Source organism: Mesoplodon mirus, assembly GCF_964341445.2.
Source record: "Mesoplodon mirus genome assembly, chromosome: X".
In the NCBI taxonomy this organism is placed as follows: Eukaryota; Metazoa; Chordata; class Mammalia; order Artiodactyla; family Ziphiidae; genus Mesoplodon; species Mesoplodon mirus.
The window spans coordinates 141,045,094-141,117,182 of record NC_138981.1 but is presented as its reverse complement, the minus strand read 5'-3'; positions in this window follow the sequence as shown (position 1 = coordinate 141,117,182).

The following is a 72,089-nucleotide window of genomic DNA, read 5'->3' as shown; positions in this document are numbered from 1 at the left end:
GGATCTGCACATGAATAGATATATATGATGTACGAATGAACCAGATTGTGTACACCTAGGACCAACTGCATTCTAATCATTACCCTGATTAAACCAATTAAAACAATGAACAAGAAGTAATGAGACATAAACTTCCGGGGCTTTTTCCTGGCACATTCCATTCTAATTTACAACCTAGTAACAGGACTTCCAGAAAGGCTCTGCTGCCCTAGTAACCAGATTTGGGAATGGAGAAATGCTGCCACCTTGTGGCCGTTTCCCACAACACCAGCTTTAAACCCAGTGCTAATGGTCACTAAATATTCACAATCATTGCAGGCATGTAAATGACACCTGCTCTCAAAAAAAAAAAAAATCCTGGGGTCGAAAAACGACCACAAAATTCAAAAGAGGGCAACCTTCCAAGAAGACAATTTCAAGAGGGATACTGTACTCACACCTTTTTTTTCTAAATAAAAGAGAAAGGTGTGGGAAAATGCTGAATACTAGGAATTATTAAAGACATGCAAATCCAAATTACAAAAACCTATCAGCTCACACCAGTCAGAATGGCCATGAGCAAACATTCTGCAAACAATAAATGCTGAAGGGGTTGTGGAAAATGCATACACTCGGTGTTCACTGGGACGTGGTAAGAGCCACTAATGAAAACACAGTGCAGTTGCTCTGAAACGGTAAACATTGAGCTACCAGTCAATGAATCATACCCACCGTTGGGCCTATCACCTGAGAAAATGGGAATCAAAAGTCACAGGCAGGAATACTGCACTCCAGCCATATTTACCATAGGCAACACTTAGAAGCAATGAAAATGTCTATCAACAGAGGAATGCACAAAGAAGATGTGGTCCATGTACAGAATGGAATATTACTCCACTAAAAAATAGAAATTGAATTTAAAAAGCAAACATACGTTAGGAGACGTAAGCTTTTGGGGGTATATCAGGGCACATTGCACTCTAATTTATAACTGGGGAACACCACTGGCAGGAAGATATGTTTCCCTAGGTGCCAGAGTGTGAAACGTAGAAATGCTGCCATCCTCTGGGCGATACCTGCAACAGCAGCTTTGAAATCTGTGCAAATGGGCATTTCATATGCACAAGTACTGCAGGGCTGCAAACGAAACCTGCCCTTAAAAATGTCTTGATGTAGGTAAAGGCCAAATCATTTCAAAATGTGGCACGTACTTCAAGAAAACAATTTGAAGAAGTCAGCTGTAATAAGAGTTTGAAAAATAAAAGGACATGCCTGAAAGCTCAATTTCAAGGGAGTATGAGACACATGCAAATCCAACCACAAAGAAGTATCAGCTCACACCACTCAGAATAACCATCAGCAAAAAAACTACAAGTGATCAATGCTGAAGAGGTTTTGGAGAAATGCATACCCTCAATTTGAAGTGGGACCTGACCTGCTAAGAGCCACTAATGGGAACAGAATGGAGGTGCCTTTAAAAGCTAAACCTTGAGCTACTTCTCAGGCCCACTTCTCAGGCTATATCCTATGAAGACAGAATTGGAAAGACACAGGCAGGCAAATCTGCACTGTAGAAGCATTACAATAGCCAACACATGGAAGCAAGCAAAACGTCCATCAAGAGATGAGTGGACAAAGAAGAACTGGTACATGTACAGATGGAATATTAGCCCAGGAAAAAAATGAAGCAATGCCATTTGCAGGACCATAGAGGAGTCTAGAGGTAATCATGCAACTGGTAGTAAGTGAGAAAGCAAAAGACACATATCCTATCCTACCACTTATGGGTGTTACCTAAAAATTGATACCAATGAAGACATTTCCAGAGAGGAAGGCAATCACAGATTCATTCAACCAAATTACGGTTCACCCAATGGAAAGGTGTGAGGATTGGATACATTACGATATTGGGGTTAACAGAGATATACAAACACATGTGAAATATATAATCACCAAAAACCCACGGCATACCAAGGGAAGACTCCTCAACATTGTGTCATAACCTACATGGGAAAAGGATCTGAAGAAGAATAGGTATATGTATATGTGCAAAAGAACCACATCTTGCACACCTACAACAAACAAAACATTGTAATCTAATTTCCTGTGATAAAGAATAAAGATTTAATTTAAAAAAATGAACAAGAAGTAATCAGACATAATTTTAAGGGGCTTTCCCTGGCACATTCCGTTCTAATTTACAACCTACAACACGACTTCCATTATGGCTCTGTAGCCCTAGTAAGCAGATTTGGTAAGGAGAAGTGCTGCCGCCTCTGGTCGTTTCACACAAGAGCGGTAATCGTCACTTAATATTCAAAATCATGGCAGGCCTCTAAATGACACCTGCCATCACAAAACATCCTGGGGTTGTAAATCGACCAGAAAATTCAAAAGACGTCAACATTTCAAGAAGACAATTTCAAGAGGCATATCTTACATACATTTTGTCTTTTCTTTTTTTTTTCTTTAAAATAAAAGGGAATAGAAAAATGTGCAACATCAGCAATTAATAAAGCCATGCAAATCCAATTATAGAAATGTTCACCTCACAGCCGTCAGAATGTTCTTCAGCAAAAAGTCTACAGAGAATAAATGCTGAAGGGGTTTTGGAGAACTGTGTACCCTCTAGCTGCTGGGTGGATGTAAACTGGTAACAGCCAGTAGGGAGAACATAATGGAGGTGGGTTTAAGGGTAAAAAGTGAGCTACCATGTGAACTGGTAAGTCCTTTGATGCGCCTATCACCTGAGCAGAGCAGAATGGAAAAGACACAGGCTGGCAATCCTGCACTGCAGGAACCTTATTTTGGGGTGGGGGTGGGGTGGTAAGTGGGCCTCTCACTGTTGTGGCCTCTCCCGTTGTGGAGCACTGGCTCCGGACGCGCAGGCTCAACGGCCATGGCTCACGGGCCTAGCCGCTCCGCGGCATGTGGGATCTTCCCGGACTGGGGCACGAACTCGTATCCCCTGCATCGGCAGGCGGACTCTCAACCACTGCGCCTCCAGGGATGCCCTGCAGGAACATTTAACGTAGCCAAGACTTGGAATAAACCAAAATGTCCATCCACAGAAAAATGCACAAAGAGGAAGTGGTCCATGTAGACAATGGAATATTAGCCATGGAAAACAATGAAACGGTGCCGTTTGCACCACCAGATAAGGACCTAGAGATAATCACCCAACTTGAAGTAAGAAAGAAAGTGAAAGACAGATATCCTATGACATCACTTATCGGTGTTACCTAAAAATTGATACTCATGAACTTATTTCCAAGAGAAGGAAAAGCATGGATTAAGAAAACAAATTATGTTTCACCAAATGGAAATGTGTACGTAATGGATGAATTAGGATATGGGGGTTAACAGACATGTTCTAATACATATGAAATATATAATCACAAAGTACCTATGGAATACCAAGAGAGGTCTACTCAACACTGTGTAATAATATACACGGTAAGGGATGCAAGGATAAATGGACAGATACATTGATATAATGTACCAGACTCTCTACAACTAGGAGAAACAAAATATTTTTATCAAATTTGCTCTGGTAATAAAAATTAAATTTAAAAAACAAACAAGACGTAAGGAGGTATAAGCTCTTGGGGATGTGGCCTGGCACTTTCCACTCTAATTTGCAGCCTACTAACACGATTTCCAGGAAGGCTCTGCTGCCCAAAAACGCAGTGTTGGGAATGTAGAAATGCTGCCGCCTTGTGGCCGTTTCCCGCAAGAGCGGCTTTAAGCCCACAGCTAATGGTCTCTTAACGTTCACAAGGACTCAGGGCTGTAAAGGACACCTGCCCTAAACAATTGTGCTGAGGTAGGGAATGGACAATAAAATTCAAAACTGGCAAAATTTCAAGAAGATACTATGAAGAGGTCAGTTTGACTCACTCTCTTTTTTGAAAAAGAAGGAAAACGGGTAAAGGCTCAACCTCAGGAATTATTAGACTCATGCAAATCTAATCTGCAAAAAGGTTTCAACTCACACAGGTCGACTGACCATCAACAAAAGGCTACAAATAATAAATGCTGAAGTGGTTTTTGAGAACTGTGTACCCTCTAGCTGCTGGTGAGATGTAAAGTGGTAACAGCCAATAATGAGAACAGAAAGGAGCTGCGTTTAAAAGTAAAAATTGAGCTACCATTCGATGCAGCAGGCCCACTGCTGTGCCTCTCACCTGAGAAGACCAGAATCCAGAAGACTGAGGCTGCAAAAGCTGCACTGCAGCCATATTCACAACAGCCAAGACATGGAAGCAACCTAAATGCCCATCAACACATGAATGGCTAATGAAGAAGTGGTCCACGTACACAATGGAATATTAGCTGTGGAAAACAACGAAACACTGCTCTTTGAGGTACCACAGATGAGCCTAGAGATAATCACAGAACATGAGGTAGGTTGGAAAGCAAAAGACATATATCCTCTGATAACACCTATACGTGTTACCTAACAACTGACAAAATGGACATATTTCCACAGAGAAAGACACACACGGACTTAAAAAACAAACTATGCGTATCTAAAAGGAAAGGTGGTGGCAATGGATAAATTAAGATTAGGTTGACCACACCTATACAAATACAGATTAAGTACACATATCAAAAAGCCCAAGCACATAGCAAGGGAGGTGTACAGAACATTCTGTAATCCTTTACATGGGAAAAGGATCTGCACATGAATAGATATATATGATGTACGAATGAACCAGATTGTGTACACCTAGGACCAACTGCATTCTAATCATTACCCTGATTAAACCAATTAAAACAATGAACAAGAAGTAATGAGACATAAACTTCCGGGGCTTTTTCCTGGCACATTCCATTCTAATTTACAACCTAGTAACAGGACTTCCAGAAAGGCTCTGCTGCCCTAGTAACCAGATTTGGGAATGGAGAAATGCTGCCACCTTGTGGCCGTTTCCCACAACACCAGCTTTAAACCCAGTGCTAATGGTCACTAAATATTCACAATCATTGCAGGCATGTAAATGACACCTGCTCTCAAAAAAAAAAAAAATCCTGGGGTCGAAAAACGACCACAAAATTCAAAAGAGGGCAACCTTCCAAGAAGACAATTTCAAGAGGGATACTGTACTCACACCTTTTTTTTCTAAATAAAAGAGAAAGGTGTGGGAAAATGCTGAATACTAGGAATTATTAAAGACATGCAAATCCAAATTACAAAAACCTATCAGCTCACACCAGTCAGAATGGCCATGAGCAAACATTCTGCAAACAATAAATGCTGAAGGGGTTGTGGAAAATGCATACACTCGGTGTTCACTGGGACGTGGTAAGAGCCACTAATGAAAACACAGTGCAGTTGCTCTGAAACGGTAAACATTGAGCTACCAGTCAATGAATCATACCCACCGTTGGGCCTATCACCTGAGAAAATGGGAATCAAAAGTCACAGGCAGGAATACTGCACTCCAGCCATATTTACCATAGGCAACACTTAGAAGCAATGAAAATGTCTATCAACAGAGGAATGCACAAAGAAGATGTGGTCCATGTACAGAATGGAATATTACTCCACTAAAAAATAGAAATTGAATTTAAAAAGCAAACATACGTTAGGAGACGTAAGCTTTTGGGGGTATATCAGGGCACATTGCACTCTAATTTATAACTGGGGAACACCACTGGCAGGAAGATATGTTTCCCTAGGTGCCAGAGTGTGAAACGTAGAAATGCTGCCATCCTCTGGGCGATACCTGCAACAGCAGCTTTGAAATCTGTGCAAATGGGCATTTCATATGCACAAGTACTGCAGGGCTGCAAACGAAACCTGCCCTTAAAAATGTCTTGATGTAGGTAAAGGCCAAATCATTTCAAAATGTGGCACGTACTTCAAGAAAACAATTTGAAGAAGTCAGCTGTAATAAGAGTTTGAAAAATAAAAGGACATGCCTGAAAGCTCAATTTCAAGGGAGTATGAGACACATGCAAATCCAACCACAAAGAAGTATCAGCTCACACCACTCAGAATAACCATCAGCAAAAAAACTACAAGTGATCAATGCTGAAGAGGTTTTGGAGAAATGCATACCCTCAATTTGAAGTGGGACCTGACCTGCTAAGAGCCACTAATGGGAACAGAATGGAGGTGCCTTTAAAAGCTAAACCTTGAGCTACTTCTCAGGCCCACTTCTCAGGCTATAACCTATGAAGACAGAATTGGAAAGACACAGGCAGGCAAATCTGCACTGTAGAAGCATTACAATAGCCAACACATGGAAGCAAGCAAAACGTCCATCAAGAGATGAGTGGACAAAGAAGAACTGGTACATGTACAGATGGAATATTAGCCCAGGAAAAAAATGAAGCAATGCCATTTGCAGGACCATAGAGGAGTCTAGAGGTAATCATGCAACTGGTAGTAAGTGAGAAAGCAAAAGACACATATCCTATCCTACCACTTATGGGTGTTACCTAAAAATTGATACCAATGAAGACATTTCCAGAGAGGAAGGCAATCACAGATTCATTCAACCAAATTACGGTTCACCCAATGGAAAGGTGTGAGGATTGGATACATTACGATATTGGGGTTAACAGAGATATACAAACACATGTGAAATATATAATCACCAAAAACCCACGGCATACCAAGGGAAGACTCCTCAACATTGTGTCATAACCTACATGGGAAAAGGATCTGAAGAAGAATAGGTATATGTATATGTGCAAAAGAACCACATCTTGCACACCTACAACAAACAAAACATTGTAATCTAATTTCCTGTGATAAAGAATAAAGATTTAATTTAAAAAAATGAACAAGAAGTAATCAGACATAATTTTAAGGGGCTTTCCCTGGCACATTCCGTTCTAATTTACAACCTACAACACGACTTCCATTATGGCTCTGTAGCCCTAGTAAGCAGATTTGGTAAGGAGAAGTGCTGCCGCCTCTGGTCGTTTCACACAAGAGCGGTAATCGTCACTTAATATTCAAAATCATGGCAGGCCTCTAAATGACACCTGCCATCACAAAACATCCTGGGGTTGTAAATCGACCAGAAAATTCAAAAGACGTCAACATTTCAAGAAGACAATTTCAAGAGGCATATCTTACATACATTTTGTCTTTTCTTTTTTTTTTCTTTAAAATAAAAGGGAATAGAAAAATGTGCAACATCAGCAATTAATAAAGCCATGCAAATCCAATTATAGAAATGTTCACCTCACAGCCGTCAGAATGTTCTTCAGCAAAAAGTCTACAGAGAATAAATGCTGAAGGGGTTTTGGAGAACTGTGTACCCTCTAGCTGCTGGGTGGATGTAAACTGGTAACAGCCAGTAGGGAGAACATAATGGAGGTGGGTTTAAGGGTAAAAAGTGAGCTACCATGTGAACTGGTAAGTCCTTTGATGCGCCTATCACCTGAGCAGAGCAGAATGGAAAAGACACAGGCTGGCAATCCTGCACTGCAGGAACCTTATTTTGGGGTGGGGGTGGGGTGGTAAGTGGGCCTCTCACTGTTGTGGCCTCTCCCGTTGTGGAGCACTGGCTCCGGACGCGCAGGCTCAACGGCCATGGCTCACGGGCCTAGCCGCTCCGCGGCATGTGGGATCTTCCCGGACTGGGGCACGAACTCGTATCCCCTGCATCGGCAGGCGGACTCTCAACCACTGCGCCTCCAGGGATGCCCTGCAGGAACATTTAACGTAGCCAAGACTTGGAATAAACCAAAATGTCCATCCACAGAAAAATGCACAAAGAGGAAGTGGTCCATGTAGACAATGGAATATTAGCCATGGAAAACAATGAAACGGTGCCGTTTGCACCACCAGATAAGGACCTAGAGATAATCACCCAACTTGAAGTAAGAAAGAAAGTGAAAGACAGATATCCTATGACATCACTTATCGGTGTTACCTAAAAATTGATACTCATGAACTTATTTCCAAGAGAAGGAAAAGCATGGATTAAGAAAACAAATTATGTTTCACCAAATGGAAATGTGTACGTAATGGATGAATTAGGATATGGGGGTTAACAGACATGTTCTAATACATATGAAATATATAATCACAAAGTACCTATGGAATACCAAGAGAGGTCTACTCAACACTGTGTAATAATATACACGGTAAGGGATGCAAGGATAAATGGACAGATACATTGCTATAATGTACCAGACTCTCTACAACTAGGAGAAACAAAATATTTTTATCAAATTTGCTCTGGTAATAAAAATTAAATTTAAAAAACAAACAAGACGTAAGGAGGTATAAGCTCTTGGGGATGTGGCCTGGCACTTTCCACTCTAATTTGCAGCCTACTAACACGATTTCCAGGAAGGCTCTGCTGCCCAAAAACGCAGTGTTGGGAATGTAGAAATGCTGCCGCCTTGTGGCCGTTACCCGCAAGAGCGGCTTTAAGCCCACAGCTAATGGTCTCTTAACGTTCACAAGGACTCAGGGCTGTAAAGGACACCTGCCCTAAACAATTGTGCTGAGGTAGGGAATGGACAATAAAATTCAAACCTGGCAAAATTTCAAGAAGATACTATGAAGAGGTCAGTTTGACTCACTCTCTTTTTTGAAAAAGAAGGAAAACGGGTAAAGGCTCAACCTCAGGAATTATTAGACTCATGCAAATCTAATCTGCAAAAAGGTTTCAACTCACACAGGTCGACTGACCATCAACAAAAGGCTACAAATAATAAATGCTGAAGTGGTTTTTGAGAACTGTGTACCCTCTAGCTGCTGGTGAGATGTAAAGTGGTAACAGCCAATAATGAGAACAGAAAGGAGCTGCGTTTAAAAGTAAAAATTGAGCTACCATTCGATGCAGCAGGCCCACTGCTGTGCCTCTCACCTGAGAAGACCAGAATCCAGAAGACTGAGGCTGCAAAAGCTGCACTGCAGCCATATTCACAACAGCCAAGACATGGAAGCAACCTAAATGCCCATCAACACATGAATGGCTAATGAAGAAGTGGTCCACGTACACAATGGAATATTAGCTGTGGAAAACAACGAAACACTGCTCTTTGAGGTACCACAGATGAGCCTAGAGATAATCACAGAACATGAGGTAGGTTGGAAAGCAAAAGACATATATCCTCTGATAACACCTATACGTGTTACCTAACAACTGACAAAATGGACATATTTCCACAGAGAAAGACACACACGGACTTAAAAACCAAACTATGCGTATCTAAAAGGAAAGGTGGTGGCAATGGATAAATTAAGATTAGGTTGACCACACCTATACAAATACAGATTAAGTACACATATCAAAAAGCCCAAGCACATAGCAAGGGAGGTGTACAGAACATTCTGTAATCCTTTACATGGGAAAAGGATCTGCACATGAATAGATATATATGATGTACGAATGAACCAGATTGTGTACACCTAGGACCAACTGCATTCTAATCATTACCCTGATTAAACCAATTAAAACAATGAACAAGAAGTAATGAGACATAAACTTCCGGGGCTTTTTCCTGGCACATTCCATTCTAATTTACAACCTAGTAACAGGACTTCCAGAAAGGCTCTGCTGCCCTAGTAACCAGATTTGGGAATGGAGAAATGCTGCCACCTTGTGGCCGTTTCCCACAACACCAGCTTTAAACCCAGTGCTAATGGTCACTAAATATTCACAATCATTGCAGGCATGTAAATGACACCTGCTCTCAAAAAAAAAAAAAATCCTGGGGTCGAAAAACGACCACAAAATTCAAAAGAGGGCAACCTTCCAAGAAGACAATTTCAAGAGGGATACTGTACTCACACCTTTTTTTTCTAAATAAAAGAGAAAGGTGTGGGAAAATGCTGAATACTAGGAATTATTAAAGACATGCAAATCCAAATTACAAAAACCTATCAGCTCACACCAGTCAGAATGGCCATGAGCAAACATTCTGCAAACAATAAATGCTGAAGGGGTTGTGGAAAATGCATACACTCGGTGTTCACTGGGACGTGGTAAGAGCCACTAATGAAAACACAGTGCAGTTGCTCTGAAACGGTAAACATTGAGCTACCAGTCAATGAATCATACCCACCGTTGGGCCTATCACCTGAGAAAATGGGAATCAAAAGTCACAGGCAGGAATACTGCACTCCAGCCATATTTACCATAGGCAACACTTAGAAGCAATGAAAATGTCTATCAACAGAGGAATGCACAAAGAAGATGTGGTCCATGTACAGAATGGAATATTACTCCACTAAAAAATAGAAATTGAATTTAAAAAGCAAACATACGTTAGGAGACGTAAGCTTTTGGGGGTATATCAGGGCACATTGCACTCTAATTTATAACTGGGGAACACCACTGGCAGGAAGATATGTTTCCCTAGGTGCCAGAGTGTGAAACGTAGAAATGCTGCCATCCTCTGGGCGATACCTGCAACAGCAGCTTTGAAATCTGTGCAAATGGGCATTTCATATGCACAAGTACTGCAGGGCTGCAAACGAAACCTGCCCTTAAAAATGTCTTGATGTAGGTAAAGGCCAAATCATTTCAAAATGTGGCACGTACTTCAAGAAAACAATTTGAAGAAGTCAGCTGTAATAAGAGTTTGAAAAATAAAAGGACATGCCTGAAAGCTCAATTTCAAGGGAGTATGAGACACATGCAAATCCAACCACAAAGAAGTATCAGCTCACACCACTCAGAATAACCATCAGCAAAAAAACTACAAGTGATCAATGCTGAAGAGGTTTTGGAGAAATGCATACCCTCAATTTGAAGTGGGACCTGACCTGCTAAGAGCCACTAATGGGAACAGAATGGAGGTGCCTTTAAAAGCTAAACCTTGAGCTACTTCTCAGGCCCACTTCTCAGGCTATATCCTATGAAGACAGAATTGGAAAGACACAGGCAGGCAAATCTGCACTGTAGAAGCATTACAATAGCCAACACATGGAAGCAAGCAAAACGTCCATCAAGAGATGAGTGGACAAAGAAGAACTGGTACATGTACAGATGGAATATTAGCCCAGGAAAAAAATGAAGCAATGCCATTTGCAGGACCATAGAGGAGTCTAGAGGTAATCATGCAACTGGTAGTAAGTGAGAAAGCAAAAGACACATATCCTATCCTACCACTTATGGGTGTTACCTAAAAATTGATACCAATGAAGACATTTCCAGAGAGGAAGGCAATCACAGATTCATTCAACCAAATTACGGTTCACCCAATGGAAAGGTGTGAGGATTGGATACATTACGATATTGGGGTTAACAGAGATATACAAACACATGTGAAATATATAATCACCAAAAACCCACGGCATACCAAGGGAAGACTCCTCAACATTGTGTCATAACCTACATGGGAAAAGGATCTGAAGAAGAATAGGTATATTTATATGTGCAAAAGAACCACATCTTGCACACCTACAACAAACAAAACATTGTAATCTAATTTCCTGTGATAAAGAATAAAGATTTAATTTAAAAAAATGAACAAGAAGTAATCAGACATAATTTTAAGGGGCTTTCCCTGGCACATTCCGTTCTAATTTACAACCTACAACACGACTTCCATTATGGCTCTGTAGCCCTAGTAAGCAGATTTGGTAAGGAGAAGTGCTGCCGCCTCTGGTCGTTTCACACAAGAGCGGTAATCGTCACTTAATATTCAAAATCATGGCAGGCCTCTAAATGACACCTGCCATCACAAAACATCCTGGGGTTGTAAATCGACCAGAAAATTCAAAAGACGTCAACATTTCAAGAAGACAATTTCAAGAGGCATATCTTACATACATTTTGTCTTTTCTTTTTTTTTTCTTTAAAATAAAAGGGAATAGAAAAATGTGCAACATCAGCAATTAATAAAGCCATGCAAATCCAATTATAGAAATGTTCACCTCACAGCCGTCAGAATGTTCTTCAGCAAAAAGTCTACAGAGAATAAATGCTGAAGGGGTTTTGGAGAACTGTGTACCCTCTAGCTGCTGGGTGGATGTAAACTGGTAACAGCCAGTAGGGAGAACATAATGGAGGTGGGTTTAAGGGTAAAAAGTGAGCTACCATGTGAACTGGTAAGTCCTTTGATGCGCCTATCACCTGAGCAGAGCAGAATGGAAAAGACACAGGCTGGCAATCCTGCACTGCAGGAACCTTATTTTGGGGTGGGGGTGGGGTGGTAAGTGGGTCTCTCACTGTTGTGGCCTCTCCCGTTGTGGAGCACTGGCTCCGGACGCGCAGGCTCAACGGCCATGGCTCACGGGCCTAGCCGCTCCGCGGCATGTGGGATCTTCCCGGACTGGGGCACGAACTCGTATCCCCTGCATCGGCAGGCGGACTCTCAACCACTGCGCCTCCAGGGATGCCCTGCAGGAACATTTAACGTAGCCAAGACTTGGAATAAACCAAAATGTCCATCCACAGAAAAATGCACAAAGAGGAAGTGGTCCATGTAGACAATGGAATATTAGCCATGGAAAACAATGAAACGGTGCCGTTTGCACCACCAGATAAGGACCTAGAGATAATCACCCAACTTGAAGTAAGAAAGAAAGTGAAAGACAGATATCCTATGACATCACTTATCGGTGTTACCTAAAAATTGATACTCATGAACTTATTTCCAAGAGAAGGAAAAGCATGGATTAAGAAAACAAATTATGTTTCACCAAATGGAAATGTGTACGTAATGGATGAATTAGGATATGGGGGTTAACAGACATGTTCTAATACATATGAAATATATAATCACAAAGTACCTATGGAATACCAAGAGAGGTCTACTCAACACTGTGTAATAATATACACGGTAAGGGATGCAAGGATAAATGGACAGATACATTGCTATAATGAACCAGACTCTCTACAACTAGGAGAAACAAAATATTTTTATCAAATTTGCTCTGGTAATAAAAATTAAATTTAAAAAACAAACAAGACGTAAGGAGGTATAAGCTCTTGGGGATGTGGCCTGGCACTTTCCACTCTAATTTGCAGCCTACTAACACGATTTCCAGGAAGGCTCTGCTGCCCAAAAACGCAGTGTTGGGAATGTAGAAATGCTGCCGCCTTGTGGCCGTTTCCCGCAAGAGCGGCTTTAAGCCCACAGCTAATGGTCTCTTAACGTTCACAAGGACTCAGGGCTGTAAAGGACACCTGCCCTAAACAATTGTGCTGAGGTAGGGAATGGACAATAAAATTCAAAACTGGCAAAATTTCAAGAAGATACTATGAAGAGGTCAGTTTGACTCACTCTCTTTTTTGAAAAAGAAGGAAAACGGGTAAAGGCTCAACCTCAGGAATTATTAGACTCATGCAAATCTAATCTGCAAAAAGGTTTCAACTCACACAGGTCGACTGACCATCAACAAAAGGCTACAAATAATAAATGCTGAAGTGGTTTTTGAGAACTGTGTACCCTCTAGCTGCTGGTGAGATGTAAAGTGGTAACAGCCAATAATGAGAACAGAAAGGAGCTGCGTTTAAAAGTAAAAATTGAGCTACCATTCGATGCAGCAGGCCCACTGCTGTGCCTCTCACCTGAGAAGACCAGAATCCAGAAGACTGAGGCTGCAAAAGCTGCACTGCAGCCATATTCACAACAGCCAAGACATGGAAGCAACCTAAATGCCCATCAACACATGAATGGCTAATGAAGAAGTGGTCCACGTACACAATGGAATATTAGCTGTGGAAAACAACGAAACACTGCTCTTTGAGGTACCACAGATGAGCCTAGAGATAATCACAGAACATGAGGTAGGTTGGAAAGCAAAAGACATATATCCTCTGATAACACCTATACGTGTTACCTAACAACTGACAAAATGGACATATTTCCACAGAGAAAGACACACACGGACTTAAAAACCAAACTATGCGTATCTAAAAGGAAAGGTGGTGGCAATGGATAAATTAAGATTAGGTTGACCACACCTATACAAATACAGATTAAGTACACATATCAAAAAGCCCAAGCACATAGCAAGGGAGGTGTACAGAACATTCTGTAATCCTTTACATGGGAAAAGGATCTGCACATGAATAGATATATATGATGTACGAATGAACCAGATTGTGTACACCTAGGACCAACTGCATTCTAATCATTACCCTGATTAAACCAATTAAAACAATGAACAAGAAGTAATGAGACATAAACTTCCGGGGCTTTTTCCTGGCACATTCCATTCTAATTTACAACCTAGTAACAGGACTTCCAGAAAGGCTCTGCTGCCCTAGTAACCAGATTTGGGAATGGAGAAATGCTGCCACCTTGTGGCCGTTTCCCACAACACCAGCTTTAAACCCAGTGCTAATGGTCACTAAATATTCACAATCATTGCAGGCATGTAAATGACACCTGCTCTCAAAAAAAAAAAAAAAATCCTGGGGTCGAAAAACGACCACAAAATTCAAAAGAGGGCAACCTTCCAAGAAGACAATTTCAAGAGGGATACTGTACTCACACCTTTTTTTTCTAAATAAAAGAGAAAGGTGTGGGAAAATGCTGAATACTAGGAATTATTAAAGACATGCAAATCCAAATTACAAAAACCTATCAGCTCACACCAGTCAGAATGGCCATGAGCAAACATTCTGCAAACAATAAATGCTGAAGGGGTTGTGGAAAATGCATACACTCGGTGTTCACTGGGACATGGTAAGAGCCACTAATGAAAACACAGTGCAGTTGCTCTGAAACGGTAAACATTGAGCTACCAGTCAATGAATCATACCCACCGTTGGGCCTATCACCTGAGAAAATGGGAATCAAAAGTCACAGGCAGGAATACTGCACTCCAGCCATATTTACCATAGGCAACACTTAGAAGCAATGAAAATGTCTATCAACAGAGGAATGCACAAAGAAGATGTGGTCCATGTACAGAATGGAATATTACTCCACTAAAAAATAGAAATTGAATTTAAAAAGCAAACATACGTTAGGAGACGTAAGCTTTTGGGGGTATATCAGGGCACATTGCACTCTAATTTATAACTGGGGAACACCACTGGCAGGAAGATATGTTTCCCTAGGTGCCAGAGTGTGAAACGTAGAAATGCTGCCATCCTCTGGGCGATACCTGCAACAGCAGCTTTGAAATCTGTGCAAATGGGCATTTCATATGCACAAGTACTGCAGGGCTGCAAACGAAACCTGCCCTTAAAAATGTCTTGATGTAGGTAAAGGCCAAATCATTTCAAAATGTGGCACGTACTTCAAGAAAACAATTTGAAGAAGTCAGCTGTAATAAGAGTTTGAAAAATAAAAGGACATGCCTGAAAGCTCAATTTCAAGGGAGTATGAGACACATGCAAATCCAACCACAAAGAAGTATCAGCTCACACCACTCAGAATAACCATCAGCAAAAAAACTACAAGTGATCAATGCTGAAGAGGTTTTGGAGAAATGCATACCCTCAATTTGAAGTGGGACCTGACCTGCTAAGAGCCACTAATGGGAACAGAATGGAGGTGCCTTTAAAAGCTAAACCTTGAGCTACTTCTCAGGCCCACTTCTCAGGCTATAACCTATGAAGACAGAATTGGAAAGACACAGGCAGGCAAATCTGCACTGTAGAAGCATTACAATAGCCAACACATGGAAGCAAGCAAAACGTCCATCAAGAGATGAGTGGACAAAGAAGAACTGGTACATGTACAGATGGAATATTAGCCCAGGAAAAAAATGAAGCAATGCCATTTGCAGGACCATAGAGGAGTCTAGAGGTAATCATGCAACTGGTAGTAAGTGAGAAAGCAAAAGACACATATCCTATCCTACCACTTATGGGTGTTACCTAAAAATTGATACCAATGAAGACATTTCCAGAGAGGAAGGCAATCACAGATTCATTCAACCAAATTACGGTTCACCCAATGGAAAGGTGTGAGGATTGGATACATTACGATATTGGGGTTAACAGAGATATACAAACACATGTGAAATATATAATCACCAAAAACCCACGGCATACCAAGGGAAGACTCCTCAACATTGTGTCATAACCTACATGGGAAAAGGATCTGAAGAAGAATAGGTATATTTATATGTGCAAAAGAACCACATCTTGCACACCTACAACAAACAAAACATTGTAATCTAATTTCCTGTGATAAAGAATAAAGATTTAATTTAAAAAAATGAACAAGAAGTAATCAGACATAATTTTAAGGGGCTTTCCCTGGCACATTCCGTTCTAATTTACAACCTACAACACGACTTCCATTATGGCTCTGTAGCCCTAGTAAGCAGATTTGGTAAGGAGAAGTGCTGCCGCCTCTGGTCGTTTCACACAAGAGCGGTAATCGTCACTTAATATTCAAAATCATGGCAGGCCTCTAAATGACACCTGCCATCACAAAACATCCTGGGGTTGTAAATCGACCAGAAAATTCAAAAGACGTCAACATTTCAAGAAGACAATTTCAAGAGGCATATCTTACATACATTTTGTCTTTTCTTTTTTTTTTCTTTAAAATAAAAGGGAATAGAAAAATGTGCAACATCAGCAATTAATAAAGCCATGCAAATCCAATTATAGAAATGTTCACCTCACAGCCGTCAGAATGTTCTTCAGCAAAAAGTCTACAGAGAATAAATGCTGAAGGGGTTTTGGAGAACTGTGTACCCTCTAGCTGCTGGGTGGATGTAAACTGGTAACAGCCAGTAGGGAGAACATAATGGAGGTGGGTTTAAGGGTAAAAAGTGAGCTACCATGTGAACTGGTAAGTCCTTTGATGCGCCTATCACCTGAGCAGAGCAGAATGGAAAAGACACAGGCTGGCAATCCTGCACTGCAGGAACCTTATTTTGGGGTGGGGGTGGGGTGGTAAGTGGGCCTCTCACTGTTGTGGCCTCTCCCGTTGTGGAGCACTGGCTCCGGACGCGCAGGCTCAACGGCCATGGCTCACGGGCCTAGCCGCTCCGCGGCATGTGGGATCTTCCCGGACTGGGGCACGAACTCGTATCCCCTGCATCGGCAGGTGGACTCTCAACCACTGCGCCTCCAGGGATGCCCTGCAGGAACATTTAACGTAGCCAAGACTTGGAATAAACCAAAATGTCCATCCACAGAAAAATGCACAAAGAGGAAGTGGTCCATGTAGACAATGGAATATTAGCCATGGAAAACAATGAAACGGTGCCGTTTGCACCACCAGATAAGGACCTAGAGATAATCACCCAACTTGAAGTAAGAAAGAAAGTGAAAGACAGATATCCTATGACATCACTTATCGGTGTTACCTAAAAATTGATACTCATGAACTTATTTCCAAGAGAAGGAAAAGCATGGATTAAGAAAACAAATTATGTTTCACCAAATGGAAATGTGTACGTAATGGATGAATTAGGATATGGGGGTTAACAGACATGTTCTAATACATATGAAATATATAATCACAAAGTACCTATGGAATACCAAGAGAGGTCTACTCAACACTGTGTAATAATATACACGGTAAGGGATGCAAGGATAAATGGACAGATACATTGCTATAATGTACCAGACTCTCTACAACTAGGAGAAACAAAATATTATTATCAAATTTGCTCTGGTAATAAAAATTAAATTTAAAAAACAAACAAGACGTAAGGAGGTATAAGCTCTTGGGGATGTGGCCTGGCACTTTCCACTCTAATTTGCAGCCTACTAACACGATTTCCAGGAAGGCTCTGCTGCCCAAAAACGCAGTGTTGGGAATGTAGAAATGCTGCCGCCTTGTGGCCGTTTCCCGCAAGAGCGGCTTTAAGCCCACAGCTAATGGTCTCTTAACGTTCACAAGGACTCAGGGCTGTAAAGGACACCTGCCCTAAACAATTGTGCTGAGGTAGGGAATGGACAATAAAATTCAAAACTGGCAAAATTTCAAGAAGATACTATGAAGAGGTCAGTTTGACTCACTCTCTTTTTTGAAAAAGAAGGAAAACGGGTAAAGGCTCAACCTCAGGAATTATTAGACTCATGCAAATCTAATCTGCAAAAAGGTTTCAACTCACACAGGTCGACTGACCATCAACAAAAGGCTACAAATAATAAATGCTGAAGTGGTTTTTGAGAACTGTGTACCCTCTAGCTGCTGGTGAGATGTAAAGTGGTAACAGCCAATAATGAGAACAGAAAGGAGCTGCGTTTAAAAGTAAAAATTGAGCTACCATTCGATGCAGCAGGCCCACTGCTGTGCCTCTCACCTGAGAAGACCAGAATCCAGAAGACTGAGGCTGCAAAAGCTGCACTGCAGCCATATTCACAACAGCCAAGACATGGAAGCAACCTAAATGCCCATCAACACATGAATGGCTAATGAAGAAGTGGTCCACGTACACAATGGAATATTAGCTGTGGAAAACAACGAAACACTGCTCTTTGAGGTACCACAGATGAGCCTAGAGATAATCACAGAACATGAGGTAGGTTGGAAAGCAAAAGACATATATCCTCTGATAACACCTATACGTGTTACCTAACAACTGACAAAATGGACATATTTCCACAGAGAAAGACACACACGGACTTAAAAAACAAACTATGCGTATCTAAAAGGAAAGGTGGTGGCAATGGATAAATTAAGATTAGGTTGACCACACCTATACAAATACAGATTAAGTACACATATCAAAAAGCCCAAGCACATAGCAAGGGAGGTGTACAGAACATTCTGTAATCCTTTACATGGGAAAAGGATCTGCACATGAATAGATATATATGATGTACGAATGAACCAGATTGTGTACACCTAGGACCAACTGCATTCTAATCATTACCCTGATTAAACCAATTAAAACAATGAACAAGAAGTAATGAGACATAAACTTCCGGGGCTTTTTCCTGGCACATTCCATTCTAATTTACAACCTAGTAACAGGACTTCCAGAAAGGCTCTGCTGCCCTAGTAACCAGATTTGGGAATGGAGAAATGCTGCCACCTTGTGGCCGTTTCCCACAACACCAGCTTTAAACCCAGTGCTAATGGTCACTAAATATTCACAATCATTGCAGGCATGTAAATGACACCTGCTCTCAAAAAAAAAAAAATCCTGGGGTCGAAAAACGACCACAAAATTCAAAAGAGGGCAACCTTCCAAGAAGACAATTTCAAGAGGGATACTGTACGCACACCTTTTTTTTCTAAATAAAAGAGAAAGGTGTGGGAAAATGCTGAATACTAGGAATTATTAAAGACATGCAAATCCAAATTACAAAAACCTATCAGCTCACACCAGTCAGAATGGCCATGAGCAAACATTCTGCAAACAATAAATGCTGAAGGGGTTGTGGAAAATGCATACACTCGGTGTTCACTGGGACGTGGTAAGAGCCACTAATGAAAACACAGTGCAGTTGCTCTGAAACGGTAAACATTGAGCTACCAGTCAATGAATCATACCCACCGTTGGGCCTATCACCTGAGAAAATGGGAATCAAAAGTCACAGGCAGGAATACTGCACTCCAGCCATATTTACCATAGGCAACACTTAGAAGCAATGAAAATGTCTATCAACAGAGGAATGCACAAAGAAGATGTGGTCCATGTACAGAATGGAATATTACTCCACTAAAAAATAGAAATTGAATTTAAAAAGCAAACATACGTTAGGAGACGTAAGCTTTTGGGGGTATATCAGGGCACATTGCACGCTAATTTATAACTGGGGAACACCACTGGCAGGAAGATATGTTTCCCTAGGTGCCAGAGTGTGAAACGTAGAAATGCTGCCATCCTCTGGGCGATACCTGCAACAGCAGCTTTGAAATCTGTGCAAATGGGCATTTCATATGCACAAGTACTGCAGGGCTGCAAACGAAACCTGCCCTTAAAAATGTCTTGATGTAGGTAAAGGCCAAATCATTTCAAAATGTGGCACGTACTTCAAGAAAACAATTTGAAGAAGTCAGCTGTAATAAGAGTTTGAAAAATAAAAGGACATGCCTGAAAGCTCAATTTCAAGGGAGTATGAGACGCATGCAAATCCAACCACAAAGAAGTATCAGCTCACACCACTCAGAATAACCATCAGCAAAAAAACTACAAGTGATCAATGCTGAAGAGGTTTTGGAGAAATGCATACCCTCAATTTGAAGTGGGACCTGACCTGCTAAGAGCCACTAATGGGAACAGAATGGAGGTGCCTTTAAAAGCTAAACCTTGAGCTACTTCTCAGGCCCACTTCTCAGGCTATATCCTATGAAGACAGAATTGGAAAGACACAGGCAGGCAAATCTGCACTGTAGAAGCATTACAATAGCCAACACATGGAAGCAAGCAAAACGTCCATCAAGAGATGAGTGGACAAAGAAGAACTGGTACATGTACAGATGGAATATTAGCCCAGGAAAAAAATGAAGCAATGCCATTTGCAGGACCATAGAGGAGTCTAGAGGTAATCATGCAACTGGTAGTAAGTGAGAAAGCAAAAGACACATATCCTATCCTACCACTTATGGGTGTTACCTAAAAATTGATACCAATGAAGACATTTCCAGAGAGGAAGGCAATCACAGATTCATTCAACCAAATTACGGTTCACCCAATGGAAAGGTGTGAGGATTGGATACATTACGATATTGGGGTTAACAGAGATATACAAACACATGTGAAATATATAATCACCAAAAACCCACGGCATACCAAGGGAAGACTCCTCAACATTGTGTCATAACCTACATGGGAAAAGGATCTGAAGAAGAATAGGTATATGTATATGTGCAAAAGAACCACATCTTGCACACCTACAACAAACAAAACATTGTAATCTAATTTCCTGTGATAAAGAATAAAGATTTAATTTAAAAAAATGAACAAGAAGTAATCAGACATAATTTTAAGGGGCTTTCCCTGGCACATTCCGTTCTAATTTACAACCTACAACACGACTTCCATTATGGCTCTGTAGCCCTAGTAAGCAGATTTGGTAAGGAGAAGTGCTGCCGCCTCTGGTCGTTTCACACAAGAGCGGTAATCGTCACTTAATATTCAAAATCATGGCAGGCCTCTAAATGACACCTGCCATCACAAAACATCCTGGGGTTGTAAATCGACCAGAAAATTCAAAAGACGTCAACATTTCAAGAAGACAATTTCAAGAGGCATATCTTACATACATTTTGTCTTTTCTTTTTTTTTTCTTTAAAATAAAAGGGAATAGAAAAATGTGCAACATCAGCAATTAATAAAGCCATGCAAATCCAATTATAGAAATGTTCACCTCACAGCCGTCAGAATGTTCTTCAGCAAAAAGTCTACAGAGAATAAATGCTGAAGGGGTTTTGGAGAACTGTGTACCCTCTAGCTGCTGGGTGGATGTAAACTGGTAACAGCCAGTAGGGAGAACATAATGGAGGTGGGTTTAAGGGTAAAAAGTGAGCTACCATGTGAACTGGTAAGTCCTTTGATGCGCCTATCACCTGAGCAGAGCAGAATGGAAAAGACACAGGCTGGCAATCCTGCACTGCAGGAACCTTATTTTGGGGTGGGGGTGGGGTGGTAAGTGGGCCTCTCACTGTTGTGGCCTCTCCCGTTGTGGAGCACTGGCTCCGGACGCGCAGGCTCAACGGCCATGGCTCACGGGCCTAGCCGCTCCGCGGCATGTGGGATCTTCCCGGACTGGGGCACGAACTCGTATCCCCTGCATCGGCAGGCGGACTCTCAACCACTGCGCCTCCAGGGATGCCCTGCAGGAACATTTAACGTAGCCAAGACTTGGAATAAACCAAAATGTCCATCCACAGAAAAATGCACAAAGAGGAAGTGGTCCATGTAGACAATGGAATATTAGCCATGGAAAACAATGAAACGGTGCCGTTTGCACCACCAGATAAGGACCTAGAGATAATCACCCAACTTGAAGTAAGAAAGAAAGTGAAAGACAGATATCCTATGACATCACTTATCGGTGTTACCTAAAAATTGATACTCATGAACTTATTTCCAAGAGAAGGAAAAGCATGGATTAAGAAAACAAATTATGTTTCACCAAATGGAAATGTGTACGTAATGGATGAATTAGGATATGGGGGTTAACAGACATGTTCTAATACATATGAAATATATAATCACAAAGTACCTATGGAATACCAAGAGAGGTCTACTCAACACTGTGTAATAATATACACGGTAAGGGATGCAAGGATAAATGGACAGATACATTGCTATAATGAACCAGACTCTCTACAACTAGGAGAAACAAAATATTTTTATCAAATTTTCTCTGGTAATAAAAATTAAATTTAAAAAACAAACAAGACGTAAGGAGGTATAAGCTCTTGGGGATGTGGCCTGGCACTTTCCACTCTAATTTGCAGCCTACTAACACGATTTCCAGGAAGGCTCTGCTGCCCCAAAACGCAGTGTTGGGAATGTAGAAATGCTGCCGCCTTGTGGCCGTTTCCCGCAAGAGCGGCTTTAAGCCCACAGCTAATGGTCTCTTAACGTTCACAAGGACTCAGGGCTGTAAAGGACACCTGCCCTAAACAATTGTGCTGAGGTAGGGAATGGACAATAAAATTCAAAACTGGCAAAATTTCAAGAAGATACTATGAAGAGGTCAGTTTGACTCACTCTCTTTTTTGAAAAAGAAGGAAAACGGGTAAAGGCTCAACCTCAGGAATTATTAGACTCATGCAAATCTAATCTGCAAAAAGGTTTCAACTCACACAGGTCGACTGACCATCAACAAAAGGCTACAAATAATAAATGCTGAAGTGGTTTTTGAGAACTGTGTACCCTCTAGCTGCTGGTGAGATGTAAAGTGGTAACAGCCAATAATGAGAACAGAAAGGAGCTGCGTTTAAAAGTAAAAATTGAGCTACCATTCGATGCAGCAGGCCCACTGCTGTGCCTCTCACCTGAGAAGACCAGAATCCAGAAGACTGAGGCTGCAAAAGCTGCACTGCAGCCATATTCACAACAGCCAAGACATGGAAGCAACCTAAATGCCCATCAACACATGAATGGCTAATGAAGAAGTGGTCCACGTACACAATGGAATATTAGCTGTGGAAAACAACGAAACACTGCTCTTTGAGGTACCACAGATGAGCCTAGAGATAATCACAGAACATGAGGTAGGTTGGAAAGCAAAAGACATATATCCTCTGATAACACCTATACGTGTTACCTAACAACTGACAAAATGGACATATTTCCACAGAGAAAGACACACACGGACTTAAAAACCAAACTATGCGTATCTAAAAGGAAAGGTGGTGGCAATGGATAAATTAAGATTAGGTTGACCACACCTATACAAATACAGATTAAGTACACATATCAAAAAGCCCAAGCACATAGCAAGGGAGGTGTACAGAACATTCTGTAATCCTTTACATGGGAAAAGGATCTGCACATGAATAGATATATATGATGTACGAATGAACCAGATTGTGTACACCTAGGACCAACTGCATTCTAATCATTACCCTGATTAAACCAATTAAAACAATGAACAAGAAGTAATGAGACATAAACTTCCGGGGCTTTTTCCTGGCACATTCCATTCTAATTTACAACCTAGTAACGGGACTTCCAGAAAGGCTCTGCTGCCCTAGTAACCAGATTTGGGAATGGAGAAATGCTGCCACCTTGTGGCCGTTTCCCACAACACCAGCTTTAAACCCAGTGCTAATGGTCACTAAATATTCACAATCATTGCAGGCATGTAAATGACACCTGCTCTCAAAAAAAAAAAAAAATCCTGGGGTCGAAAAACGACCACAAAATTCAAAAGAGGGCAACCTTCCAAGAAGACAATTTCAAGAGGGATACTGTACTCACACCTTTTTTTTCTAAATAAAAGAGAAAGGTGTGGGAAAGTGCTGAATACTAGGAATTATTAAAGACATGCAAATCCAAATTACAAAAACCTATCAGCTCACACCAGTCAGAATGGCCATGAGCAAACATTCTGCAAACAATAAATGCTGAAGGGGTTGTGGAAAATGCATACACTCGGTGTTCACTGGGACGTGGTAAGAGCCACTAATGAAAACACAGTGCAGTTGCTCTGAAACGGTAAACATTGAGCTACCAGTCAATGAATCATACCCACCGTTGGGCCTATCACCTGAGAAAATGGGAATCAAAAGTCACAGGCAGGAATACTGCACTCCAGCCATATTTACCATAGGCAACACTTAGAAGCAATGAAAATGTCTATCAACAGAGGAATGCACAAAGAAGATGTGGTCCATGTACAGAATGGAATATTACTCCACTAAAAAATAGAAATTGAATTTAAAAAGCAAACATACGTTAGGAGACGTAAGCTTTTGGGGGTATATCAGGGCACATTGCACGCTAATTTATAACTGGGGAACACCACTGGCAGGAAGATATGTTTCCCTAGGTGCCAGAGTGTGAAACGTAGAAATGCTGCCATCCTCTGGGCGATACCTGCAACAGCAGCTTTGAAATCTGTGCAAATGGGCATTTCATATGCACAAGTACTGCAGGGCTGCAAACGAAACCTGCCCTTAAAAATGTCTTGATGTAGGTAAAGGCCAAATCATTTCAAAATGTGGCACGTACTTCAAGAAAACAATTTGAAGAAGTCAGCTGTAATAAGAGTTTGAAAAATAAAAGGACATGCCTGAAAGCTCAATTTCAAGGGAGTATGAGACGCATGCAAATCCAACCACAAAGAAGTATCAGCTCACACCACTCAGAATAACCATCAGCAAAAAAACTACAAGTGATCAATGCTGAAGAGGTTTTGGAGAAATGCATACCCTCAATTTGAAGTGGGACCTGACCTGCTAAGAGCCACTAATGGGAACAGAATGGAGGTGCCTTTAAAAGCTAAACCTTGAGCTACTTCTCAGGCCCACTTCTCAGGCTATATCCTATGAAGACAGAATTGGAAAGACACAGGCAGGCAAATCTGCACTGTAGAAGCATTACAATAGCCAACACATGGAAGCAAGCAAAACGTCCATCAAGAGATGAGTGGACAAAGAAGAACTGGTACATGTACAGATGGAATATTAGCCCAGGAAAAAAATGAAGCAATGCCATTTGCAGGACCATAGAGGAGTCTAGAGGTAATCATGCAACTGGTAGTAAGTGAGAAAGCAAAAGACACATATCCTATCCTACCACTTATGGGTGTTACCTAAAAATTGATACCAATGAAGACATTTCCAGAGAGGAAGGCAATCACAGATTCATTCAACCAAATTACGGTTCACCCAATGGAAAGGTGTGAGGATTGGATACATTACGATATTGGGGTTAACAGAGATATACAAACACATGTGAAATATATAATCACCAAAAACCCACGGCATACCAAGGGAAGACTCCTCAACATTGTGTCATAACCTACATGGGAAAAGGATCTGAAGAAGAATAGGTATATGTATATGTGCAAAAGAACCACATCTTGCACACCTACAACAAACAAAACATTGTAATCTAATTTCCTGTGATAAAGAATAAAGATTTAATTTAAAAAAATGAACAAGAAGTAATCAGACATAATTTTAAGGGGCTTTCCCTGGCACATTCCGTTCTAATTTACAACCTACAACACGACTTCCATTATGGCTCTGTAGCCCTAGTAAGCAGATTTGGTAAGGAGAAGTGCTGCCGCCTCTGGTCGTTTCACACAAGAGCGGTAATCGTCACTTAATATTCAAAATCATGGCAGGCCTCTAAATGACACCTGCCATCACAAAACATCCTGGGGTTGTAAATCGACCAGAAAATTCAAAAGACGTCAACATTTCAAGAAGACAATTTCAAGAGGCATATCTTACATACATTTTGTCTTTTCTTTTTTTTTTCTTTAAAATAAAAGGGAATAGAAAAATGTGCAACATCAGCAATTAATAAAGCCATGCAAATCCAATTATAGAAATGTTCACCTCACAGCCGTCAGAATGTTCTTCAGCAAAAAGTCTACAGAGAATAAATGCTGAAGGGGTTTTGGAGAACTGTGTACCCTCTAGCTGCTGGGTGGATGTAAACTGGTAACAGCCAGTAGGGAGAACATAATGGAGGTGGGTTTAAGGGTAAAAAGTGAGCTACCATGTGAACTGGTAAGTCCTTTGATGCGCCTATCACCTGAGCAGAGCAGAATGGAAAAGACACAGGCTGGCAATCCTGCACTGCAGGAACCTTATTTTGGGGTGGGGGTGGGGTGGTAAGTGGGCCTCTCACTGTTGTGGCCTCTCCCGTTGTGGAGCACTGGCTCCGGACGCGCAGGCTCAACGGCCATGGCTCACGGGCCTAGCCGCTCCGCGGCATGTGGGATCTTCCCGGACTGGGGCACGAACTCGTATCCCCTGCATCGGCAGGCGGACTCTCAACCACTGCGCCTCCAGGGATGCCCTGCAGGAACATTTAACGTAGCCAAGACTTGGAATAAACCAAAATGTCCATCCACAGAAAAATGCACAAAGAGGAAGTGGTCCATGTAGACAATGGAATATTAGCCATGGAAAACAATGAAACGGTGCCGTTTGCACCACCAGATAAGGACCTAGAGATAATCACCCAACTTGAAGTAAGAAAGAAAGTGAAAGACAGATATCCTATGACATCACTTATCGGTGTTACCTAAAAATTGATACTCATGAACTTATTTCCAAGAGAAGGAAAAGCATGGATTAAGAAAACAAATTATGTTTCACCAAATGGAAATGTGTACGTAATGGATGAATTAGGATATGGGGGTTAACAGACATGTTCTAATACATATGAAATATATAATCACAAAGTACCTATGGAATACCAAGAGAGGTCTACTCAACACTGTGTAATAATATACACGGTAAGGGATGCAAGGATAAATGGACAGATACATTGCTATAATGAACCAGACTCTCTACAACTAGGAGAAACAAAATATTTTTATCAAATTTGCTCTGGTAATAAAAATTAAATTTAAAAAACAAACAAGACGTAAGGAGGTATAAGCTCTTGGGGATGTGGCCTGGCACTTTCCACTCTAATTTGCAGCCTACTAACACGATTTCCAGGAAGGCTCTGCTGCCCCAAAACGCAGTGTTGGGAATGTAGAAATGCTGCCGCCTTGTGGCCGTTTCCCGCAAGAGCGGCTTTAAGCCCACAGCTAATGGTCTCTTAACGTTCACAAGGACTCAGGGCTGTAAAGGACACCTGCCCTAAACAATTGTGCTGAGGTAGGGAATGGACAATAAAATTCAAAACTGGCAAAATTTCAAGAAGATACTATGAAGAGGTCAGTTTGACTCACTCTCTTTTTTGAAAAAGAAGGAAAACGGGTAAAGGCTCAACCTCAGGAATTATTAGACTCATGCAAATCTAATCTGCAAAAAGGTTTCAACTCACACAGGTCGACTGACCATCAACAAAAGGCTACAAATAATAAATGCTGAAGTGGTTTTTGAGAACTGTGTACCCTCTAGCTGCTGGTGAGATGTAAAGTGGTAACAGCCAATAATGAGAACAGAAAGGAGCTGCGTTTAAAAGTAAAAATTGAGCTACCATTCGATGCAGCAGGCCCACTGCTGTGCCTCTCACCTGAGAAGACCAGAATCCAGAAGACTGAGGCTGCAAAAGCTGCACTGCAGCCATATTCACAACAGCCAAGACATGGAAGCAACCTAAATGCCCATCAACACATGAATGGCTAATGAAGAAGTGGTCCACGTACACAATGGAATATTAGCTGTGGAAAACAACGAAACACTGCTCTTTGAGGTACCACAGATGAGCCTAGAGATAATCACAGAACATGAGGTAGGTTGGAAAGCAAAAGACATATATCCTCTGATAACACCTATACGTGTTACCTAACAACTGACAAAATGGACATATTTCCACAGAGAAAGACACACACGGACTTAAAAACCAAACTATGCGTATCTAAAAGGAAAGGTGGTGGCAATGGATAAATTAAGATTAGGTTGACCACACCTATACAAATACAGATTAAGTACACATATCAAAAAGCCCAAGCACATAGCAAGGGAGGTGTACAGAACATTCTGTAATCCTTTACATGGGAAAAGGATCTGCACATGAATAGATATATATGATGTACGAATGAACCAGATTGTGTACACCTAGGACCAACTGCATTCTAATCATTACCCTGATTAAACCAATTAAAACAATGAACAAGAAGTAATGAGACATAAACTTCCGGGGCTTTTTCCTGGCACATTCCATTCTAATTTACAACCTAGTAACGGGACTTCCAGAAAGGCTCTGCTGCCCTAGTAACCAGATTTGGGAATGGAGAAATGCTGCCACCTTGTGGCCGTTTCCCACAACACCAGCTTTAAACCCAGTGCTAATGGTCACTAAATATTCACAATCATTGCAGGCATGTAAATGACACCTGCTCTCAAAAAAAAAAAAAAATCCTGGGGTCGAAAAACGACCACAAAATTCAAAAGAGGGCAACCTTCCAAGAAGACAATTTCAAGAGGGATACTGTACTCACACCTTTTTTTTCTAAATAAAAGAGAAAGGTGTGGGAAAGTGCTGAATACTAGGAATTATTAAAGACATGCAAATCCAAATTACAAAAACCTATCAGCTCACACCAGTCAGAATGGCCATGAGCAAACATTCTGCAAACAATAAATGCTGAAGGGGTTGTGGAAAATGCATACACTCGGTGTTCACTGGGACGTGGTAAGAGCCACTAATGAAAACACAGTGCAGTTGCTCTGAAACGGTAAACATTGAGCTACCAGTCAATGAATCATACCCACCGTTGGGCCTATCACCTGAGAAAATGGGAATCAAAAGTCACAGGCAGGAATACTGCACTCCAGCCATATTTACCATAGGCAACACTTAGAAGCAATGAAAATGTCTATCAACAGAGGAATGCACAAAGAAGATGTGGTCCATGTACAGAATGGAATATTACTCCACTAAAAAATAGAAATTGAATTTAAAAAGCAAACATACGTTAGGAGACGTAAGCTTTTGGGGGTATATCAGGGCACATTGCACTCTAATTTATAACTGGGGAACACCACTGGCAGGAAGATATGTTTCCCTAGGTGCCAGAGTGTGAAACGTAGAAATGCTGCCATCCTCTGGGCGATACCTGCAACAGCAGCTTTGAAATCTGTGCAAATGGGCATTTCATATGCACAAGTACTGCAGGGCTGCAAACGAAACCTGCCCTTAAAAATGTCTTGATGTAGGTAAAGGCCAAATCATTTCAAAATGTGGCACGTACTTCAAGAAAACAATTTGAAGAAGTCAGCTGTAATAAGAGTTTGAAAAATAAAAGGACATGCCTGAAAGCTCAATTTCAAGGGAGTATGAGACACATGCAAATCCAACCACAAAGAAGTATCAGCTCACACCACTCAGAATAACCATCAGCAAAAAAACTACAAGTGATCAATGCTGAAGAGGTTTTGGAGAAATGCATACCCTCAATTTGAAGTGGGACCTGACCTGCTAAGAGCCACTAATGGGAACAGAATGGAGGTGCCTTTAAAAGCTAAACCTTGAGCTACTTCTCAGGCCCACTTCTCAGGCTATATCCTATGAAGACAGAATTGGAAAGACACAGGCAGGCAAATCTGCACTGTAGAAGCATTACAATAGCCAACACATGGAAGCAAGCAAAACGTCCATCATGAGATGAGTGGACAAAGAAGAACTGGTACATGTACAGATGGAATATTAGCCCAGGAAAAAAATGAAGCAATGCCATTTGCAGGACCATAGAGGAGTCTAGAGGTAATCATGCAACTGGTAGTAAGTGAGAAAGCAAAAGACACATATCCTATCCTACCACTTATGGGTGTTACCTAAAAATTGATACCAATGAAGACATTTCCAGAGAGGAAGGCAATCACAGATTCATTCAACCAAATTACGGTTCACCCAATGGAAAGGTGTGAGGATTGGATACATTACGATATTGGGGTTAACAGAGATATACAAACACATGTGAAATATATAATCACCAAAAACCCACGGCATACCAAGGGAAGACTCCTCAACATTGTGTCATAACCTACATGGGAAAAGGATCTGAAGAAGAATAGGTATATGTATATGTGCAAAAGAACCACATCTTGCACACCTACAACAAACAAAACATTGTAATCTAATTTCCTGTGATAAAGAATAAAGATTTAATTTAAAAAAATGAACAAGAAGTAATCAGACATAATTTTAAGGGGCTTTCCCTGGCACATTCCGTTCTAATTTACAACCTACAACACGACTTCCATTATGGCTCTGTAGCCCTAGTAAGCAGATTTGGTAAGGAGAAGTGCTGCCGCCTCTGGTCGTTTCACACAAGAGCGGTAATCGTCACTTAATATTCAAAATCATGGCAGGCCTCTAAATGACACCTGCCATCACAAAACATCCTGGGGTTGTAAATCGACCAGAAAATTCAAAAGACGTCAACATTTCAAGAAGACAATTTCAAGAGGCATATCTTACATACATTTTGTCTTTTCTTTTTTTTTTCTTTAAAATAAAAGGGAATAGAAAAATGTGCAACATCAGCAATTAATAAAGCCATGCAAATCCAATTATAGAAATGTTCACCTCACAGCCGTCAGAATGTTCTTCAGCAAAAAGTCTACAGAGAATAAATGCTGAAGGGGTTTTGGAGAACTGTGTACCCTCTAGCTGCTGGGTGGATGTAAACTGGTAACAGCCAGTAGGGAGAACATAATGGAGGTGGGTTTAAGGGTAAAAAGTGAGCTACCATGTGAACTGGTAAGTCCTTTGATGCGCCTATCACCTGAGCAGAGCAGAATGGAAAAGACACAGGCTGGCAATCCTGCACTGCAGGAACCTTATTTTGGGGTGGGGGTGGGGTGGTAAGTGGGCCTCTCACTGTTGTGGCCTCTCCCGTTGTGGAGCACTGGCTCCGGACGCGCAGGCTCAACGGCCATGGCTCACGGGCCTAGCCGCTCCGCGGCATGTGGGATCTTCCCGGACTGGGGCACGAACTCGTATCCCCTGCATCGGCAGGCGGACTCTCAACCACTGCGCCTCCAGGGATGCCCTGCAGGAACATTTAACGTAGCCAAGACTTGGAATAAACCAAAATGTCCATCCACAGAAAAATGCACAAAGAGGAAGTGGTCCATGTAGACAATGGAATATTAGCCATGGAAAACAATGAAACGGTGCCGTTTGCACCACCAGATAAGGACCTAGAGATAATCACCCAACTTGAAGTAAGAAAGAAAGTGAAAGACAGATATCCTATGACATCACTTATCGGTGTTACCTAAAAATTGATACTCATGAACTTATTTCCAAGAGAAGGAAAAGCATGGATTAAGAAAACAAATTATGTTTCACCAAATGGAAATGTGTACGTAATGGATGAATTAGGATATGGGGGTTAACAGACATGTTCTAATACATATGAAATATATAATCACAAAGTACCTATGGAATACCAAGAGAGGTCTACTCAACACTGTGTAATAATATACACGGTAAGGGATGCAAGGATAAATGGACAGATACATTGCTATAATGAACCAGACTCTCTACAACTAGGAGAAACAAAATATTTTTATCAAATTTTCTCTGGTAATAAAAATTAAATTTAAAAAACAAACAAGACGTAAGGAGGTATAAGCTCTTGGGGATGTGGCCTGGCACTTTCCACTCTAATTTGCAGCCTACTAACACGATTTCCAGGAAGGCTCTGCTGCCCCAAAACGCAGTGTTGGGAATGTAGAAATGCTGCCGCCTTGTGGCCGTTTCCCGCAAGAGCGGCTTTAAGCCCACAGCTAATGGTCTCTTAACGTTCACAAGGACTCAGGGCTGTAAAGGACACCTGCCCTAAACAATTGTGCTGAGGTAGGGAATGGACAATAAAATTCAAAACTGGCAAAATTTCAAGAAGATACTATGAAGAGGTCAGTTTGACTCACTCTCTTTTTTGAAAAAGAAGGAAAACGGGTAAAGGCTCAACCTCAGGAATTATTAGACTCATGCAAATCTAATCTGCAAAAAGGTTTCAACTCACACAGGTCGACTGACCATCAACAAAAGGCTACAAATAATAAATGCTGAAGTGGTTTTTGAGAACTGTGTACCCTCTAGCTGCTGGTGAGATGTAAAGTGGTAACAGCCAATAATGAGAACAGAAAGGAGCTGCGTTTAAAAGTAAAAATTGAGCTACCATTCGATGCAGCAGGCCCACTGCTGTGCCTCTCACCTGAGAAGACCAGAATCCAGAAGACTGAGGCTGCAAAAGCTGCACTGCAGCCATATTCACAACAGCCAAGACATGGAAGCAACCTAAATGCCCATCAACACATGAATGGCTAATGAAGAAGTGGTCCACGTACACAATGGAATATTAGCTGTGGAAAACAACGAAACACTGCTCTTTGAGGTACCACAGATGAGCCTAGAGATAATCACAGAACATGAGGTAGGTTGGAAAGCAAAAGACATATATCCTCTGATAACACCTATACGTGTTACCTAACAACTGACAAAATGGACATATTTCCACAGAGAAAGACACACACGGACTTAAAAAACAAACTATGCGTATCTAAAAGGAAAGGTGGTGGCAATGGATAAATTAAGATTAGGTTGACCACACCTATACAAATACAGATTAAGTACACATATCAAAAAGCCCAAGCACATAGCAAGGGAGGTGTACAGAACATTCTGTAATCCTTTACATGGGAAAAGGATCTGCACATGAATAGATATATATGATGTACGAATGAACCAGATTGTGTACACCTAGGACCAACTGCATTCTAATCATTACCCTGATTAAACCAATTAAAACAATGAACAAGAAGTAATGAGACATAAACTTCCGGGGCTTTTTCCTGGCACATTCCATTCTAATTTACAACCTAGTAACAGGACTTCCAGAAAGGCTCTGCTGCCCTAGTAACCAGATTTGGGAATGGAGAAATGCTGCCACCTTGTGGCCGTTTCCCACAACACCAGCTTTAAACCCAGTGCTAATGGTCACTAAATATTCACAATCATTGCACGCATGTAAATGACACCTGCTCTCAAAAAAAAAAAAAAATCCTGGGGTCGAAAAACGACCACAAAATTCAAAAGAGGGCAACCTTCCAAGAAGACAATTTCAAGAGGGATACTGTACTCACACCTTTTTTTTCTAAATAAAAGAGAAAGGTGTGGGAAAGTGCTGAATACTAGGAATTATTAAAGACATGCAAATCCAAATTACAAAAACCTATCAGCTCACACCAGTCAGAATGGCCATGAGCAAACATTCTGCAAACAATAAATGCTGAAGGGGTTGTGGAAAATGCATACACTCGGTGTTCACTGGGACGTGGTAAGAGCCACTAATGAAAACACAGTGCAGTTGCTCTGAAACGGTAAACATTGAGCTACCAGTCAATGAATCATACCCACCGTTGGGCCTATCACCTGAGAAAATGGGAATCAAAAGTCACAGGCAGGAATACTGCACTCCAGCCATATTTACCATAGGCAACACTTAGAAGCAATGAAAATGTCTATCAACAGAGGAATGCACAAAGAAGATGTGGTCCATGTACAGAATGGAATATTACTCCACTAAAAAATAGAAATTGAATTTAAAAAGCAAACATACGTTAGGAGACATAAGCTTTTGGGGGTATATCAGGGCACATTGCACTCTAATTTATAACTGGGGAACACCACTGGCAGGAAGATATGTTTCCCTAGGTGCCAGAGTGTGAAACGTAGAAATGCTGCCATCCTCTGGGCGATACCTGCAACAGCAGCTTTGAAATCTGTGCAAATGGGCATTTCATATGCACAAGTACTGCAGGGCTGCAAACGAAACCTGCCCTTAAAAATGTCTTGATGTAGGTAAAGGCCAAATCATTTCAAAATGTGGCACGTACTTCAAGAAAACAATTTGAAGAAGTCAGCTGTAATAAGAGTTTGAAAAATAAAAGGACATGCCTGAAAGCTCAATTTCAAGGGAGTATGAGACGCATGCAAATCCAACCACAAAGAAGTATCAGCTCACACCACTCAGAATAACCATCAGCAAAAAAACTACAAGTGATCAATGCTGAAGAGGTTTTGGAGAAATGCATACCCTCAATTTGAAGTGGGACCTGACCTGCTAAGAGCCACTAATGGGAACAGAATGGAGGTGCCTTTAAAAGCTAAACCTTGAGCTACTTCTCAGGCCCACTTCTCAGGCTATATCCTATGAAGACAGAATTGGAAAGACACAGGCAGGCAAATCTGCACTGTAGAAGCATTACAATAGCCAACACATGGAAGCAAGCAAAACGTCCATCAAGAGATGAGTGGACAAAGAAGAACTGGTACATGTACAGATGGAATATTAGCCCAGGAAAAAAATGAAGCAATGCCATTTGCAGGACCATAGAGGAGTCTAGAGGTAATCATGCAACTGGTAGTAAGTGAGAAAGCAAAAGACACATATCCTATCCTACCACTTATGGGTGTTACCTAAAAATTGATACCAATGAAGACATTTCCAGAGAGGAAGGCAATCACAGATTCATTCAACCAAATTACGGTTCACCCAATGGAAAGGTGTGAGGATTGGATACATTACGATATTGGGGTTAACAGAGATATACAAACACATGTGAAATATATAATCACCAAAAACCCACGGCATACCAAGGGAAGACTCCTCAACATTGTGTCATAACCTACATGGGAAAAGGATCTGAAGAAGAATAGGTATATGTATATGTGCAAAAGAACCACATCTTGCACACCTACAACAAACAAAACATTGTAATCTAATTTCCTGTGATAAAGAATAAAGATTTAATTTAAAAAAATGAACAAGAAGTAATCAGACATAATTTTAAGGGGCTTTCCCTGGCACATTCCGTTCTAATTTACAACCTACAACACGACTTCCATTATGGCTCTGTAGCCCTAGTAAGCAGATTTGGTAAGGAGAAGTGCTGCCGCCTCTGGTCGTTTCACACAAGAGCGGTAATCGTCACTTAATATTCAAAATCATGGCAGGCCTCTAAATGACACCTGCCATCACAAAACATCCTGGGGTTGTAAATCGACCAGAAAATTCAAAAGACGTCAACATTTCAAGAAGACAATTTCAAGAGGCATATCTTACATACATTTTGTCTTTTCTTTTTTTTTTCTTTAAAATAAAAGGGAATAGAAAAATGTGCAACATCAGCAATTAATAAAGCCATGCAAATCCAATTATAGAAATGTTCACCTCACAGCCGTCAGAATGTTCTTCAGCAAAAAGTCTACAGAGAATAAATGCTGAAGGGGTTTTGGAGAACTGTGTACCCTCTAGCTGCTGGGTGGATGTAAACTGGTAACAGCCAGTAGGGAGAACATAATGGAGGTGGGTTTAAGGGTAAAAAGTGAGCTACCATGTGAACTGGTAAGTCCTTTGATGCGCCTATCACCTGAGCAGAGCAGAATGGAAAAGACACAGGCTGGCAATCCTGCACTGCAGGAACCTTATTTTGGGGTGGGGGTGGGGTGGTAAGTGGGCCTCTCACTGTTGTGGCCTCTCCCGTTGTGGAGCACTGGCTCCGGACGCGCAGGCTCAACGGCCATGGCTCACGGGCCTAGCCGCTCCGCGGCATGTGGGATCTTCCCGGACTGGGGCACGAACTCGTATCCCCTGCATCGGCAGGCGGACTCTCAACCACTGCGCCTCCAGGGATGCCCTGCAGGAACATTTAACGTAGCCAAGACTTGGAATAAACCAAAATGTCCATCCACAGAAAAATGCACAAAGAGGAAGTGGTCCATGTAGACAATGGAATATTAGCCATGGAAAACAATGAAACGGTGCCGTTTGCACCACCAGATAAGGACCTAGAGATAATCACCCAACTTGAAGTAAGAAAGAAAGTGAAAGACAGATATCCTATGACATCACTTATCGGTGTTACCTAAAAATTGATACTCATGAACTTATTTCCAAGAGAAGGAAAAGCATGGATTAAGAAAACAAATTATGTTTCACCAAATGGAAATGTGTACGTAATGGATGAATTAGGATATGGGGGTTAACAGACATGTTCTAATACATATGAAATATATAATCACAAAGTACCTATGGAATACCAAGAGAGGTCTACTCAACACTGTGTAATAATATACACGGTAAGGGATGCAAGGATAAATGGACAGATACATTGCTATAATGAACCAGACTCTCTACAACTAGGAGAAACAAAATATTTTTATCAAATTTTCTCTGGTAATAAAAATTAAATTTAAAAAACAAACAAGACGTAAGGAGGTATAAGCTCTTGGGGATGTGGCCTGGCACTTTCCACTCTAATTTGCAGCCTACTAACACGATTTCCAGGAAGGCTCTGCTGCCCCAAAACGCAGTGTTGGGAATGTAGAAATGCTGCCGCCTTGTGGCCGTTTCCCGCAAGAGCGGCTTTAAGCCCACAGCTAATGGTCTCTTAACGTTCACAAGGACTCAGGGCTGTAAAGGACACCTGCCCTAAACAATTGTGCTGAGGTAGGGAATGGACAATAAAATTCAAAACTGGCAAAATTTCAAGAAGATACTATGAAGAGGTCAGTTTGACTCACTCTCTTTTTTGAAAAAGAAGGAAAACGGGTAAAGGCTCAACCTCAGGAATTATTAGACTCATGCAAATCTAATCTGCAAAAAGGTTTCAACTCACACAGGTCGACTGACCATCAACAAAAGGCTACAAATAATAAATGCTGAAGTGGTTTTTGAGAACTGTGTACCCTCTAGCTGCTGGTGAGATGTAAAGTGGTAACAGCCAATAATGAGAACAGAAAGGAGCTGCGTTTAAAAGTAAAAATTGAGCTACCATTCGATGCAGCAGGCCCACTGCTGTGCCTCTCACCTGAGAAGACCAGAATCCAGAAGACTGAGGCTGCAAAAGCTGCACTGCAGCCATATTCACAACAGCCAAGACATGGAAGCAACCTAAATGCCCATCAACACATGAATGGCTAATGAAGAAGTGGTCCACGTACACAATGGAATATTAGCTGTGGAAAACAACGAAACACTGCTCTTTGAGGTACCACAGATGAGCCTAGAGATAATCACAGAACATGAGGTAGGTTGGAAAGCAAAAGACATATATCCTCTGATAACACCTATACGTGTTACCTAACAACTGACAAAATGGACATATTTCCACAGAGAAAGACACACACGGACTTAAAAAACAAACTATGTGTATCTAAAAGGAAAGGTGGTGGCAATGGATAAATTAAGATTAGGTTGACCACACCTATACAAATACAGATTAAGTACACATATCAAAAAGCCCAAGCACATAGCAAGGGAGGTGTACAGAACATTCTGTAATCCTTTACATGGGAAAAGGATCTGCACATGAATAGATATATATGATGTACGAATGAACCAGATTGTGTACACCTAGGACCAACTGCATTCTAATCATTACCCTGATTAAACCAATTAAAACAATGAACAAGAAGTAATGAGACATAAACTTCCGGGGCTTTTTCCTGGCACATTCCATTCTAATTTACAACCTAGTAACAGGACTTCCAGAAAGGCTCTGCTGCCCTAGTAACCAGATTTGGGAATGGAGAAATGCTGCCACCTTGTGGCCGTTTCCCACAACACCAGCTTTAAACCCAGTGCTAATGGTCACTAAATATTCACAATCATTGCAGGCATGTAAATGACACCTGCTCTCAAAAAAAAAAAAAAATCCTGGGGTCGAAAAACGACCACAAAATTCAAAAGAGGGCAACCTTCCAAGAAGACAATTTCAAGAGGGATACTGTACTCACACCTTTTTTTTCTAAATAAAAGAGAAAGGTGTGGGAAAATGCTGAATACTAGGAATTATTAAAGACATGCAAATCCAAATTACAAAAACCTATCAGCTCACACCAGTCAGAATGGCCATGAGCAAACATTCTGCAAACAATAAATGCTGAAGGGGTTGTGGAAAATGCATACACTCGGTGTTCACTGGGACGTGGTAAGAGCCACTAATGAAAACACAGTGCAGTTGCTCTGAAACGGTAAACATTGAGCTACCAGTCAATGAATCATACCCACCGTTGGGCCTATCACCTGAGAAAATGGGAATCAAAAGTCACAGGCAGGAATACTGCACTCCAGCCATATTTACCATAGGCAACACTTAGAAGCAATGAAAATGTCTATCAACAGAGGAATGCACAAAGAAGATGTGGTCCATGTACAGAATGGAATATTACTCCGCTAAAAAATAGAAATTGAATTTAAAAAGCAAACATACGTTAGGAGATGTAAGCTTTTGGGGGTATATCAGGGCACATTGCACTCTAATTTATAACTGGGGAACACCACTGGCAGGAAGATATGTTTCCCTAGGTGCCAGAGTGTGAAACGTAGAAATGCTGCCATCCTCTGGGCGATACCTGCAACAGCAGCTTTGAAATCTGTGCAAATGGGCATTTCATATGCACAAGTACTGCAGGGCTGCAAACGAAACCTGCCCTTAAAAATGTCTTGATGTAGGTAAAGGCCAAATCATTTCAAAATGTGGCACGTACCTCAAGAAAACAATTTGAAGAAGTCAGCTGTAATAAGAGTTTGAAAAATAAAAGGACATGCCTGAAAGCTCAATTTCAAGGGAGTATGAGACACATGCAAATCCAACCACAAAGAAGTATCAGCTCACACCACTCAGAATAACCATCAGCAAAAAAACTACAAGTGATCAATGCTGAAGAGGTTTTGGAGAAATGCATACCCTCAATTTGAAGTGGGACCTGACCTGCTAAGAGCCACTAATGGGAACAGAATGGAGGTGCCTTTAAAAGCTAAACCTTGAGCTACTTCTCAGGCCCACTTCTCAGGCTATATCCTATGAAGACAGAATTGGAAAGACACAGGCAGGCAAATCTGCACTGTAGAAGCATTACAATAGCCAACACATGGAAGCAAGCAAAACGTCCATCAAGAGATGAGTGGACAAAGAAGAACTGGTACATGTACAGATGGAATATTAGCCCAGGAAAAAAATGAAGCAATGCCATTTGCAGGACCATAGAGGAGTCTAGAGGTAATCATGCAACTGGTAGTAAGTGAGAAAGCAAAAGACACATATCCTATCCTTCCACTTATGGGTGTTACCTAAAAATTGATACCAATGAAGACATTTCCAGAGAGGAAGGCAATCACAGATTCATTCAACCAAATTACGGTTCACCCAATGGAAAGGTGTGAGGATTGGATACATTATGATATTGGGGTTAACAGAGATATACAAACACATGTGAAATATATAATCACCAAAAACCCACGGCATACCAAGGGAAGACTCCTCAACATTGTGTCATAACCTACATGGGAAAAGGATCTGAAGAAGAATAGGTATATGTATATGTGCAAAAGAACCACATCTTGCACACCTACAACAAACAAAACATTGTAATCTAATTTCCTGTGATAAAGAATAAAGATTTAATTTAAAAAAATGAACAAGAAGTAATCAGACATAATTTTAAGGGGCTTTCCCTGGCACATTCCGTTCTAATTTACAACCTACAACACGACTTCCATTATGGCTCTGTAGCCCTAGTAAGCAGATTTGGTAAGGAGAAGTGCTGCCGCCTCTGGTCGTTTCACACAAGAGCGGTAATCGTCACTTAATATTCAAAATCATGGCAGGCCTCTAAATGACACCTGCCATCACAAAACATCCTGGGGTTGTAAATCGACCAGAAAATTCAAAAGACGTCAACATTTCAAGAAGACAATTTCAAGAGGCATATCTTACATACATTTTGTCTTTTCTTTTTTTTTTCTTTAAAATAAAAGGGAATAGAAAAATGTGCAACATCAGCAATTAATAAAGCCATGCAAATCCAATTATAGAAATGTTCACCTCACAGCCGTCAGAATGTTCTTCAGCAAAAAGTCTACAGAGAATAAATGCTGAAGGGGTTTTGGAGAACTGTGTACCCTCTAGCTGCTGGGTGGATGTAAACTGGTAACAGCCAGTAGGGAGAACATAATGGAGGTGGGTTTAAGGGTAAAAAGTGAGCTACCATGTGAACTGGTAAGTCCTTTGATGCGCCTATCACCTGAGCAGAGCAGAATGGAAAAGACACAGGCTGGCAATCCTGCACTGCAGGAACCTTATTTTGGGGTGGGGGTGGGGTGGTAAGTGGGCCTCTCACTGTTGTGGCCTCTCCCGTTGTGGAGCACTGGCTCCGGATGCGCAGGCTCAACGGCCATGGCTCACGGGCCTAGCCGCTCTGCGGCATGTGGGATCTTCCCGGACTGGGGCACGAACTCGTATCCCCTGCATCGGCAGGCGGACTCTCAACCACTGCGCCTCCAGGGATGCCCTGCGGGAACATTTAACGTAGCCAAGACTTGGAATAAACCAAAATGTCCATCCACAGAAAAATGCACAAAGAGGAAGTGGTCCATGTAGACAATGGAATATTAGCCATGGAAAACAATGAAACGGTGCCGTTTGCACCACCAGATAAGGACCTAGAGATAATCACCCAACTTGAAGTAAGAAAGAAAGTGAAAGACAGATATCCTATGACATCACTTATCGGTGTTACCTAAAAATTGATACTCATGAACTTATTTCCAAGAGAAGGAAAAGCATGGATTAAGAAAACAAATTATGTTTCACCAAATGGAAATGTGTACGTAATGGATGAATTAGGATATGGGGGTTAACAGACATGTTCTAATACATATGAAATATATAATCACAAAGTACCTATGGAATACCAAGAGAGGTCTACTCAACACTGTGTAATAATATACACGGTAAGGGATGCAAGGATAAATGGACAGATACATTGCTATAATGAACCAGACTCTCTACAACTAGGAGAAACAAAATATTTTTATCAAATTTTCTCTGGTAATAAAAATTAAATTTAAAAAACAAACAAGACGTAAGGAGGTATAAGCTCTTGGGGATGTGGCCTGGCACTTTCCACTCTAATTTGCAGCCTACTAACACGATTTCCAGGAAGGCTCTGCTGCCCCAAAACGCAGTGTTGGGAATGTAGAAATGCTGCCGCCTTGTGGCCGTTTCCCGCAAGAGCGGCTTTAAGCCCACAGCTAATGGTCTCTTAACGTTCACAAGGACTCAGGGCTGTAAAGGACACCTGCCCTAAACAATTGTGCTGAGGTAGGGAATGGACAATAAAATTCAAAACTGGCAAAATTTCAAGAAGATACTATGAAGAGGTCAGTTTGACTCACTCTCTTTTTTGAAAAAGAAGGAAAACGGGTAAAGGCTCAACCTCAGGAATTATTAGACTCATGCAAATCTAATCTGCAAAAAGGTTTCAACTCACACAGGTCGACTGACCATCAACAAAAGGCTACAAATAATAAATGCTGAAGTGGTTTTTGAGAACTGTGTACCCTCTAGCTGCTGGTGAGATGTAAAGTGGTAACAGCCAATAATGAGAACAGAAAGGAGCTGCGTTTAAAAGTAAAAATTGAGCTACCATTCGATGCAGCAGGCCCACTGCTGTGCCTCTCACCTGAGAAGACCAGAATCCAGAAGACTGAGGCTGCAAAAGCTGCACTGCAGCCATATTCACAACAGCCAAGACATGGAAGCAACCTAAATGCCCATCAACACATGAATGGCTAATGAAGAAGTGGTCCACGTACACAATGGAATATTAGCTGTGGAAAACAACGAAACACTGCTCTTTGAGGTACCACAGATGAGCCTAGAGATAATCACAGAACATGAGGTAGGTTGGAAAGCAAAAGACATATATCCTCTGATAACACCTATACGTGTTACCTAACAACTGACAAAATGGACATATTTCCACAGAGAAAGACACACACGGACTTAAAAAACAAACTATGTGTATCTAAAAGGAAAGGTGGTGGCAATGGATAAATTAAGATTAGGTTGACCACACCTATACAAATACAGATTAAGTACACATATCAAAAAGCCCAAGCACATAGCAAGGGAGGTGTACAGAACATTCTGTAATCCTTTACATGGGAAAAGGATCTGCACATGAATAGATATATATGATGTACGAATGAACCAGATTGTGTACACCTAGGACCAACTGCATTCTAATCATTACCCTGATTAAACCAATTAAAACAATGAACAAGAAGTAATGAGACATAAACTTCCGGGGCTTTTTCCTGGCACATTCCATTCTAATTTACAACCTAGTAACAGGACTTCCAGAAAGGCTCTGCTGCCCTAGTAACCAGATTTGGGAATGGAGAAATGCTGCCACCTTGTGGCCGTTTCCCACAACACCAGCTTTAAACCCAGTGCTAATGGTCACTAAATATTCACAATCATTGCAGGCATGTAAATGACACCTGCTCTCAAAAAAAAAAAAAATCCTGGGGTCGAAAAACGACCACAAAATTCAAAAGAGGGCAACCTTCCAAGAAGACAATTTCAAGAGGGATACTGTACTCACACCTTTTTTTTCTAAATAAAAGAGAAAGGTGTGGGAAAATGCTGAATACTAGGAATTATTAAAGACATGCAAATCCAAATTACAAAAACCTATCAGCTCACACCAGTCAGAATGGCCATGAGCAAACATTCTGCAAACAATAAATGCTGAAGGGGTTGTGGAAAATGCATACACTCGGTGTTCACTGGGACGTGGTAAGAGCCACTAATGAAAACACAGTGCAGTTGCTCTGAAACGGTAAACATTGAGCTACCAGTCAATGAATCATACCCACCATTGGGCCTATCACCTGAGAAAATGGGAATCAAAAGTCACAGGCAGGAATACTGCACTCCAGCCATATTTACCATAGGCAACACTTAGAAGCAATGAAAATGTCTATCAACAGAGGAATGCACAAAGAAGATGTGGTCCATGTACAGAATGGAATATTACTCCGCTAAAAAATAGAAATTGAATTTAAAAAGCAAACATACGTTAGGAGATGTAAGCTTTTGGGGGTATATCAGGGCACATTGCACTCTAATTTATAACTGGGGAACACCACTGGCAGGAAGATATGTTTCCCTAGGTGCCAGAGTGTGAAACGTAGAAATGCTGCCATCCTCTGGGCGATACCTGCAACAGCAGCTTTGAAATCTGTGCAAATGGGCATTTCATATGCACAAGTACTGCAGGGCTGCAAACGAAACCTGCCCTTAAAAATGTCTTGATGTAGGTAAAGGCCAAATCATTTCAAAATGTGGCACGTACCTCAAGAAAACAATTTGAAGAAGTCAGCTGTAATAAGAGTTTGAAAAATAAAAGGACATGCCTGAAAGCTCAATTTCAAGGGAGTATGAGACACATGCAAATCCAACCACAAAGAAGTATCAGCTCACACCACTCAGAATAACCATCAGCAAAAAAACTACAAGTGATCAATGCTGAAGAGGTTTTGGAGAAATGCATACCCTCAATTTGAAGTGGGACCTGACCTGCTAAGAGCCACTAATGGGAACAGAATGGAGGTGCCTTTAAAAGCTAAACCTTGAGCTACTTCTCAGGCCCACTTCTCAGGCTATATCCTATGAAGACAGAATTGGAAAGACACAGGCAGGCAAATCTGCACTGTAGAAGCATTACAATAGCCAACACATGGAAGCAAGCAAAACGTCCATCAAGAGATGAGTGGACAAAGAAGAACTGGTACATGTACAGATGGAATATTAGCCCAGGAAAAAAATGAAGCAATGCCATTTGCAGGACCATAGAGGAGTCTAGAGGTAATCATGCAACTGGTAGTAAGTGAGAAAGCAAAAGACACATATCCTATCCTTCCACTTATGGGTGTTACCTAAAAATTGATACCAATGAAGACATTTCCAGAGAGGAAGGCAATCACAGATTCATTCAACCAAATTACGGTTCACCCAATGGAAAGGTGTGAGGATTGGATACATTATGATATTGGGGTTAACAGAGATATACAAACACATGTGAAATATATAATCACCAAAAACCCACGGCATACCAAGGGAAGACTCCTCAACATTGTGTCATAACCTACATGGGAAAAGGATCTGAAGAAGAATAGGTATATGTATATGTGCAAAAGAACCACATCTTGCACACCTACAACAAACAAAACATTGTAATCTAATTTCCTGTGATAAAGAATAAAGATTTAATTTAAAAAAATGAACAAGAAGTAATCAGACATAATTTTAAGGGGCTTTCCCTGGCACATTCCGTTCTAATTTACAACCTACAACACGACTTCCATTATGGCTCTGTAGCCCTAGTAAGCAGATTTGGTAAGGAGAAGTGCTGCCGCCTCTGGTCGTTTCACACAAGAGCGGTAATCGTCACTTAATATTCAAAATCATGGCAGGCCTCTAAATGACACCTGCCATCACAAAACATCCTGGGGTTGTAAATCGACCAGAAAATTCAAAAGACGTCAACATTTCAAGAAGACAATTTCAAGAGGCATATCTTACATACATTTTGTCTTTTCTTTTTTTTTTTCTTTAAAATAAAAGGGAATAGAAAAATGTGCAACATCAGCAATTAATAAAGCCATGCAAATCCAATTATAGAAATGTTCACCTCACAGCCGTCAGAATGTTCTTCAGCAAAAAGTCTACAGAGAATAAATGCTGAAGGGGTTTTGGAGAACTGTGTACCCTCTAGCTGCTGGGTGGATGTAAACTGGTAACAGCCAGTAGGGAGAACATAATGGAGGTGGGTTTAAGGGTAAAAAGTGAGCTACCATGTGAACTGGTAAGTCCTTTGATGCGCCTATCACCTGAGCAGAGCAGAATGGAAAAGACACAGGCTGGCAATCCTGCACTGCAGGAACCTTATTTTGGGGTGGGGGTGGGGTGGTAAGTGGGCCTCTCACTGTTGTGGCCTCTCCCGTTGTGGAGCACTGGCTCCGGATGCGCAGGCTCAACGGCCATGGCTCACGGGCCTAGCCGCTCCGCGGCATGTGGGATCTTCCCGGACTGGGGCACGAACTCGTATCCCCTGCATCGGCAGGCGGACTCTCAACCACTGCGCCTCCAGGGATGCCCTGCAGGAACATTTAACGTAGCCAAGACTTGGAATAAACCAAAATGTCCATCCACAGAAAAATGCACAAAGAGGAAGTGGTCCATGTAGACAATGGAATATTAGCCATGGAAAACAATGAAACGGTGCCGTTTGCACCACCAGATAAGGACCTAGAGATAATCACCCAACTTGAAGTAAGAAAGAAAGTGAAAGACAGATATCCTATGACATCACTTATCGGTGTTACCTAAAAATTGATACTCATGAACTTATTTCCAAGAGAAGGAAAAGCATGGATTAAGAAAACAAATTATGTTTCACCAAATGGAAATGTGTACGTAATGGATGAATTAGGATATGGGGGTTAACAGACATGTTCTAATACATATGAAATATATAATCACAAAGTACCTATGGAATACCAAGAGAGGTCTACTCAACACTGTGTAATAATATACACGGTAAGGGATGCAAGGATAAATGGACAGATACATTGCTATAATGAACCAGACTCTCTACAACTAGGAGAAACAAAATATTTTTATCAAATTTTCTCTGGTAATAAAAATTAAATTTAAAAAACAAACAAGACGTAAGGAGGTATAAGCTCTTGGGGATGTGGCCTGGCACTTTCCACTCTAATTTGCAGCCTACTAACACGATTTCCAGGAAGGCTCTGCTGCCCAAAAACGCAGTGTTGGGAATGTAGAAATGCTGCCGCCTTGTGGCCGTTTCCCGCAAGAGCGGCTTTAAGCCCACAGCTAATGGTCTCTTAACGTTCACAAGGACTCAGGGCTGTAAAGGACACCTGCCCTAAACAATTGTGCTGAGGTAGGGAATGGACAATAAAATTCAAAACTGGCAAAATTTCAAGAAGATACTATGAAGAGGTCAGTTTGACTCACTCTCTTTTTTGAAAAAGAAGGAAAACGGGTAAAGGCTCAACCTCAGGAATTATTAGACTCATGCAAATCTAATCTGCAAAAAGGTTTCAACTCACACAGGTCGACTGACCATCAACAAAAGGCTACAAATAATAAATGCTGAAGTGGTTTTTGAGAACTGTGTACCCTCTAGCTGCTGGTGAGATGTAAAGTGGTAACAGCCAATAATGAGAACAGAAAGGAGCTGCGTTTAAAAGTAAAAATTGAGCTACCATTCGATGCAGCAGGCCCACTGCTGTGCCTCTCACCTGAGAAGACCAGAATCCAGAAGACTGAGGCTGCAAAAGCTGCACTGCAGCCATATTCACAACAGCCAAGACATGGAAGCAACCTAAATGCCCATCAACACATGAATGGCTAATGAAGAAGTGGTCCACGTACACAATGGAATATTAGCTGTGGAAAACAACGAAACACTGCTCTTTGAGGTACCACAGATGAGCCTAGAGATAATCACAGAACATGAGGTAGGTTGGAAAGCAAAAGACATATATCCTCTGATAACACCTATACGTGTTACCTAACAACTGACAAAATGGACATATTTCCACAGAGAAAGACACACACGGACTTAAAAAACAAACTATGCGTATCTAAAAGGAAAGGTGGTGGCAATGGATAAATTAAGATTAGGTTGACCACACCTATACAAATACAGATTAAGTACACATATCAAAAAGCCCAAGCACATAGCAAGGGAGGTGTACAGAACATTCTGTAATCCTTTACATGGGAAAAGGATCTGCACATGAATAGATATATATGATGTACGAATGAACCAGATTGTGTACACCTAGGACCAACTGCATTCTAATCATTACCCTGATTAAACCAATTAAAACAATGAACAAGAAGTAATGAGACATAAACTTCCGGGGCTTTTTCCTGGCACATTCCATTCTAATTTACAACCTAGTAACAGGACTTCCAGAAAGGCTCTGCTGCCCTAGTAACCAGATTTGGGAATGGAGAAATGCTGCCACCTTGTGGCCGTTTCCCACAACACCAGCTTTAAACCCAGTGCTAATGGTCACTAAATATTCACAATCATTGCAGGCATGTAAATGACACCTGCTCTCAAAAAAAAAAAAAATCCTGGGGTCGAAAAACGACCACAAAATTCAAAAGAGGGCAACCTTCCAAGAAGACAATTTCAAGAGGGATACTGTACTCACACCTTTTTTTTCTAAATAAAAGAGAAAGGTGTGGGAAAATGCTGAATACTAGGAATTATTAAAGACATGCAAATCCAAATTACAAAAACCTATCAGCTCACACCAGTCAGAATGGCCATGAGCAAACATTCTGCAAACAATAAATGCTGAAGGGGTTGTGGAAAATGCATACACTCGGTGTTCACTGGGACATGGTAAGAGCCACTAATGAAAACACAGTGCAGTTGCTCTGAAACGGTAAACATTGAGCTACCAGTCAATGAATCATACCCACCGTTGGGCCTATCACCTGAGAAAATGGGAATCAAAAGTCACAGGCAGGAATACTGCACTCCAGCCATATTTACCATAGGCAACACTTAGAAGCAATGAAAATGTCTATCAACAGAGGAATGCACAAAGAAGATGTGGTCCATGTACAGAATGGAATATTACTCCACTAAAAAATAGAAATTGAATTTAAAAAGCAAACATACGTTAGGAGACGTAAGCTTTTGGGGGTATATCAGGGCACATTGCACTCTAATTTATAACTGGGGAACACCACTGGCAGGAAGATATGTTTCCCTAGGTGCCAGAGTGTGAAACGTAGAAATGCTGCCATCCTCTGGGCGATACCTGCAACAGCAGCTTTGAAATCTGTGCAAATGGGCATTTCATATGCACAAGTACTGCAGGGCTGCAAACGAAACCTGCCCTTAAAAATGTCTTGATGTAGGTAAAGGCCAAATCATTTCAAAATGTGGCACGTACTTCAAGAAAACAATTTGAAGAAGTCAGCTGTAATAAGAGTTTGAAAAATAAAAGGACATGCCTGAAAGCTCAATTTCAAGGGAGTATGAGACACATGCAAATCCAACCACAAAGAAGTATCAGCTCACACCACTCAGAATAACCATCAGCAAAAAAACTACAAGTGATCAATGCTGAAGAGGTTTTGGAGAAATGCATACCCTCAATTTGAAGTGGGACCTGACCTGCTAAGAGCCACTAATGGGAACAGAATGGAGGTGCCTTTAAAAGCTAAACCTTGAGCTACTTCTCAGGCCCACTTCTCAGGCTATATCCTATGAAGACAGAATTGGAAAGACACAGGCAGGCAAATCTGCACTGTAGAAGCATTACAATAGCCAACACATGGAAGCAAGCAAAACGTCCATCAAGAGATGAGTGGACAAAGAAGAACTGGTACATGTACAGATGGAATATTAGCCCAGGAAAAAAATGAAGCAATGCCATTTGCATGACCATAGAGGAGTCTAGAGGTAATCATGCAACTGGTAGTAAGTGAGAAAGCAAAAGACACATATCCTATCCTATCACTTATGGGTGTTACCTAAAAATTGATACCAATGAAGACATTTCCAGAGAGGAAGGCAATCACAGATTCATTCAACCAAATTACGGTTCACCCAATGGAAAGGTGTGAGGATTGGATACATTACGATATTGGGGTTAACAGAGATATACAAACACATGTGAAATATATAATCACCAAAAACCCACGGCATACCAAGGGAAGACTCCTCAACATTGTGTCATAACCTACATGGGAAAAGGATCTGAAGAAGAATAGGTATATGTATATGTGCAAAAGAACCACATCTTGCACACCTACAACAAACAAAACATTGTAATCTAATTTCCTGTGATAAAGAATAAAGATTTAATTTAAAAAAATGAACAAGAAGTAATCAGACATAATTTTAAGGGGCTTTCCCTGGCACATTCCGTTCTAATTTACAACCTACAACACGACTTCCATTATGGCTCTGTAGCCCTAGTAAGCAGATTTGGTAAGGAGAAGTGCTGCCGCCTCTGGTCGTTTCACACAAGAGCGGTAATCGTCACTTAATATTCAAAATCATGGCAGGCCTCTAAATGACACCTGCCATCACAAAACATCCTGGGGTTGTAAATCGACCAGAAAATTCAAAAGACGTCAACATTTCAAGAAGACAATTTCAAGAGGCATATCTTACATACATTTTGTCTTTTCTTTTTTTTTTCTTTAAAATAAAAGGGAATAGAAAAATGTGCAACATCAGCAATTAATAAAGCCATGCAAATCCAATTATAGAAATGTTCACCTCACAGCCGTCAGAATGTTCTTCAGCAAAAAGTCTACAGAGAATAAATGCTGAAGGGGTTTTGGAGAACTGTGTACCCTCTAGCTGCTGGGTGGATGTAAACTGGTAACAGCCAGTAGGGAGAACATAATGGAGGTGGGTTTAAGGGTAAAAAGTGAGCTACCATGTGAACTGGTAAGTCCTTTGATGCGCCTATCACCTGAGCAGAGCAGAATGGAAAAGACACAGGCTGGCAATCCTGCACTGCAGGAACCTTATTTTGGGGTGGGGGTGGGGTGGTAAGTGGGCCTCTCACTGTTGTGGCCTCTCCCGTTGTGGAGCACTGGCTCCGGACGCGCAGGCTCAACGGCCATGGCTCACGGGCCTAGCCGCTCCGCGGCATGTGGGATCTTCCCGGACTGGGGCACGAACTCGTATCCCCTGCATCGGCAGGCGGACTCTCAACCACTGCGCCTCCAGGGATGCCCTGCGGGAACATTTAACGTAGCCAAGACTTGGAATAAACCAAAATGTCCATCCACAGAAAAATGCACAAAGAGGAAGTGGTCCATGTAGACAATGGAATATTAGCCATGGAAAACAATGAAACGGTGCCGTTTGCACCACCAGATAAGGACCTAGAGATAATCACCCAACTTGAAGTAAGAAAGAAAGTGAAAGACAGATATCCTATGACATCACTTATCGGTGTTACCTAAAAATTGATACTCATGAACTTATTTCCAAGAGAAGGAAAAGCATGGATTAAGAAAACAAATTATGTTTCACCAAATGGAAATGTGTACGTAATGGATGAATTAGGATATGGGGGTTAACAGACATGTTCTAATACATATGAAATATATAATCACAAAGTACCTATGGAATACCAAGAGAGGTCTACTCAACACTGTGTAATAATATACACGGTAAGGGATGCAAGGATAAATGGACAGATACATTGCTATAATGAACCAGACTCTGTACAACTAGGAGAAACAAAATATTTTTATCAAATTTGCTCTGGTAATAAAAATTAAATTTAAAAAACAAACAAGACGTAAGGAGGTATAAGCTCTTGGGGATGTGGCCTGGCACTTTCCACTCTAATTTGCAGCCTACTAACACGATTTCCAGGAAGGCTCTGCTGCCCAAAAACGCAGTGTTGGGAATGTAGAAATGCTGCCGCCTTGTGGCCGTTTCCCGCAAGAGCGGCTTTAAGCCCACAGCTAATGGTCTCTTAACGTTCACAAGGACTCAGGGCTGTAAAGGACACCTGCCCTAAACAATTGTGCTGAGGTAGGGAATGGACAATAAAATTCAAAACTGGCAAAATTTCAAGAAGATACTATGAAGAGGTCAGTTTGACTCACTCTCTTTTTTGAAAAAGAAGGAAAACGGGTAAAGGCTCAACCTCAGGAATTATTAGACTCATGCAAATCTAATCTGCAAAAAGGTTTCAACTCACACAGGTCGACTGACCATCAACAAAAGGCTACAAATAATAAATGCTGAAGTGGTTTTTGAGAACTGTGTACCCTCTAGCTGCTGGTGAGATGTAAAGTGGTAACAGCCAATAATGAGAACAGAAAGGAGCTGCGTTTAAAAGTAAAAATTGAGCTACCATTCGATGCAGCAGGCCCACTGCTGTGCCTCTCACCTGAGAAGACCAGAATCCAGAAGACTGAGGCTGCAAAAGCTGCACTGCAGCCATATTCACAACAGCCAAGACATGGAAGCAACCTAAATGCCCATCAACACATGAATGGCTAATGAAGAAGTGGTCCACGTACACAATGGAATATTAGCTGTGGAAAACAACGAAACACTGCTCTTTGAGGTACCACAGATGAGCCTAGAGATAATCACAGAACATGAGGTAGGTTGGAAAGCAAAAGACATATATCCTCTGATAACACCTATACGTGTTACCTAACAACTGACAAAATGGACATATTTCCACAGAGAAAGACACACACGGACTTAAAAAACAAACTATGCGTATCTAAAAGGAAAGGTGGTGGCAATGGATAAATTAAGATTAGGTTGACCACACCTATACAAATACAGATTAAGTACACATATCAAAAAGCCCAAGCACATAGCAAGGGAGGTGTACAGAACATTCTGTAATCCTTTACATGGGAAAAGGATCTGCACATGAATAGATATATATGATGTACGAATGAACCAGATTGTGTACACCTAGGACCAACTGCATTCTAATCATTACCCTGATTAAACCAATTAAAACAATGAACAAGAAGTAATGAGACATAAACTTCCGGGGCTTTTTCCTGGCACATTCCATTCTAATTTACAACCTAGTAACGGGACTTCCAGAAAGGCTCTGCTGCCCTAGTAACCAGATTTGGGAATGGAGAAATGCTGCCACCTTGTGGCCGTTTCCCACAACACCAGCTTTAAACCCAGTGCTAATGGTCACTAAATATTCACAATCATTGCAGGCATGTAAATGACACCTGCTCTCAAAAAAAAAAAAAAAATCCTGGGGTCGAAAAACGACCACAAAATTCAAAAGAGGGCAACCTTCCAAGAAGACAATTTCAAGAGGGATACTGTACTCACACCTTTTTTTTCTAAATAAAAGAGAAAGGTGTGGGAAAATGCTGAATACTAGGAATTATTAAAGACATGCAAATCCAAATTACAAAAACCTATCAGCTCACACCAGTCAGAATGGCCATGAGCAAACATTCTGCAAACAATAAATGCTGAAGGGGTTGTGGAAAATGCATACACTCGGTGTTCACTGGGACATGGTAAGAGCCACTAATGAAAACACAGTGCAGTTGCTCTGAAACGGTAAACATTGAGCTACCAGTCAATGAATCATACCCACCGTTGGGCCTATCACCTGAGAAAATGGGAATCAAAAGTCACAGGCAGGAATACTGCACTCCAGCCATATTTACCATAGGCAACACTTAGAAGCAATGAAAATGTCTATCAACAGAGGAATGCACAAAGAAGATGTGGTCCATGTACAGAATGGAATATTACTCCACTAAAAAATAGAAATTGAATTTAAAAAGCAAACATACGTTAGGAGACGTAAGCTTTTGGGGGTATATCAGGGCACATTGCACTCTAATTTATAACTGGGGAACACCACTGGCAGGAAGATATGTTTCCCTAGGTGCCAGAGTGTGAAACGTAGAAATGCTGCCATCCTCTGGGCGATACCTGCAACAGCAGCTTTGAAATCTGTGCAAATGGGCATTTCATATGCACAAGTACTGCAGGGCTGCAAACGAAACCTGCCCTTAAAAATGTCTTGATGTAGGTAAAGGCCAAATCATTTCAAAATGTGGCACGTACTTCAAGAAAACAATTTGAAGAAGTCAGCTGTAATAAGAGTTTGAAAAATAAAAGGACATGCCTGAAAGCTCAATTTCAAGGGAGTATGAGACACATGCAAATCCAACCACAAAGAAGTATCAGCTCACACCACTCAGAATAACCATCAGCAAAAAAACTACAAGTGATCAATGCTGAAGAGGTTTTGGAGAAATGCATACCCTCAATTTGAAGTGGGACCTGACCTGCTAAGGGCCACTAATGGGAACAGAATGGAGGTGCCTTTAAAAGCTAAACCTTGAGCTACTTCTCAGGCCCACTTCTCAGGCTATAACCTATGAAGACAGAATTGGAAAGACACAGGCAGGCAAATCTGCACTGTAGAAGCATTACAATAGCCAACACATGGAAGCAAGCAAAACGTCCATCAAGAGATGAGTGGACAAAGAAGAACTGGTACATGTACAGATGGAATATTAGCCCAGGAAAAAAATGAAGCAATGCCATTTGCAGGACCATAGAGGAGTCTAGAGGTAATCATGCAACTGGTAGTAAGTGAGAAAGCAAAAGACACATATCCTATCCTATCACTTATGGGTGTTACCTAAAAATTGATACCAATGAAGACATTTCCAGAGAGGAAGGCAATCACAGATTCATTCAACCAAATTACGGTTCACCCAATGGAAAGGTGTGAGGATTGGATACATTACGATATTGGGGTTAACAGAGATATACAAACACATGTGAAATATATAATCACCAAAAACCCACGGCATACCAAGGGAAGACTCCTCAACATTGTGTCATAACCTACATGGGAAAAGGATCTGAAGAAGAATAGGTATATGTATATGTGCAAAAGAACCACATCTTGCACACCTACAACAAACAAAACATTGTAATCTAATTTCCTGTGATAAAGAATAAAGATTTAATTTAAAAAAATGAACAAGAAGTAATCAGACATAATTTTAAGGGGCTTTCCCTGGCACATTCCGTTCTAATTTACAACCTACAACACGACTTCCATTATGGCTCTGTAGCCCTAGTAAGCAGATTTGGTAAGGAGAAGTGCTGCCGCCTCTGGTCGTTTCACACAAGAGCGGTAATCGTCACTTAATATTCAAAATCATGGCAGGCCTCTAAATGACACCTGCCATCACAAAACATCCTGGGGTTGTAAATCGACCAGAAAATTCAAAAGACGTCAACATTTCAAGAAGACAATTTCAAGAGGCATATCTTACATACATTTTGTCTTTTCTTTTTTTTTTCTTTAAAATAAAAGGGAATAGAAAAATGTGCAACATCAGCAATTAATAAAGCCATGCAAATCCAATTATAGAAATGTTCACCTCACAGCCGTCAGAATGTTCTTCAGCAGAAAGTCTACAGAGAATAAATGCTGAAGGGGTTTTGGAGAACTGTGTACCCTCTAGCTGCTGGGTGGATGTAAACTGGTAACAGCCAGTAGGGAGAACATAATGGAGGTGGGTTTAAGGGTAAAAAGTGAGCTACCATGTGAACTGGTAAGTCCTTTGATGCGCCTATCACCTGAGCAGAGCAGAATGGAAAAGACACAGGCTGGCAATCCTGCACTGCAGGAACCTTATTTTGGGGTGGGGGTGGGGTGGTAAGTGGGCCTCTCACTGTTGTGGCCTCTCCCGTTGTGGAGCACTGGCTCCGGACGCGCAGGCTCAACGGCCATGGCTCACGGGCCTAGCCGCTCCGCGGCATGTGGGATCTTCCCGGACTGGGGCACGAACTCGTATCCCCTGCATCGGCAGGCGGACTCTCAACCACTGCGCCTCCAGGGATGCCCTGCAGGAACATTTAACGTAGCCAAGACTTGGAATAAACCAAAATGTCCATCCACAGAAAAATGCACAAAGAGGAAGTGGTCCATGTAGACAATGGAATATTAGCCATGGAAAACAATGAAACGGTGCCGTTTGCACCACCAGATAAGGACCTAGAGATAATCACCCAACTTGAAGTAAGAAAGAAAGTGAAAGACAGATATCCTATGACATCACTTATCGGTGTTACCTAAAAATTGATACTCATGAACTTATTTCCAAGAGAAGGAAAAGCATGGATTAAGAAAACAAATTATGTTTCACCAAATGGAAATGTGTACGTAATGGATGAATTAGGATATGGGGGTTAACAGACATGTTCTAATACATATGAAATATATAATCACAAAGTACCTATGGAATACCAAGAGAGGTCTACTCAACACTGTGTAATAATATACACGGTAAGGGATGCAAGGATAAATGGACAGATACATTGCTATAATGAACCAGACTCTGTACAACTAGGAGAAACAAAATATTTTTATCAAATTTGCTCTGGTAATAAAAATTAAATTTAAAAAACAAACAAGACGTAAGGAGGTATAAGCTCTTGGGGATGTGGCCTGGCACTTTCCACTCTAATTTGCAGCCTACTAACACGATTTCCAGGAAGGCTCTGCTGCCCAAAAACGCAGTGTTGGGAATGTAGAAATGCTGCCGCCTTGTGGCCGTTTCCCGCAAGAGCGGCTTTAAGCCCACAGCTAATGGTCTCTTAACGTTCACAAGGACTCAGGGCTGTAAAGGACACCTGCCCTAAACAATTGTGCTGAGGTAGGGAATGGACAATAAAATTCAAAACTGGCAAAATTTCAAGAAGATACTATGAAGAGGTCAGTTTGACTCACTCTCTTTTTTGAAAAAGAAGGAAAACGGGTAAAGGCTCAACCTCAGGAATTATTAGACTCATGCAAATCTAATCTGCAAAAAGGTTTCAACTCACACAGGTCGACTGACCATCAACAAAAGGCTACAAATAATAAATGCTGAAGTGGTTTTTGAGAACTGTGTACCCTCTAGCTGCTGGTGAGATGTAAAGTGGTAACAGCCAATAATGAGAACAGAAAGGAGCTGCGTTTAAAAGTAAAAATTGAGCCACCATTCGATGCAGCAGGCCCACTGCTGTGCCTCTCACCTGAGAAGACCAGAATCCAGAAGACTGAGGCTGCAAAAGCTGCACTGCAGCCATATTCACAACAGCCAAGACATGGAAGCAACCTAAATGCCCATCAACACATGAATGGCTAATGAAGAAGTGGTCCACGTACACAATGGAATATTAGCTGTGGAAAACAACGAAACACTGCTCTTTGAGGTACCACAGATGAGCCTAGAGATAATCACAGAACATGAGGTAGGTTGGAAAGCAAAAGACATATATCCTCTGATAACACCTATACGTGTTACCTAACAACTGACAAAATGGACATATTTCCACAGAGAAAGACACACACGGACTTAAAAAACAAACTATGCGTATCTAAAAGGAAAGGTGGTGGCAATGGATAAATTAAGATTAGGTTGACCACACCTATACAAATACAGATTAAGTACACATATCAAAAAGCCCAAGCACATAGCAAGGGAGGTGTACAGAACATTCTGTAATCCTTTACATGGGAAAAGGATCTGCACATGAATAGATATATATGATGTACGAATGAACCAGATTGTGTACACCTAGGACCAACTGCATTCTAATCATTACCCTGATTAAACCAATTAAAACAATGAACAAGAAGTAATGAGACATAAACTTCCGGGGCTTTTTCCTGGCACATTCCATTCTAATTTACAACCTAGTAACAGGACTTCCAGAAAGGCTCTGCTGCCCTAGTAACCAGATTTGGGAATGGAGAAATGCTGCCACCTTGTGGCCGTTTCCCACAACACCAGCTTTAAACCCAGTGCTAATGGTCACTAAATATTCACAATCATTGCAGGCATGTAAATGACACCTGCTCTCAAAAAAAAAAAAAATCCTGGGGTCGAAAAACGACCACAAAATTCAAAAGAGGGCAACCTTCCAAGAAGACAATTTCAAGAGGGATACTGTACTCACACCTTTTCTTTCTAAATAAAAGAGAAAGGTGTGGGAAAATGCTGAATACTAGGAATTATTAAAGACATGCAAATCCAAATTACAAAAACCTATCAGCTCACACCAGTCAGAATGGCCATGAGCAAACATTCTGCAAACAATAAATGCTGAAGGGGTTGTGGAAAATGCATACACTCGGTGTTCACTGGGACGTGGTAAGAGCCACTAATGAAAACACAGTGCAGTTGCTCTGAAACGGTAAACACTGAGCTACCAGTCAATGAATCATACCCACCGTTGGGCCTATCACCTGAGAAAATGGGAATCAAAAGTCACAGGCAGGAATACTGCACTCCAGCCATATTTACCATAGGCAACACTTAGAAGCAATGAAAATGTCTATCAACAGAGGAATGCACAAAGAAGATGTGGTCCATGTACAGAATGGAATATTACTCCACTAAAAAATAGAAATTGAATTTAAAAAGCAAACATACGTTAGGAGACGTAAGCTTTTGGGGGTATATCAGGGCACATTGCACTCTAATTTATAACTGGGGAACACCACTGGCAGGAAGATATGTTTCCCTAGGTGCCAGAGTGTGAAACGTAGAAATGCTGCCATCCTCTGGGCGATACCTGCAACAGCAGCTTTGAAATCTGTGCAAATGGGCATTTCATATGCACAAGTACTGCAGGGCTGCAAACGAAACCTGCCCTTAAAAATGTCTTGATGTAGGTAAAGGCCAAATCATTTCAAAATGTGGCACGTACTTCAAGAAAACAATTTGAAGAAGTCAGCTGTAATAAGAGTTTGAAAAATAAAAGGACATGCCTGAAAGCTCAATTTCAAGGGAGTATGAGACACATGCAAATCCAACCACAAAGAAGTATCAGCTCACACCACTCAGAATAACCATCAGCAAAAAAACTACAAGTGATCAATGCTGAAGAGGTTTTGGAGAAATGCATACCCTCAATTTGAAGTGGGACCTGACCTGCTAAGGGCCACTAATGGGAACAGAATGGAGGTGCCTTTAAAAGCTAAACCTTGAGCTACTTCTCAGGCCCACTTCTCAGGCTATAACCTATGAAGACAGAATTGGAAAGACACAGGCAGGCAAATCTGCACTGTAGAAGCATTACAATAGCCAACACATGGAAGCAAGCAAAACGTCCATCAAGAGATGAGTGGACAAAGAAGAACTGGTACATGTACAGATGGAATATTAGCCCAGGAAAAAAATGAAGCAATGCCATTTGCAGGACCATAGAGGAGTCTAGAGGTAATCATGCAACTGGTAGTAAGTGAGAAAGCAAAAGACACATATCCTATCCTACCACTTATGGGTGTTACCTAAAAATTGATACCAATGAAGACATTTCCAGAGAGGAAGGCAATCACAGATTCATTCAACCAAATTACGGTTCACCCAATGGAAAGGTGTGAGGATTGGATACATTACGATATTGGGGTTAACAGAGATATACAAACACATGTGAAATATATAATCACCAAAAACCCACGGCATACCAAGGGAAGACTCCTCAACATTGTGTCATAACCTACATGGGAAAAGGATCTGAAGAAGAATAGGTATATGTATATGTGCAAAAGAACCACATCTTGCACACCTACAACAAACAAAACATTGTAATCTAATTTCCTGTGATAAAGAATAAAGATTTAATTTAAAAAAATGAACAAGAAGTAATCAGACATAATTTTAAGGGGCTTTCCCTGGCACATTCCGTTCTAATTTACAACCTACAACACGACTTCCATTATGGCTCTGTAGCCCTAGTAAGCAGATTTGGTAAGGAGAAGTGCTGCCGCCTCTGGTCGTTTCACACAAGAGCGGTAATCGTCACTTAATATTCAAAATCATGGCAGGCCTCTAAATGACACCTGCCATCACAAAACATCCTGGGGTTGTAAATCGACCAGAAAATTCAAAAGACGTCAACATTTCAAGAAGACAATTTCAAGAGGCATATCTTACATACATTTTGTCTTTTCTTTTTTTTTTCTTTAAAATAAAAGGGAATAGAAAAATGTGCAACATCAGCAATTAATAAAGCCATGCAAATCCAATTATAGAAATGTTCACCTCACAGCCGTCAGAATGTTCTTCAGCAGAAAGTCTACAGAGAATAAATGCTGAAGGGGTTTTGGAGAACTGTGTACCCTCTAGCTGCTGGGTGGATGTAAACTGGTAACAGCCAGTAGGGAGAACATAATGGAGGTGGGTTTAAGGGTAAAAAGTGAGCTACCATGTGAACTGGTAAGTCCTTTGATGCGCCTATCACCTGAGCAGAGCAGAATGGAAAAGACACAGGCTGGCAATCCTGCACTGCAGGAACCTTATTTTGGGGTGGGGGTGGGGTGGTAAGTGGGCCTCTCACTGTTGTGGCCTCTCCCGTTGTGGAGCACTGGCTCCGGACGCGCAGGCTCAACGGCCATGGCTCACGGGCCTAGCCGCTCCGCGGCATGTGGGATCTTCCCGGACTGGGGCACGAACTCGTATCCCCTGCATCGGCAGGCGGACTCTCAACCACTGCGCCTCCAGGGATGCCCTGCAGGAACATTTAACGTAGCCAAGACTTGGAATAAACCAAAATGTCCATCCACAGAAAAATGCACAAAGAGGAAGTGGTCCATGTAGACAATGGAATATTAGCCATGGAAAACAATGAAACGGTGCCGTTTGCACCACCAGATAAGGACCTAGAGATAATCACCCAACTTGAAGTAAGAAAGAAAGTGAAAGACAGATATCCTATGACATCACTTATCGGTGTTACCTAAAAATTGATACTCATGAACTTATTTCCAAGAGAAGGAAAAGCATGGATTAAGAAAACAAATTATGTTTCACCAAATGGAAATGTGTACGTAATGGATGAATTAGGATATGGGGGTTAACAGACATGTTCTAATACATATGAAATATATAATCACAAAGTACCTATGGAATACCAAGAGAGGTCTACTCAACACTGTGTAATAATATACACGGTAAGGGATGCAAGGATAAATGGACAGATACATTGCTATAATGAACCAGACTCTCTACAACTAGGAGAAACAAAATATTTTTATCAAATTTGCTCTGGTAATAAAAATTAAATTTAAAAAACAAACAAGACGTAAGGAGGTATAAGCTCTTGGGGATGTGGCCTGGCACTTTCCACTCTAATTTGCAGCCTACTAACACGATTTCCAGGAAGGCTCTGCTGCCCAAAAACGCAGTGTTGGGAATGTAGAAATGCTGCCGCCTTGTGGCCGTTTCCCGCAAGAGCGGCTTTAAGCCCACAGCTAATGGTCTCTTAACGTTCACAAGGACTCAGGGCTGTAAAGGACACCTGCCCTAAACAATTGTGCTGAGGTAGGGAATGGACAATAAAATTCAAACCTGGCAAAATTTCAAGAAGATACTATGAAGAGGTCAGTTTGACTCACTCTCTTTTTTGAAAAAGAAGGAAAACGGGTAAAGGCTCAACCTCAGGAATTATTAGACTCATGCAAATCTAATCTGCAAAAAGGTTTCAACTCACACAGGTCGACTGACCATCAACAAAAGGCTACAAATAATAAATGCTGAAGTGGTTTTTGAGAACTGTGTACCCTCTAGCTGCTGGTGAGATGTAAAGTGGTAACAGCCAATAATGAGAACAGAAAGGAGCTGCGTTTAAAAGTAAAAATTGAGCCACCATTCGATGCAGCAGGCCCACTGCTGTGCCTCTCACCTGAGAAGACCAGAATCCAGAAGACTGAGGCTGCAAAAGCTGCACTGCAGCCATATTCACAACAGCCAAGACATGGAAGCAACCTAAATGCCCATCAACACATGAATGGCTAATGAAGAAGTGGTCCACGTACACAATGGAATATTAGCTGTGGAAAACAACGAAACACTGCTCTTTGAGGTACCACAGATGAGCCTAGAGATAATCACAGAACATGAGGTAGGTTGGAAAGCAAAAGACATATATCCTCTGATAACACCTATACGTGTTACCTAACAACTGACAAAATGGACATATTTCCACAGAGAAAGACACACACGGACTTAAAAAACAAACTATGCGTATCTAAAAGGAAAGGTGGTGGCAATGGATAAATTAAGATTAGGTTGACCACACCTATACAAATACAGATTAAGTACACATATCAAAAAGCCCAAGCACATAGCAAGGGAGGTGTACAGAACATTCTGTAATCCTTTACATGGGAAAAGGATCTGCACATGAATAGATATATATGATGTACGAATGAACCAGATTGTGTACACCTAGGACCAACTGCATTCTAATCATTACCCTGATTAAACCAATTAAAACAATGAACAAGAAGTAATGAGACATAAACTTCCGGGGCTTTTTCCTGGCACATTCCATTCTAATTTACAACCTAGTAACAGGACTTCCAGAAAGGCTCTGCTGCCCTAGTAACCAGATTTGGGAATGGAGAAATGCTGCCACCTTGTGGCCGTTTCCCACAACACCAGCTTTAAACCCAGTGCTAATGGTCACTAAATATTCACAATCATTGCAGGCATGTAAATGACACCTGCTCTCAAAAAAAAAAAAAAAATCCTGGGGTCGAAAAACGACCACAAAATTCAAAAGAGGGCAACCTTCCAAGAAGACAATTTCAAGAGGGATACTGTACTCACACCTTTTTTTTCTAAATAAAAGAGAAAGGTTTGGGAAAATGCTGAATACTAGAAATTATTAAAGACATGCAAATCCAAATTACAAAAACCTATCAGCTCACACCAGTCAGAATGGCCATGAGCAAACATTCTGCAAACAATAAATGCTGAAGGGGTTGTGGAAAATGCATACACTCGGTGTTCACTGGGACGTGGTAAGAGCCACTAATGAAAACACAGTGCAGTTGCTCTGAAACGGTAAACATTGAGCTACCAGTCAATGAATCATACCCACCGTTGGGCCTATCACCTGAGAAAATGGGAATCAAAAGTCACAGGCAGGAATACTGCACTCCAGCCATATTTACCATAGGCAACACTTAGAAGCAATGAAAATGTCTATCAACAGAGGAATGCACAAAGAAGATGTGGTCCATGTACAGAATGGAGTATTACTCCACTAAAAAATAGAAATTGAATTTAAAAAGCAAACATACGTTAGGAGACGTAAGCTTTTGGGGGTATATCAGGGCACATTGCACTCTAATTTATAACTGGGGAACACCACTGGCAGGAAGATATGTTTCCCTAGGTGCCAGAGTGTGAAACGTAGAAATGCTGCCATCCTCTGGGCGATACCTGCAACAGCAGCTTTGAAATCTGTGCAAATGGGCATTTCATATGCACAAGTACTGCAGGGCTGCAAACGAAACCTGCCCTTAAAAATGTCTTGATGTAGGTAAAGGCCAAATCATTTCAAAATGTGGCACGTACTTCAAGAAAACAATTTGAAGAAGTCAGCTGTAATAAGAGTTTGAAAAATAAAAGGACATGCCTGAAAGCTCAATTTCAAGGGAGTATGAGACACATGCAAATCCAACCACAAAGAAGTATCAGCTCACACCACTCAGAATAACCATCAGCAAAAAAACTACAAGTGATCAATGCTGAAGAGGTTTTGGAGAAATGCATACCCTCAATTTGAAGTGGGACCTGACCTGCTAAGGGCCACTAATGGGAACAGAATGGAGGTGCCTTTAAAAGCTAAACCTTGAGCTACTTCTCAGGCCCACTTCTCAGGCTATAACCTATGAAGACAGAATTGGAAAGACACAGGCAGGCAAATCTGCACTGTAGAAGCATTACAATAGCCAACACATGGAAGCAAGCAAAACGTCCATCAAGAGATGAGTGGACAAAGAAGAACTGGTACATGTACAGATGGAATATTAGCCCAGGAAAAAAATGAAGCAATGCCATTTGCAGGACCATAGAGGAGTCTAGAGGTAATCATGCAACTGGTAGTAAGTGAGAAAGCAAAAGACACATATCCTATCCTATCACTTATGGGTGTTACCTAAAAATTGATACCAATGAAGACATTTCCAGAGAGGAAGGCAATCACAGATTCATTCAACCAAATTACGGTTCACCCAATGGAAAGGTGTGAGGATTGGATACATTACGATATTGGGGTTAACAGAGATATACAAACACATGTGAAATATATAATCACCAAAAACCCACGGCATACCAAGGGAAGACTCCTCAACATTGTGTCATAACCTACATGGGAAAAGGATCTGAAGAAGAATAGGTATATGTATATGTGCAAAAGAACCACATCTTGCACACCTACAACAAACAAAACATTGTAATCTAATTTCCTGTGATAAAGAATAAAGATTTAATTTAAAAAAATGAACAAGAAGTAATCAGACATAATTTTAAGGGGCTTTCCCTGGCACATTCCGTTCTAATTTACAACCTACAACACGACTTCCATTATGGCTCTGTAGCCCTAGTAAGCAGATTTGGTAAGGAGAAGTGCTGCCGCCTCTGGTCGTTTCACACAAGAGCGGTAATCGTCACTTAATATTCAAAATCATGGCAGGCCTCTAAATGACACCTGCCATCACAAAACATCCTGGGGTTGTAAATCGACCAGAAAATTCAAAAGACGTCAACATTTCAAGAAGACAATTTCAAGAGGCATATCTTACATACATTTTGTCTTTTCTTTTTTTTTTCTTTAAAATAAAAGGGAATAGAAAAATGTGCAACATCAGCAATTAATAAAGCCATGCAAATCCAATTATAGAAATGTTCACCTCACAGCCGTCAGAATGTTCTTCAGCAGAAAGTCTACAGAGAATAAATGCTGAAGGGGTTTTGGAGAACTGTGTACCCTCTAGCTGCTGGGTGGATGTAAACTGGTAACAGCCAGTAGGGAGAACATAATGGAGGTGGGTTTAAGGGTAAAAAGTGAGCTACCATGTGAACTGGTAAGTCCTTTGATGCGCCTATCACCTGAGCAGAGCAGAATGGAAAAGACACAGGCTGGCAATCCTGCACTGCAGGAACCTTATTTTGGGGTGGGGGTGGGGTGGTAAGTGGGCCTCTCACTGTTGTGGCCTCTCCCGTTGTGGAGCACTGGCTCCGGACGCGCAGGCTCAACGGCCATGGCTCACGGGCCTAGCCGCTCCGCGGCATGTGGGATCTTCCCGGACTGGGGCACGAACTCGTATCCCCTGCATCGGCAGGCGGACTCTCAACCACTGCGCCTCCAGGGATGCCCTGCAGGAACATTTAACGTAGCCAAGACTTGGAATAAACCAAAATGTCCATCCACAGAAAAATGCACAAAGAGGAAGTGGTCCATGTAGACAATGGAATATTAGCCATGGAAAACAATGAAACGGTGCCGTTTGCACCACCAGATAAGGACCTAGAGATAATCACCCAACTTGAAGTAAGAAAGAAAGTGAAAGACAGATATCCTATGACATCACTTATCGGTGTTACCTAAAAATTGATACTCATGAACTTATTTCCAAGAGAAGGAAAAGCATGGATTAAGAAAACAAATTATGTTTCACCAAATGGAAATGTGTACGTAATGGATGAATTAGGATATGGGGGTTAACAGACATGTTCTAATACATATGAAATATATAATCACAAAGTACCTATGGAATACCAAGAGAGGTCTACTCAACACTGTGTAATAATATACACGGTAAGGGATGCAAGGATAAATGGACAGATACATTGCTATAATGAACCAGACTCTGTACAACTAGGAGAAACAAAATATTTTTATCAAATTTGCTCTGGTAATAAAAATTAAATTTAAAAAACAAACAAGACGTAAGGAGGTATAAGCTCTTGGGGATGTGGCCTGGCACTTTCCACTCTAATTTGCAGCCTACTAACACGATTTCCAGGAAGGCTCTGCTGCCCAAAAACGCAGTGTTGGGAATGTAGAAATGCTGCCGCCTTGTGGCCGTTTCCCGCAAGAGCGGCTTTAAGCCCACAGCTAATGGTCTCTTAACGTTCACAAGGACTCAGGGCTGTAAAGGACACCTGCCCTAAACAATTGTGCTGAGGTAGGGAATGGACAATAAAATTCAAAACTGGCAAAATTTCAAGAAGATACTATGAAGAGGTCAGTTTGACTCACTCTCTTTTTTGAAAAAGAAGGAAAACGGGTAAAGGCTCAACCTCAGGAATTATTAGACTCATGCAAATCTAATCTGCAAAAAGGTTTCAACTCACACAGGTCGACTGACCATCAACAAAAGGCTACAAATAATAAATGCTGAAGTGGTTTTTGAGAACTGTGTACCCTCTAGCTGCTGGTGAGATGTAAAGTGGTAACAGCCAATAATGAGAACAGAAAGGAGCTGCGTTTAAAAGTAAAAATTGAGCCACCATTCGATGCAGCAGGCCCACTGCTGTGCCTCTCACCTGAGAAGACCAGAATCCAGAAGACTGAGGCTGCAAAAGCTGCACTGCAGCCATATTCACAACAGCCAAGACATGGAAGCAACCTAAATGCCCATCAACACATGAATGGCTAATGAAGAAGTGGTCCACGTACACAATGGAATATTAGCTGTGGAAAACAACGAAACACTGCTCTTTGAGGTACCACAGATGAGCCTAGAGATAATCACAGAACATGAGGTAGGTTGGAAAGCAAAAGACATATATCCTCTGATAACACCTATACGTGTTACCTAACAACTGACAAAATGGACATATTTCCACAGAGAAAGACACACACGGACTTAAAAAACAAACTATGCGTATCTAAAAGGAAAGGTGGTGGCAATGGATAAATTAAGATTAGGTTGACCACACCTATACAAATACAGATTAAGTACACATATCAAAAAGCCCAAGCACATAGCAAGGGAGGTGTACAGAACATTCTGTAATCCTTTACATGGGAAAAGGATCTGCACATGAATAGATATATATGATGTACGAATGAACCAGATTGTGTACACCTAGGACCAACTGCATTCTAATCATTACCCTGATTAAACCAATTAAAACAATGAACAAGAAGTAATGAGACATAAACTTCCGGGGCTTTTTCCTGGCACATTCCATTCTAATTTACAACCTAGTAACAGGACTTCCAGAAAGGCTCTGCTGCCCTAGTAACCAGATTTGGGAATGGAGAAATGCTGCCACCTTGTGGCCGTTTCCCACAACACCAGCTTTAAACCCAGTGCTAATGGTCACTAAATATTCACAATCATTGCAGGCATGTAAATGACACCTGCTCTCAAAAAAAAAAAAAATCCTGGGGTCGAAAAACGACCACAAAATTCAAAAGAGGGCAACCTTCCAAGAAGACAATTTCAAGAGGGATACTGTACTCACACCTTTTTTTTCTAAATAAAAGAGAAAGGTGTGGGAAAATGCTGAATACTAGGAATTATTAAAGACATGCAAATCCAAATTACAAAAACCTATCAGCTCACACCAGTCAGAATGGCCATGAGCAAACATTCTGCAAACAATAAATGCTGAAGGGGTTGTGGAAAATGCATACACTCGGTGTTCACTGGGACGTGGTAAGAGCCACTAATGAAAACACAGTGCAGTTGCTCTGAAACGGTAAACACTGAGCTACCAGTCAATGAATCATACCCACCGTTGGGCCTATCACCTGAGAAAATGGGAATCAAAAGTCACAGGCAGGAATACTGCACTCCAGCCATATTTACCATAGGCAACACTTAGAAGCAATGAAAATGTCTATCAACAGAGGAATGCACAAAGAAGATGTGGTCCATGTACAGAATGGAATATTACTCCACTAAAAAATAGAAATTGAATTTAAAAAGCAAACATACGTTAGGAGACGTAAGCTTTTGGGGGTATATCAGGGCACATTGCACTCTAATTTATAACTGGGGAACACCACTGGCAGGAAGATATGTTTCCCTAGGTGCCAGAGTGTGAAACGTAGAAATGCTGCCATCCTCTGGGCGATACCTGCAACAGCAGCTTTGAAATCTGTGCAAATGGGCATTTCATATGCACAAGTACTGCAGGGCTGCAAACGAAACCTGCCCTTAAAAATGTCTTGATGTAGGTAAAGGCCAAATCATTTCAAAATGTGGCACGTACTTCAAGAAAACAATTTGAAGAAGTCAGCTGTAATAAGAGTTTGAAAAATAAAAGGACATGCCTGAAAGCTCAATTTCAAGGGAGTATGAGACACATGCAAATCCAACCACAAAGAAGTATCAGCTCACACCACTCAGAATAACCATCAGCAAAAAAACTACAAGTGATCAATGCTGAAGAGGTTTTGGAGAAATGCATACCCTCAATTTGAAGTGGGACCTGACCTGCTAAGGGCCACTAATGGGAACAGAATGGAGGTGCCTTTAAAAGCTAAACCTTGAGCTACTTCTCAGGCCCACTTCTCAGGCTATAACCTATGAAGACAGAATTGGAAAGACACAGGCAGGCAAATCTGCACTGTAGAAGCATTACAATAGCCAACACATGGAAGCAAGCAAAACGTCCATCAAGAGATGAGTGGACAAAGAAGAACTGGTACATGTACAGATGGAATATTAGCCCAGGAAAAAAATGAAGCAATGCCATTTGCAGGACCATAGAGGAGTCTAGAGGTAATCATGCAACTGGTAGTAAGTGAGAAAGCAAAAGACACATATCCTATCCTATCACTTATGGGTGTTACCTAAAAATTGATACCAATGAAGACATTTCCAGAGAGGAAGGCAATCACAGATTCATTCAACCAAATTACGGTTCACCCAATGGAAAGGTGTGAGGATTGGATACATTACGATATTGGGGTTAACAGAGATATACAAACACATGTGAAATATATAATCACCAAAAACCCACGGCATACCAAGGGAAGACTCCTCAACATTGTGTCATAACCTACATGGGAAAAGGATCTGAAGAAGAATAGGTATATGTATATGTGCAAAAGAACCACATCTTGCACACCTACAACAAACAAAACATTGTAATCTAATTTCCTGTGATAAAGAATAAAGATTTAATTTAAAAAAATGAACAAGAAGTAATCAGACATAATTTTAAGGGGCTTTCCCTGGCACATTCCGTTCTAATTTACAACCTACAACACGACTTCCATTATGGCTCTGTAGCCCTAGTAAGCAGATTTGGTAAGGAGAAGTGCTGCCGCCTCTGGTCGTTTCACACAAGAGCGGTAATCGTCACTTAATATTCAAAATCATGGCAGGCCTCTAAATGACACCTGCCATCACAAAACATCCTGGGGTTGTAAATCGACCAGAAAATTCAAAAGACGTCAACATTTCAAGAAGACAATTTCAAGAGGCATATCTTACATACATTTTGTCTTTTCTTTTTTTTTCTTTAAAATAAAAGGGAATAGAAAAATGTGCAACATCAGCAATTAATAAAGCCATGCAAATCCAATTATAGAAATGTTCACCTCACAGCCGTCAGAATGTTCTTCAGCAAAAAGTCTACAGAGAATAAATGCTGAAGGGGTTTTGGAGAACTGTGTACCCTCTAGCTGCTGGGTGGATGTAAACTGGTAACAGCCAGTAGGGAGAACATAATGGAGGTGGGTTTAAGGGTAAAAAGTGAGCTACCATGTGAACTGGTAAGTCCTTTGATGCGCCTATCACCTGAGCAGAGCAGAATGGAAAAGACACAGGCTGGCAATCCTGCACTGCAGGAACCTTATTTTGGGGTGGGGGTGGGGTGGTAAGTGGGCCTCTCACTGTTGTGGCCTCTCCCGTTGTGGAGCACTGGCTCCGGACGCGCAGGCTCAACGGCCATGGCTCACGGGCCTAGCCGCTCCGCGGCATGTGGGATCTTCCCGGACTGGGGCACGAACTCGTATCCCCTGCATCGGCAGGCGGACTCTCAACCACTGCGCCTCCAGGGATGCCCTGCAGGAACATTTAACGTAGCCAAGACTTGGAATAAACCAAAATGTCCATCCACAGAAAAATGCACAAAGAGGAAGTGGTCCATGTAGACAATGGAATATTAGCCATGGAAAACAATGAAACGGTGCCGTTTGCACCACCAGATAAGGACCTAGAGATAATCACCCAACTTGAAGTAAGAAAGAAAGTGAAAGACAGATATCCTATGACATCACTTATCGGTGTTACCTAAAAATTGATACTCATGAACTTATTTCCAAGAGAAGGAAAAGCATGGATTAAGAAAACAAATTATGTTTCACCAAATGGAAATGTGTACGTAATGGATGAATTAGGATATGGGGGTTAACAGACATGTTCTAATACATATGAAATATATAATCACAAAGTACCTATGGAATACCAAGAGAGGTCTACTCAACACTGTGTAATAATATACACGGTAAGGGATGCAAGGATAAATGGACAGATACATTGCTATAATGAACCAGACTCTCTACAACTAGGAGAAACAAAATATTTTTATCAAATTTGCTCTGGTAATAAAAATTAAATTTAAAAAACAAACAAGACGTAAGGAGGTATAAGCTCTTGGGGATGTGGCCTGGCACTTTCCACTCTAATTTGCAGCCTACTAACACGATTTCCAGGAAGGCTCTGCTGCCCAAAAACGCAGTGTTGGGAATGTAGAAATGCTGCCGCCTTGTGGCCGTTTCCCGCAAGAGCGGCTTTAAGCCCACAGCTAATGGTCTCTTAACGTTCACAAGGACTCAGGGCTGTAAAGGACACCTGCCCTAAACAATTGTGCTGAGGTAGGGAATGGACAATAAAATTCAAAACTGGCAAAATTTCAAGAAGATACTATGAAGAGGTCAGTTTGACTCACTCTCTTTTTTGAAAAAGAAGGAAAACGGGTAAAGGCTCAACCTCAGGAATTATTAGACTCATGCAAATCTAATCTGCAAAAAGGTTTCAACTCACACAGGTCGACTGACCATCAACAAAAGGCTACAAATAATAAATGCTGAAGTGGTTTTTGAGAACTGTGTACCCTCTAGCTGCTGGTGAGATGTAAAGTGGTAACAGCCAATAATGAGAACAGAAAGGAGCTGCGTTTAAAAGTAAAAATTGAGCTACCATTCGATGCAGCAGGCCCACTGCTGTGCCTCTCACCTGAGAAGACCAGAATCCAGAAGACTGAGGCTGCAAAAGCTGCACTGCAGCCATATTCACAACAGCCAAGACATGGAAGCAACCTAAATGCCCATCAACACATGAATGGCTAATGAAGAAGTGGTCCACGTACACAATGGAATATTAGCTGTGGAAAACAACGAAACACTGCTCTTTGAGGTACCACAGATCAGCCTAGAGATAATCACAGAACATGAGGTAGGTTGGAAAGCAAAAGACATATATCCTCTGATAACACCTATACGTGTTACCTAACAACTGACAAAATGGACATATTTCCACAGAGAAAGACACACACGGACTTAAAAAACAAACTATGCGTATCTAAAAGGAAAGGTGGTGGCAATGGATAAATTAAGATTAGGTTGACCACACCTATACAAATACAGATTAAGTACACATATCAAAAAGCCCAAGCACATAGCAAGGGAGGTGTACAGAACATTCTGTAATCCTTTACATGGGAAAAGGATCTGCACATGAATAGATATATATGATGTACGAATGAACCAGATTGTGTACACCTAGGACCAACTGCATTCTAATCATTACCCTGATTAAACCAATTAAAACAATGAACAAGAAGTAATGAGACATAAACTTCCGGGGCTTTTTCCTGGCGCATTCCATTCTAATTTACAACCTAGTAACAGGACTTCCAGAAAGGCTCTGCTGCCCTAGTAACCAGATTTGGGAATGGAGAAATGCTGCCACCTTGTGGCCGTTTCCCACAACACCAGCTTTAAACCCAGTGCTAATGGTCACTAAATATTCACAATCATTGCAGGCATGTAAATGACACCTGCTCTCAAAAAAAAAAAAAAAATCCTGGGGTCGAAAAACGACCACAAAATTCAAAAGAGGGCAACCTTCCAAGAAGACAATTTCAAGAGGGATACTGTACTCACACCTTTTTTTTCTAAATAAAAGAGAAAGGTGTGGGAAAATGCTGAATACTAGAAATTATTAAAGACATGCAAATCCAAATTACAAAAACCTATCAGCTCACACCAGTCAGAATGGCCATGAGCAAACATTCTGCAAACAATAAATGCTGAAGGGGTTGTGGAAAATGCATACACTCGGTGTTCACTGGGACATGGTAAGAGCCACTAATGAAAACACAGTGCAGTTGCTCTGAAACGGTAAACATTGAGCTACCAGTCAATGAATCATACCCACCGTTGGGCCTATCACCTGAGAAAATGGGAATCAAAAGTCACAGGCAGGAATACTGCACTCCAGCCATATTTACCATAGGCAACACTTAGAAGCAATGAAAATGTCTATCAACAGAGGAATGCACAAAGAAGATGTGGTCCATGTACAGAATGGAATATTACTCCACTAAAAAATAGAAATTGAATTTAAAAAGCAAACATACGTTAGGAGACGTAAGCTTTTGGGGGTATATCAGGGCACATTGCACTCTAATTTATAACTGGGGAACACCACTGGCAGGAAGATATGTTTCCCTAGGTGCCAGAGTGTGAAACGTAGAAATGCTGCCATCCTCTGGGCGATACCTGCAACAGCAGCTTTGAAATCTGTGCAAATGGGCATTTCATATGCACAAGTACTGCAGGGCTGCAAACGAAACCTGCCCTTAAAAATGTCTTGATGTAGGTAAAGGCCAAATCATTTCAAAATGTGGCACGTACTTCAAGAAAACAATTTGAAGAAGTCAGCTGTAATAAGAGTTTGAAAAATAAAAGGACATGCCTGAAAGCTCAATTTCAAGGGAGTATGAGACACATGCAAATCCAACCACAAAGAAGTATCAGCTCACACCACTCAGAATAACCATCAGCAAAAAAACTACAAGTGATCAATGCTGAAGAGGTTTTGGAGAAATGCATACCCTCAATTTGAAGTGGGACCTGACCTGCTAAGAGCCACTAATGGGAACAGAATGGAGGTGCCTTTAAAAGCTAAACCTTGAGCTACTTCTCAGGCCCACTTCTCAGGCTATATCCTATGAAGACAGAATTGGAAAGACACAGGCAGGCAAATCTGCACTGTAGAAGCATTACAATAGCCAACACATGGAAGCAAGCAAAACGTCCATCAAGAGATGAGTGGACAAAGAAGAACTGGTACATGTACAGATGGAATATTAGCCCAGGAAAAAAATGAAGCAATGCCATTTGCAGGACCATAGAGGAGTCTAGAGGTAATCATGCAACTGGTAGTAAGTGAGAAAGCAAAAGACACATATCCTATCCTATCACTTATGGGTGTTACCTAAAAATTGATACCAATGAAGACATTTCCAGAGAGGAAGGCAATCACAGATTCATTCAACCAAATTACGGTTCACCCAATGGAAAGGTGTGAGGATTGGATACATTACGATATTGGGGTTAACAGAGATATACAAACACATGTGAAATATATAATCACCAAAAACCCACGGCATACCAAGGGAAGACTCCTCAACATTGTGTCATAACCTACATGGGAAAAGGATCTGAAGAAGAATAGGTATATGTATATGTGCAAAAGAACCACATCTTGCACACCTACAACAAACAAAACATTGTAATCTAATTTCCTGTGATAAAGAATAAAGATTTAATTTAAAAAAATGAACAAGAAGTAATCAGACATAATTTTAAGGGGCTTTCCCTGGCACATTCCGTTCTAATTTACAACCTACAACACGACTTCCATTATGGCTCTGTAGCCCTAGTAAGCAGATTTGGTAAG